Here is a 72,089-nt window from a genome sequence, read left to right on the forward strand (position 1 = left end):
GCATACATCTTCACTATCAGATGTCCATAGCGATGAGTCACTGGTCTGGTTCGAGGCCTCTGGCTCTGGCTCCTCACTGGGACATCCTGTTGTTGTCCTGTGTCATGGAGATTCTCAGCTTCAGATCTGCAGGACTGGCCCTTTTGCACAGTCCAGCGGTTACAGATGAGGTAGCTGTTGGGGTGGACCAACTCAAAGCTCTGGATCTGGGCCTGGATGGGAGCTGAGCTGGTCAGCCCACTGTCTCTCCTGCACCCACATCAGCAGGCTGAGCTCTCCAGCACTGCTCCAACCAGCTCACTCAGTGCCACAGCCAGCAAAGAACAGGGCCAGCTCTCCTGCTTTCATGACCCTGGGGCCAGCTCTCCAGCCTGCTACCGGTGTCAAGAGGGCTGCATGCATGTGTCCCGGGACAATACCACTACACTGCAGATCAGTGTCAGGGCCTGCTCTCCTGTGCTCATGACCCGAGGCCAGCTCTTCCTAGTGCTGTACCCAGTGAAGGGCAGGGCCAGATGGACTATTTACAAGGAACCTATTGGTGTAATAGGCCAGAACCCTCGCAGCCTGATACCCATTACGATGTTTCACCTCTCTTTGCAGATGATCCAGGACGATTTGACTTACAAGTTTCCAACTTCAAGATGGTGCAAAAGTTCCCACATCACCGTTCTGCTCTTCAAGCTCAGTGTTCAACAAAGTATAGGATTTTAAAATACTTGTTAGAAAATGGGCTTTGCATTAGATGGGTACTGGGAATGGAACTGAGGTCACCAGGTTTGCACGGCCTGCACCTTAACCTGCTGTGCCACGTCACCGGCCCCAAAAGGAAGTTCTTAGTGAAGACCGCAATACAGAAGTCAGACCATGCAAATCAATGCCATATGTCAGTCCCTGAGAATATGGATTTTAAAACTGAGCAAGGGATGAGCAGGATGTACAGATCCTTTAGGACATGTACAGATTGAACACTTGGATTAAAACATTCAATTCATTCAATTCATTCATTCGGCACTGCAGGGCTGGGATCCAACCCCAGCTTTGTTTCCGTGAGGAAAGTGATCTAGCAGGGGCTTCATTCATGGTGAGTTCACTTTCACTCAGATGCTCAACATGTAGCAGGCTGTGGAGCTGACCCACAGTTCCCCCTGAGTCAGTAGTTCACACACACAGACTCAGTGTCACTGTCTCTTCTGTTGTGTAGTACCACATAGTGGTCGTGTAAAGTAATGGTGTTGTCATAACGGTTTCTTATGTGCATACGAGGCACTTTGGTCACACTCACACACACCCCACCTTCCTTGTGCCCCACCCACTTCCCCTTCCCATCCTCTAACTGTGCCCTCCTTTACTCCATCTTTTTGTCCCTCCTCAAATTCCCACAAGTGAGAGAAGATGTGTGTGCTCATGTTTATGAGATGGCTCGACACAAAGATACACAGGCCCATCCATTTTTTCTCAAAAGGATGCTTTTATTTATTAATGGCTCAGTAAAATTCCACAGTGTGCACACCTCACATCCTGGTTGTGTCCTGTGGCTGTTGTAAGCACTGCGCAGGGCTCTGTTAACAATGTTAATCCTGAGCACATAAAAGGTAGGCCTGGCTAAGCCGTGATTCTTGGTGGTTTAATTATATCAAAAGCAGCTGACTTCCTGCTGCTTTTTGGATGGGGATCCCCTGAAGGTCCTGATGTCACAGCTGGATGCCCAGGGTGGTGGTATTGGGAAATGCTGTGGACCATTTAAGAGGTGACACCTTAGGTTATTGAGCCATACCCCTAATAAACGATGTGAGACCTAGTTTCTCACTGTACTTCCTGCCTTGAAATTTGACTGCTCCAACGTGCTCCCAAGGCTGCCTTTGCCAGCACCAAGCAGATATGGGCACCATGCCTCTGAGCCTCCAAAACCGGAAGCTAAATAAACATATTTTCTCATGTTAGTTACATCAGGTATCTTGTTCTAGTAACTCTTAGTTGACTAGAATACTTAACAATATTTTCAGTTTATAGTGATTTATTTGGATATAATCTGATGGTAAGTTGAAGTGCATTACATGTCCTGTTACTATGGTAATTAAATTCCTAGCACAAGTCATTTGGGCGACACATTCAAACCACAGTAATGAATCATTGCTGGATCAGGGTAGTTCTGGAAACCTGTGTAGGATGGTTTGAATGTGCTTGGCCCCTGGGAAGCAGCACTATTAGGAGGTGTGGCCTTGTTTGAGTATGTCACTGTGGGGGTGGGCTTTGAGAGCCTCTTCTTGGGTGCCATCAGATCAAAATATAGAACTCTCAGCTCTTCCAGTACCATGTCTGCTTGGACTCTTCCATGCTACCATGATGATAATGGACTGAACCTCTAACACCGTGAGCCAGCTCCAATGAAATGTTGTCCCTTGTAAGAGTTGTCTTGGTCATGGTGTCTGTTCACAGCAGTAAAACTCTAATCCCCAACTAAAACACCATAGCATAACAGTCTGTATATTGCTAACAATATGTAGTTGTATACTTGGAAATTGTTGGGAGTGTGTGTGTGTGTGTGTGTGTGTGAGTGTGTGTGTGTGTGTGTGTGTGTGTGTGTGTGTGTGTGTGAGAGAGAGAGAGAGAGAGAGAGAGAGAGAGAGAGAGAGACTGGTTAGTAGGCAATGCATTTATCTTAACAAATTGTTTCTAATCCATGCATATTAGTTTCCTTGCTGCTGCTATGACACGATACTCTGCCAAAAAATGAACTTATGGGGAAGACAGTTTGCTTTGGCTTAGAGTTCCAGAGGAATAAAGCCTGTCATGGTGGGGGTTGGGGGCTGTGGCAGGGGTTGGGGCAGGGGAAGATGTGGTGGGCAGAGGGGATGTGTCTGAGAGGATGTGCAGACAGTCAGGGAAGGCATGTTGGCAGTTGTGGGAAGCTACCTGATTGATCACATTGCATGACTGACTACACTGGACTCAGAACACAGAAGTAGGGCCAGGCTATAAAACCTCAGTGTCTGCTCCCAGTAAAGACTTCCTCTACCAAGATTCCACCTCCTAAAGGTTCCCTAACCATCCCAAGTAGCACCATCAGCAGGTCACCAAGTGATCAAGCATATGAGTCCTGGGGACACTTTGATGTGCAGTCCTATTGAAAGATCAGTGAAAATAATGAAAGAGGGACTCTGTTAAACAAATCACCCCTTTATTTCCCCACAGATTTATTCAGGGTGAGAGCAAGCACCCCTGCTGGATCTACTCACAGACCTCAGGAAACAGACCCTTGCGAACCTTTCCTGACGAGTAAGCAGGAAGCACATGCACACTTTCCATGTCCTCCACCCAACTTAGACTGCCGTGGGCTCGTGGTTCTGAGCCACCTCCATTTAGTCTGCTTCCCAGAGTTGAGCAAGACAGTCAGATTTCTATTAAGAATTTAAAATCTGGAACCAAAAATCTAAAGCCTTAAATTGCAGCTCGCTGGGTTTTTGATGGTCTACATGAAAATCAATTATGACTGAGTCAAGTCTAAAAAGTTACAGAAAAGAGATGGATGCTGTGGCGGAGGCCGCGTGGTTTCCATGCAAGCCAGGGCCGAGGCCGCGTGGTTTCCACGCAGGCGCCGACTCCATTCCTTTAGGAGAGGGTTTCTGCAGTTTGAATGTGGTACGGCCGAATGTGGGAATTTTCTGCCTTTGTTTGTTTGTTTGTTTGTTTGGTTGGTTGGTTGGTTGGTTGGTTTGTGTCTTGTTTAGTCTCCTAAGTTCATCTCGTTTAGCTCCGAGATCTGTGGCTTGATGTTCACTATCAATCTTGGCTCATTCTAAAACATTATTATTTCAATTTTTGAAATTCTTTTCTTTTTTTTAGGAATCCACAACTTGTGTGTAGGATATTTCGATATTTTCCATGGTTCTTGAATGTTCTGTTCTACCTTGTCATCTTTTTGGTGTTTCATTTTAATTTATAAGTTTCCAGTTGACTGATTTTCCAGCTCTCGGATTCTCAGCCACGCTAGTCTGGGATGAATCCATCAAAGGCCGTCTCCATTTTTTGCTAGTTTTCTATCTGCAGCATTTCCTCTTGGGTGCTTCATGGTGTGTCTCTGCTTATGTGCTGTGTTTTTTTTCTCCATTAGATTCTTTAACATATTAGTCGTCACAACTATTTCAAATGTGATCATTCTGATGGCCGTATTATGTCTGAAACTGGTTGTGGTGGTTGCTATGTCTGGTCACACTGGTTTTCTCTTGCCTTTTAGGATATTTATGGTTTGGGGTTGAAATCTGAACATATTTATGGGTAATAGGAACTCAGATAAAATGTATCTGAGAAATCAGCTTAAATGAAAGACTTATTCAGCTTGTGGGTTCAGAGGGCTTGTCCATGGTCACTTGGCCTTGTGGTTTTAGGCCTGAGGAGAAGCAGAGTGTGATAGAAAAAAAAAAGCGTATTTGCACAAAGTCACTGTCTATCAAGGGAGGAGAGCCAGTGAGTGACTGAGGGGAGTGGGGAGAGAAGGAGACAGCAAGAGAGAGGGGAGGGAGAGGGAAGGGAGAGGGAAGGAGAGAAAATATGAGAGAGGGGGGCCTCCCAATATACTCTTCAAAGGTGAAATGTGCCTCATACTCTAGGGTAGCAGTTCCCAACCTTCCATGCTGTGATCCTTTAATACAGTTTCTCATGCTGTGGTGACCTCCAGGCATAAAATTATTTTCATTGCTACTTCATAACTGTAATTTTGCTATTGCTGTGAATCATAATGTAAATATTTGTGTTTTCCGATAGTCTTACATGACCCCTCTGAAAGGGTCATTTGACCCCCAAAAGGTTGAGGCCCACAGGTTGAGAAGTGCTGCTGTAAAAGCATCCATGCCTCCCAGCACAAGCCAAACCTTCAGCATATGAACCCTCAGGACATTTTTGATGCAAACCATAGCTGTTTCTTGAGAAGGGAACCAGCCTTCCCAAGGGCTTTATGGGATCATGGTTTAAAACAGAAGCCCTTGCTTCCTCCGTATTCTGAAGGATGAGCTTTGATTTTTGATTTTCTGTTTTCGTGAGAGTCTCCATATTACAAATAAACCCTTCTTTAGATCTGTTGAACAGGTCAGCCGTGCAGTCAAAAGACCTGTGAATGAAGTTTATTGCCTTCCCTGAGTCACAGCTCCCTGAATTATACAGAGGAGGCTGGGGGAAAATAATTTTAAAATCTATCAACTTGCTAGAGATAACAAGTAGTACTCAAAAGATAATGTGATTTCTTGAACTATTCGATTTTAGGTTATTGGTCCTTCCATATTTTCAGATGTATCTTCACTATAAGGAAAGGTCAATAGTTATTAGTAAGAAGGAAAAGAAAGTGGCCTTTAAAACTGAGTCAGGGAAGACCTTTCCCCGTAGCTAAGAATGTTATGACCATACAGTTTGAACACATGACAGCTGAATACATAGACTCTATTTTGCTGGTATGCTGTCAATCAGTAAACTTTTTCATTATGAACACATTGTTTCTCCATGCAGAAGCCTGTGCACAGTAGGCCAACACCATAATTGAACTAAATCCCAAGCTCCCTGATCTTTCCCTCTAAGACAACCCAGCCCATCTATTCCTAAGTCACTTGTTCAGAACAGAATGAAAGCATCTGTTACACATTTGTTCTGCCTGCCTGGCATCCTCCTTTTCCCTGTGACTACCAATGCACTTATTGTGGAAACTGCTTTCCCCAACTTTAAGTGTTTCCCGTTACTCCCAGAACTCCCACTCCTTATAGAGACCTGAAACTTTCACATAAGCTAGTCTGAGTGCCTCCTTGAATCCTTCAGACTCAAATGTGTGGAGATAGGAGACATCCTTCCTCTGCTAAGTCCTGCAGGTTGTCTCATCTTGAGCTATGTGGAAGAACCCAGGAAAGTGGAGCCAGAGTGCATAGAATGGGGATGAGGAGGAGAATCCTCGCAGAATCTCGAGGCTGGCTGTGCTCCCACTCTTCTCCCTGTGTGGTTAGATGAGCAGTTCTCTCTGCCCAGATTATTACATGTGTCATTTCTAACCTGCATGATACAGAAGTCAATAGAACAGACTTCTGTTTTGTTTGAAATTGATTCTTAACTTCTAAAGTGTTACCTTCCAGCATAAGCAGAAAGTCAAATGAGAAATACCTCAAGGTAGTCTTCTACAAAATACCAACAAGAATAGTAAGTTAAAGAAGAAGTTAAAGACTTAAAAATGAAAATAATGTGGACCTTCCTGGCTGAATTATGTGCGGAGTCTTCTCTGCTCTGTACCACAGAACTGTCTATAAATGCAGATATCTGTCACAGAGCTGACTTATAGAAAGAATAAAATAGTTCATGAAGTGCTTACGACTTCTAAAATAGCACGATTCAAGTCAAGAATGGACCGTGCATCATTTTTAGGAACAGTACCTTGAGATTTATTTCCTAATATCACTGATGTTCAATTTCTTCTTTTGTAAAATGGGGGTGTTATTGTTCTGGGGGAGCTTGTGATTTAAGCTAAGGTGATCCTATCAGAAAATTAACAACTGTCAGCCACTGAGCATTATTTATGAGAGTTATCTTGCATTTTTTAGTCTTGTGAGGAAAGTTTTCTGCAGAAAGCAGAGGGGTTCCTGCATGTAGAAATACTGAAGACCAAAACTTGGTTATGTATACTTCTTAGTTATTGTTCTATTTCTAGGAAGAGGCACCATGACCAAAGCAACTCCAATTTAAAAAAAAAAAAGCATTTAATTTGGGAGGCTTGCTTACAGTTCCAGACAGCCAGCCCATGATTATCATGGTAGGAAAAGAGCAGCAAACAGGCAGGCAGGCAGGCAGGCATGGCGCTAGAGAAGTAACTGAGAACTTTACATCCTGATCTACAGGCAGCAGGCAGAGGGAGACTGAGACTGGTGTGGGTGTTGGAAACCTCAAAGCCCACCCCCAATGACACACCTCCTCTAACAAGGCCACACCTCCTAATCCTTCCCAAACAGTTCCACTCCCTGGTGACTAAGCATTCAAACAAATGAGTCTATGAGAGTTGTTCTCTTTCAAACCACTGCACTTGCTGAGATGACTTTATCCTTAAGGAAGTTGATCCCTGAAACAATTGCATCCAAATAGAACAAGACACAGGATAAGGCTGAGAAACAGCTTTATTATTATTCTAGATAGTTCGCTATAGAATTTTTTCCACACTTCTGATGATGACATCACAGGATTTCTTCTGTGTTAGTTAAAAATAACATTAAATACTTAATCTTGCTAAGAGCAGAAGAATTTTTGTGCTTACACATACCTTCAGTTCATTCCTTCAGGAGACTAAAGTAGCCAACAAGGTCAATTGTCCCAAGGTTACTTTTATAACTATTACTTTATACTTATCACACATCAGGTATAAATATTAATGTACTTTTAACCCATGTCATCCACATTTTATACTCAGAAATAACTCTATCATATTCAGCCTAATCCTTTTTATGCTATTTATATTTTATAAAACATACCATAAATGACAAGCAAATAAATCAACCAAAACTTTATTTGAACTTCATGGGACAGTAACTATCATTCAGGGTTCACTCCAAGTAGGACTTTATGAAGACCTTAAGTTTAGTAATTGCTTAATGGAGGAAATAAAGTAGAAATTAAAATAGCTTAGAAACTTCCTGGTTGTTGTTCAACAAGGAAGATTTCAACTTGTCCACCATTTTCTGTCTTACCAAAGGGATAACTCTTTATTGGTTGTGTTGTTTAGTGAGTGTTCATGTTGTTCATAATTCTGGTACTATCCTTAATTATGTAAGCATATACACAGAGAAACCCTGTCTCAAAAAAAAAAAAATTAAAGCCAGGCATGCAGGCTTGAGGCCAGGCCAGGCTACAGAGACCTTGTCTCCAAAAACAAAAATAATTTAATTCTAACAGGAATTTCAGAAATGTATTTCTTCTCCTTGGAATCCATAACTTGTATGTAGCATATTTTGACCTCCTCTGTGGTTTTTGGATATTCTGTTCTGCCTTCCCATCCCCCTGCTGCTTCCCAAGTCCTAGGATTAAAGGTGGGAACCACTGTGCCAGATGTACCCCAGTTACTTTATTGTTTTAAAAAAAAGTATGCCTGTGTGTTTTGCCTGCATGCATGTATATGTACTACGTGCATGCCAGGTGTCTTAAGTCAGAAGAAAGCATCGGATCCCAACTTAAGATGTTTGTAAGTCACCACTACACAGGTGCTGGGAGTTGAACCAAGTCCTCTGCAAGGACACCAGTTGTTCTTAACCACTGAGACATCTCTCCTGCCCTGATAGTATATTTTTAACTAATGCAACTAACCTGTAAGATTTTTTTTCTAGAAAGACCTATCCTTTTAAGATGGAGGAAGACTGTACTCATCTGACCCAGACGCTTCCTAAGAGGTAATTACTAGTCATTCTCCACGGTTAGCATCCAGTGCTCCATGTACGGCCCAGGTTGACGGCACAGTATCAGTTACTATGAGAGTTGCTGGGAGTGTAGTGGCCAGAGCACAAGTGACTGGTTAAACAGCTGGCTTTCTCTTTATTATTCAGTTCTAGATCCAACCCATGGGACAGAAGCATTCACATTTAGTGTGAGCTTCAGCAAAGTTCTCTGGAAATGCCCTCTAGGAGATTGAAAAGTCATCAAATTGACAATTGGTATAAACATCACAGGGTTGTCAAGTTCATTTAACTGTGGGAAAACTGAGCAACTAGCAGATTAAGTAATCTGATCCATCTGAAAGGAAATGAAGGTCTGTAGTGGGGAAAGAGCTATGATAAACGTCTGTGTAATATTTCAATCACTGCATGCACATTATCAAGTACCAACCACATCAGTTCCTCATTTAATTCTCTGAGCGATGTCTGTCACCATACTTTACAGATAAGGGGTGGGTAAACACGGAGAACTAATTTTCCTAACTCGTTTGTCTGGTCCATGATAGAGCTGACAGTTCCATCAACACACAGCAAGTCAAAGCAGCTGCTTGGGACTAGGCCGGATGCCCAGTAGAACCCAAAGGGAAAGGAAAGGATTATTGAGCTTGGCAAAATGGAGCCGATTTGAAGAAAAAGAAAACTATAAACACCACTCTAGTATGGAAACAAAAAAACATGGGTGAGAAATCGTTTAGAGATCAGTATATCCCAGCCCGTGTGGCACAAGCATCACAGGAGGGGTGGGGCTTATCTCATAGTTTTATAACTGCATATGTGTAATTTCAAAGGATATGAAGATCACCTTGCTAAATTTATTGCTGACGGAAGCCACTTGCCCCTTCTAGTTTTCTTTACAATGCAGTGGCAGTCCATCACTGCTGACGCCACCACACATGGCAAGCTTGTTATTCCCTGCAATAGCTCATTTAAGGGAAATGTTGAGATGCCCATTCTGGAAGCTTCTAAACATCCAGTTTTCATCTGATAGGTTTAATGGTGGTCCTTTCTCAAGCCAAGAAACTCTCCTGGCTAACCCTCCCCGAGTTATCTCATAACCTACATATATAATACAGGTATGCCAGTCCTGCAGATCTTACACAAATATCAATGGAGTGCTTGTTGGCACTCAAGAAATTTCATTTTAGGTAGGAACCAGGAGCGTTGGAAACAGTAAAGCAGACACATTGTGTAAAATATCCTAAAGAGTCCAGAGTAAAGGATGTGTAAAACTGCTAAAAGGATGTTTTATTGGGAGAAATTTTATAGCTAGAAATAATTTTACCCAAATGTACATAGTTGTAGCTACTGTCAAATAGTTTAAGTCATCCAAAGAACTAAGCAGAGCTAGGGTTTTAAAGACAATCATAAACTATCATCAGAGCAGGATGGCAGTAATAAGACCATGGAGAAATTTAAATTATGAATAAGGTTTATATAGCTTTAGGGATCCACAACTTTAGCATAAAATAACAAGCAATATTTCTTGTATACCTCCATGATAATGAAATCATTTTCCTGAATAATTTAATCCTTACCAATTCCATAGGTTATCTACCAACCCCATTTTGCCAGGTAGGAAACTGAAGCCTGTACGTTAGGTTACATGTTCAGGCTTAGAGTAGTTGGTCAGGTCTGGTTTAAACACAAAGCCTAGCCTGAGAGTCCAACCTTAGTCCCCGTGGTGTGCTTCTTCTGTAGGACCTGATTTGTTCTTCAGCATCAAGACGGTGTACATCTAGCAGCTGGGGACACAGCTTCGTTTGGAAAGTGCTTGCTGTGGACTTACTTCCCTTAGGTCCATGTTTAACCCTCAGGACCAAACCAAAGCTGGGCATAGTGCTTTGTACCTATGCTGTAGCACTCAGGACCCTGGGGCTAGCTGAATTGTTGAGTTTCAGATTCAGAGACATTTTCTTTTAAAAAGAAAGGTGGATAAACCAGGCATAGTGGTGCATACCTTGAATCTCAGCACTGAGGAGGCAGAGCCAGGTGGATCTCTAAGTTCAAGATTTGCCTGCTCTGCAGCGTGCATTCAAAGCCAGTTAGGGCTACATATTAAGACGCTGTCTCAAAAAAAGAAAAGTGGACAGCATTAGAACACACACAAACATACTCAATGATGACTTGAGGCCACCACATGCAAGTATACAAAGTGTGTGTTCATGTATGTACACGCACATGTGAAAGCACACACACACACACACAGACCCCAAAATAGATCTAATGTGAAGTAAATTGGCCAAGGAAAGACAAGTAGAAACAGAAATATTTCATGATTTTCAAACTGAGTGAACCTGAACTGGCCTAACTCTACCTGAGTCCCTAGGGAACATGGGGCCACATCTCTAGCTGATTTCCCAGTTCTACTGCCATGGAGAGGAAGCCTTCTAAGTCTAGCCAAGTGGAGTTTAAAAATTGGAGTCACATCATTCCAGCTGTTTTGTTACAAGTATATATGGCCACTTCAGAAATTCTTAGAATAGTCTGGTACACTAAATGCCAATCATGACTTTCAGTTCTAAGAAACCTGGTGTGTGTTGTTCTGGTCTCAAATAAGCTTTCAGAACTGTGGTCATTCTGGCTTCTATTTTCTTTGGCAATCCAGAGAACAGGGAATTGATGTAACCATTTGAAAACGTAAGGTCTTCTTTCCCCTCCTGAGCTTCCTCCACTTTTGAGTCTTGAGAAGAAACTACTTAGCAGGACAGCATGTCAGGGCATAAGGAAAGGAACTAGACAGTGGAACCAGTCTCACTCACAGGCTCTCCTAGCTGCTGCGTGTCTAACCACCCCACCCACAGCTTCAAGGTTACAAGCAGTTCTCAGCTGGGGCATGAGTGGTGTAACGTATAAACATGCAGGCGATATTTTGGATATTCAGCACTCAGGGAAACTCTACAAAGTGATTGCACAGGATAAATTTATTAGTGTCTGCTTTTAAAAGCTTTCAACAATAAGTCTGCTGCTCTTCCTGGGGAGAGGGCTCCACTGAGAACCTCTCGCTCCATCAGAGGAATCTGTTCTCGGATGCTGGGATGGGTCTTGAAGTGTTCTAAGACATTTTCCTGAATGAGATTCCACATCCAGACTTTGTGCTGTGCCTGTCTCTTGGCGGCCAGCTCCCCACTGGCCAGCATCCGGTGCTGAAACTCTCTCATCGTGTCCCACATCTCAGTAATGCCCTCTCCACTTCGGGCAGAAATGCGAACCACCTATTGAGAAGGCAGAAGCAGAACTGAATGTCACAGGACATCTGCAATTTGCCAGTGAATTCTTAGCATTTATGGAAAGAAGACAAAAGACCATAATAGGCTGCTGCTGCTGCTCCCATAGTTGTGTCACTTTCTGACTGAAAGTTCCGCATCGAAAGCCATTGCTCTGCTCCCCAAATCCTAACATCCTCAAAACATTAGTGCTCCACACTCTTAAGGACAGTCCCTTCGGGATGAACCTCACATCACTTCCAGATGGTTTACATCAGGTGCAGAGCAGGCTCAGCTGTCACCTCACTCTGGTTTTTGACATCCTGTGGTTGAAAGATTCTATTTAAAATCAGTGCTACAAATCTGGCTTTGTCATAGTTTTCAAAGTGTAATCTTTACATTTAAGTGAAGGCTGAGTATATGTCCAGCCTGAGACCTATGTCCCCTCCTGAGGTGCACAGTCCACTCAGTGTAGAACACAGAAAGGAATGCAAGCCAACCTTTGGCCTCCAGACTTCTGAGCGGCTACGGAGCAACTTGAGTGCGCTCACGTACTCTGCTTGGATCCTGCGGGCTGGCACAACCAAGTCTCCATCAGATTTCGTTACAACGACCAAATCTGCCATCTCAATTATACCTCTTTTGATGCCCTAGAGAGAAGAGAAGAAGCACATTTACCAGAAGAACCCCACTTGCTCCTAACTGCCATGAGAACGTGACAACAGCAGACATCATGACTTCAGTCAGATACTGTCATTTCTTCTGTGTCTTCCTGAGTTCATGTGCCAGGATGATAACTGACAAGAATTACCTAAAAGCACCAGCCCTTGGTGGTGAACTATGGAAGTCATCTGTAAAATCCCTTTCAAATTTAGAGACTAACTTGGTGAGATCCATCCAGATGTTGTAGATAGATGATCAAGAGAAAACATGATGGTGGCAGGAGGCAGCTCACAGCATCTCACGGAGACAAGAGCTAGCCACCCAGCTCACCACAGGAAGTGAGAGTGAACGGTACAAGCTAGTCACCTAGCCTGAGCACAAGGAAGTGAAGGGACTTGATCAGTAGCCTCCCAAGAAAGTAAGGGAAGTTGAGAGAGTAAAAGAGGTGACAGAGACATATGACCACTGCTTAGACTGGATGAACAAAGCGTGACTGTCTCCAGAGTGTGTGTGGGGGGGGTGTCTCTCACTGATTGGTTCATGATGTGCCCAAAGAATGACAAGTCTCAGTAAAGAGTACCTCAGGTTCCATCCACTTCCCAATGTAAGTCCCACAAAGACCACTAAACAATACGATGGTCCCCCTCTCTTGGGACAACCCCTCCCACTCTAGAGCCCTTTTTCCTTGATAAAATCAACTTTCACTTGCTCACCCCTCATCCAGTCCTTATTTTTCATCAACATGAGACAATTAACTCCATAGTCATTGGCTTTGAGTCGCTCTGGTGTCTGCGGATCACCTTAGTCCCCTGGGTTACACCCACCAGAGCCAAGAAAGGCTCTATCACTTTAAAAAAAAAAAAAAAAGAACAAAAAACCTTTCCTATAATGATGGATGTGTCTGCCTCTCTCCCACCCACAGAGTCCCCAGCCCTTTGCACAGTGTGTGGGTGTGTCTAAGTCACACACACACACACACACACACACCCCCTTCCTGTGTGTCTCTTCACTGGGCTAGAGTTTATCATAAACCTATGATTGTAGAATTTCCCTGAATTTTGTGAGTTAGTCTCATGAATTATTGCACCTGAGAGGAAGTGGGACCTTCAGCTTTGTAGGCCGGCGGTACCCGGGGCCTGGAAACCCGGGTGGTGTCTGAAGTGAAGTGACACTGCGGAAGACCTGGGCTGGCTAACGATGGAATTGTAGAGAAGAGTGCTGTGCTGTTTTACAGTACGTATGCTCCCCAACAGTGTCCACCGCATGAATAACTTCTGAGTCAAGCATTGTCCACACAGCCGTGATGCTGTGGTCTCTCTGGACCACAGCCCTCCATTTATTCCAGTCACTTCCGTGTTGTACAGGGAAAAGTTTACGCTGCATGAGTAGCTCAGAGTCACATCTTTGATTATTGTTAATTGAGAAAAAACAAAGCACATGTACAGAGAACTGCCTGTGGCCTCGTGTACGTTAGCCAATGGGAATAATGCTGCTCTAACACTGCCTTCAACTTAATTTACAACAATATTACACTGCACATTTGTTCTTTCAGAGATAACTATAGGAGGGCCAGGGCACCAAACTCTTACCTGCAGTTCATCCCCTCCTGCTGGCGGCAGCAATAAAACAAACATATCGACCATGTCAGCAACAGCAAACTCTGATTGCCCCACGCCTGGAAGTTTAAATTACAACCTTATTTAAGATGTTGGTTTTACTTTTCTTTTCAAATTTACTGGCTCGTTTACATTCTATTTCACTTCATTCCTCATCTTCATGGCCATACATTAACCCCTTAAAGCCCTGTTGCTAGAACTCAGCACCCAAGACTTGATAAAGAATGAAAGCTCATTTGCTCAGGGATCTGCAGAGTGACAAACACAAGTGCATCTCCACAGACAGCATCATACGGGAGGACAGGGCAAGCATGCTGAGGCAGGTGTCATGTCACAAATGCCACTACAGGGGCCTCATGGGTATCACGATACCCAATCCTAATTACTCCCCACAGGCCCTACCTCCAAATGCTATTAGCGTAGATTTGGATTACATTACCAACACACCCTTCCGCTTCTCACCAGGCCAGACTTCCATTCTCTCCTACTCGTAAAGCTTTCTCTTGGCGTTTCCTCCATTAGGAAGTGGCTTGAACATGGACTCTAGTCTTAAAACGGCATCTGCCACTACGTTCATTTCTTTATGCCTTTTCACCTTTATTTCACTCATCAAACCCCCAGTTCTGTCCTCTTTAAACATTCTTGGAGAGACCTCTTAATTGCAGACAAGTACCACTGAAGGGTCTCATAAAAGCTATCCCCCAGGGAGCCAGAGAGAAAGCTCAGTGGTTAAGAGCACTTGCTGCTTTTGCAGAGCCCGCTCTGTTCTAACACCACCTAGTTAGTGGCTCACAACTCTAGTTCCAGGGGATTCAACATCCTCTTCTGGTCTCTGTGGATGACAGGAATACACAGACATACATGCAGGCAAAATTTACACACACACACACACACACACACACACACACACACACAGAGAGAGAGAGAGAGAGAGAGAGAGAGAGAGAGAGAGATCTCCTAAGTGTCTTCAGTCAGTTTCTTTCATGTACTGTCACCATGTCACCCACATCACAGAGGAAACAAAGGGAGCACTTTCCTCTGTGGACAAACAGATGCCAACCCAGCCTTTGCCAGGCCACCTACTTGCAGTTTCCTGTGAGCAGCTGTGCTCTTCGGGGGTCCCTTCCATCCATTTTCCTGAAGCCTCTCTCAGCCTCCACAGCATTTCTCACTTTCTCTACATGGTTGACTTTCTGGAAAACCTCACTTGATGCCCAGTGTCTATGTTTTGATCCACATCCCCAGCTCACACGCTCACCTGGAAGCTTCCTATTTGTTGCAGATACTTCTGGTGCTTATTTCTATCCATTCCCTTTCATCGCCCTAGAGCGTCAGTGTACCAAGTCAAGCTGATACTTCAAGGTGTCCTGTCAGGCAGCTGAGCGGAGAGTGATAGGAAAGGTAGGCAGAAGAAGCTCGCAGGCGAGTCCGCTGAGGAAGGCAACGTCAGTTGGGTGTGCCTCTTCTGTGTCCCACTTTATGCTTCCTATTCCCTCTCCTTCCTTCTGTCTGAGACCCAGTGGGACAGTAAAAGTTTCATCAGCCACCTTCCAATCCTGAGCAACCTTGAGGTAGACTACAAGTGGAGGATGGAGAGACAGGCCAGTGGTGTCCCAGGGACTGAAGGTATAGAACTGTTTTTGTTCTCAAGCACCTGACCTCAGGCTACGACACTTACAAGACAGCAATCCCTCTTATCTGAGTCACTGTTATCTTGAGACTCTAGGACACACAGCACTACACAACTCTGAGATAACACAACTGGCTTCTATACTGCCCTCTCCTCTGACTTTCCTCCATTCAATCTTAAAGGGTGCACTTCCTAAGGCTGTTAGGCCTGTCTTCAGGTCCACTGTGGAAAGCCCAGGCCTTAAGTGTGACTGTAGATGGAGACGGGGCTCTACAGAGTGACATGAGGTCCTGAGGATGGGGTGCTAACCCAATGGGACTGATGCCCCTGTAGTGAGAGAAGACACCAGGGTGTGTAAGCCTGAGAGTACCCATGTGAGGGAGGGCACAGCAAGAAGGCAGCCATCTGCAAACAAGGGAGGAGAGCACAGAAAGCAACCCTGCTGGTGCTGGACCATCAGCTTCCAGAGCTGTGAGGAGGCACATGGACATGCTCTAAGCTGTACGTCTATGACAATAATCCTAGTGAACCAATATGGCCACTTTCCATTTTTATCCCCTACTTTTGTTCACTTACTGTAAACCAAATCTGTAACTTAGTGCAGAACTAAGAGCCATGCTGATAACTGTCAGGTCTGTATTTATGTCCAGTCTCCTAGAATGACGTCACTTGGACACCTAAGAAGCATGGCATAGTAACGTGTTGTTATTTTGCCTTCTCCCTGCTGTCTTCCAGTGCTCTCCACACCTCTGTGTGCTACCTTCATCATCCCTCATCTAAGTCCTGCTGGCTTACTGTGGAGCTTCTGAAGTGACCTCCTCCTCTCTGCTCCTGTGCTTACTTGATGTAGCGCTCACCAGCTCCTTTCTTCGGTGGACACCACAGTCTCCTGCCTTCCACCTCCACTCTGACTCTCCTAATCATCCTTCATCTGCGGCAGGGTTCCCTCCACATGCATGTGTGGCTTCCCTTGTTCTCGTTTCCCACTCCTCTCAGAGAAAATGAACTCCTCGGCAGGGCACATAAGGAAAACCTGCCCCTGGCCACTGTTCCAAGCTCCTCTTTGCCCGCCATGCTGGAAGTGGCCTGAACAAGCTGCACTTCTCTGAGCGAGTCATGTTTTCCCACTCTGTGCCTGTGCAAATCTGCTTTATCCCCTACCATTAAATCCCACCCTCCCTCCTCCAGGAAGTCTTCACTGATTCCCCCAAACACTGGTTTGGGTTCTGTCATATACATTCATCACAAAGTAAACCAAAAGGTCATCTATCTCTCCACAAGAGTGTGAAGTGCTAGGGTTTTCATCTGATGTTCTCACTGCACATAACTATGTGCTCTGGAGGAAACTGCCAGCACCATGATTCCAGATGTGCTGTGGTGCTGACTTACTTCCCAAGGTCATTCTAGTGCTTACTCTCCTCTGGCACATGGAACATGTCAGCTTAGATAGCAGCTGTGGAGACACAGGCTCACTTTCACCTTTCATATGGCAGGCTCTTGTGGGTGGGAGCATAGCCCATGTACTCACATTCTCTGTGGGGCAACATCTTTAAATAGTAGTCATTATGAAAGTACACTATTCTTATGAAATAGAGTATTACACTTACCAACAGTTTCAATAAGAATGATGTCATAGCCCCCTCCTTCACACAACACAATGGCTTCATTTGTGGTCCTTGTCACGCCTCCTAGAGTCCCACTGGTAGGAGATGGCCTGATGTATGCATTCATATCTCTTGACAGCTCAATCATCCGGGTTTTATCACCTAAGAGGGACCCTAAAACACACAGTTACATTTTACAATCATGGAAGAGCTGTATGGGCTAAATACCAATCAGCAAACTACAAGAGGACATAATTTCTTCCCAAGCCAGAGGTGTGTGCCACAATAGTGAGTTCTCCTCTAGCTCAGTCTATCCTCACACTGAAGTAACCACTGGATCATTACAAGCTCCTGGAAACCAACAAGGCCTCCTTGAACTGACTGGAGGTTCAAATCTAAGGCCCCGATGCCCCAGGCAACAACCCAACCATACCTTCCTTGACCAATGTCGGCCTTCCAGTCCCAAGCCAACCCTCTGGCCCAGCACTGTCTCTTCATGGCTATCTCTACATTGGTGGGCCTGCTTCTTTGCTGGTGTCCTACCAGGACATCTTGTATGTCCTCTTGTCAACAATTCACAAGAGGTCAAATCAGGGTCCTGGCTACTTCATTTTGGGGTGTTATTTTACCTTCCTGAACCTGTCCTCTCCTACATAAATGGAATAATAAGTCAGTGCTGAGGTTCAAATGACAATAGGCAAGAATGGAACATGAGCTTCAAAACCTGGAAACCTAACAGACCATATCTATCTTACACACACTGAAGTCTTTTCCTTCAGAGTCTTTCTGGAACTTTCTCATGCCTTTTGCTGTAAATCTGTATGGTACACAGCAACTGCTCTGCATCTGCCGGCACCCTGAAGAACGTAGAAAATGCTGCTACCCTCTCTTTTCCCTTTTCACCAAGAACAGCCTCCCCTCCCCAGTGTCATCTTAGTACAGAGGCATTTTATCAGCCCTATGCCAGACTGTTGTTTCTCAGCCCCTCACCTGGAGTTAGTCTACACTGAGTGGAACGTACAGTGAGATGATGGGGACTTCACCTACAACACATCTTGGGTTCACAGTGTTTGTTTAATTTCCTTCACAGATGGTTCCAACCAGGGTCCCTTCCCTCTCCCACCCCACAGGAACCTGCTGTATCTAGAGACGTCTTCACTTGTCGCAAGTGGGACAGGATGCTACTGCACCACCTGGGGAAAATGGTGGGATTCAGCTAAGTAAACCTCAGTTCATAGGACAGCCACCACATAGCATGAATCGCTGCCACCAACAAAGACTTGCCATCAGTGTTCCCGGATGTCACCAGTGCCAAGGTTGAGAAAATATGCTCTAGCTCTAGCTTGCACTCCCTGCCTAGGACCTCACTCTACACTGAATGCTAAACACAGTGGCTACTGTAGACTCTCAATTGATACCCAGGGGAGGGACTAATTATATTTTTTGAATTAATTGTAGTATTTGAGCAAACAGCAATACTTGAAATTCTGAAAGAACTAAGCCCTCAAACCATTCTTACCTTTCCCCTACTTTCTTTTTTTGTAACTAAAATTATATTTGCTTTTATTATTTTTAATTGTGTGTGTGTGTGTGTGTGTGTGTGTGTGTGTAACTACAGGTGAGTATGTGTGCATAAGTGCAGGTTCCTTTGGAGGTTGGAGGTACTGGCCTCCTAACGTCCTGGAACTAGTGTTATAGGTGGTTGTAAGCTACCCAGTGTAGGTGCTGGGAACTGAACTAGGTCCTCTGCAAGAACAGTCAGTGCTCTTAACCACTAAGCTATCTCTCCATCCTACTAATTTCCTTTTGCCATATAGTTACATAAGGAATGGGGATAGTCTTACCTGAACATTTATACTCACCTAAAGGCTTTTCTCCACCATGAGATAGTGAAGATTGAGTTCCTTAAAGGTATGCCCTTTCCCTTTATTATTCCACGTTAGAGCCTTCTAGCAGGTACTGATTCTAGGGCACACGCCTACCATATACCTCAACTTCCTTATTTATTTCACATAAACCCTTTCCTAAAGTATTTTTCTGCAGAAACCATTCTGTGGAAGTGCACAGTCTGCCATATCTATCTACGTATTACTCTATGGATGCCAGCACGCTTAACATAGCGTTAGCAACTTACTCTCCCATAGAACTGTTCTTGCCAGTGAACCCAAAATGTTAGCTGTAGTTCCCGGGGTATCTCAATGCTATGCCACAGGAAGGCGTATGACTCTAAAGCACAAGGACAGATGAATAAATGAATAGATAAATTAATGTTTACATAGACTGGGAATTCACATTCATAACACTCTATTTAGCTGCATCTATTTTTCTCTTAAATTACAGAACCTTTTTCAAGCCCTACGAATAGGACCCTTCACTTCAGTTTGAAAATATTAAGAACCACAACTTAGTCAGTAACGTGCTTGTCTTGCAAGCACAAGGAAATGAGTTTGACCCCAGCACTCATATAAGAAAAGCAGGCCTGGTGGCACATGCTTATAATCCTAGCACTGGGAAGGCAAAGACATGCACTCCTGGAGCTCACTACCAGCCAACAGAGCCTACTTGGTGGGTCCCAAGAGAGTGAGAGAGTCTGACTCAAAAGCAAGATGGGCAGCATCCAAGGAATGACACTGAGGCTGACCTCTGACCTTCACATGTCTCCCTTACATACATGCATGCACACACATACACGTAGAAAAGAAAGGTTAGAAGCCACCTAGCTATGTGCTACGCAACTTTAATCACAGGATATAACATCAAGTCTGTTATTAATTACTATTTCAAGCTACTGTTATATTTTTTCTATGGAAAATACTCTAGACCATGAAGGTGGGGAGGAAATGGCTTTATCACTTGTACAAAAATTACAATCATTTATGAAAACCCTTCATTAATTTTCATTTAGCAAAGTTCCTTTGTTTGTTTGTTTGTCTTGGTTTTTCAAGACAGGGCTTCTCTGTGTAGTCTGGCTACGCTGGAACTTGCTCTATAGACCAGAAATCTGCTTGCTTCTACCTGCTGAGTGCTGGGACTAAACACATGTGCCAGGCTCATTTAGCAAAGTTCTTAAACAGTAAATAACCTAGACAACAAATTGACAAGGATATAACCTTGGAACTTGAGTTAATTTCATTTACAGGTAAACTTTCCATTACAGTGAACCAAACCCTTTGACTGCTCTGAGCCATATTCCTCAGTAAAGGATAATTAGGAACTTTTATCTATGTCTCTCCTGACCTAAGGTCTTAAAGTATGATTACTTTCTGAAGAACAGCACAGCATACAAACCAAACACTTTCACTAAATACCAAGCATTTAACCCCAGAGCATACACTATAGTGTGACTGCTTATGTTACCCGTTTCCCTCATAAGACATAGAGTGGACAAGGACAAGGCCATTGTGTCATATTCACCCTAGAGGCACCTCTTGTGCTGGTGCCTCACCTACAGAAGGCACTCCAATACCAGTTCAGTGAATAGCTATAATCCAAGCAGCTTAACTCAAGGAGAGAAAAAGGGGGAAATGGTTCCTGGGTAGTTACAGGAAAGGCTTTGTATGCTTTCTTTAAATGGTCCTTGGGGAGCTAAGTTTACATTCATTTTATCTCTGATGAGCTGCAAATGAAGTGTTGAGTGAATGCATGACCTCACAGCAGCAGTAAGTGCTGAGCACTGTGCAGTGCTCTGTGTGTTCGCTCTGCTGAGTGCTGCAGGGAACAGCAGTAAGTTCCAGGGTCCTTGGTACAGGCAGAGCTTTGTTTCACTGGACATATAACAGACAGATGACAAGCTATAAACACTTGTACTTTTCCCTCAAGATTAATTGAAGAGATGCTACAACACCATGAAGATAAGAGCAGAGAAGCAGAGACCACTGGAGAAACAAAGTCAGCAAATAGGGCCTGGTCTTAGGCATGATCACCAAAAGGCCAACATGTGCCCTTTGATCAGCCTCATCTACTGGCCCCTCTCACTCTGCCTGAGTATCCACAGAGTTACTCACAAGCTGACTGGCTCTGTGAAGTGTAACACTTCCTAACCAAGTCTCAGTTTCTACGACACTCCGCAGAACAGAAATAGCACCTTTCATGAGACCAAACTCAGCTGGCAGTTAGAGGCCACCCAACTACCGATTCCCACTATCCTGTATCAGAGCCCTCAGGAGCTGTCCAGCCACACTCACCACCACTGGTACAAGAAGACGGGTCCACAGCTAGCACAGACAATTTGTGTCCTTGCTCAGTCAACATCTTCCCAAAACATTCTATGAAGGTTGATTTTCCTGCACCAGGGGGCCCGGACAATCCTGTAATTGAAAGAGGTCTGTGTTACAGCTCAGAAGAAACGGCATCCTGGCATTTGGGAGCTAAGGAATAACATAAAGTCACACCACACAACAAACACCACACAAGAAATTTATTAGGAGGGAAAAACACAGGCGAGTGGTTGCCTCTGTCTGGGCAAGTAACAAAAAACTGAGCAGGATACAGGCTTTATATAGGGTTTCTTTGGGGTTGGGGCTTTCCAGGGTAGACTGGAATTGACGGTTATATGGTCTGATCTTGGGGCAAGCTCAGAGATTTGGTGGGTGGCCTGATCTTGTGCTATGTTTTCCCCCTGGTACAGACGGCCTGGACATCACCCTGCTTTGAAGGTCTGGGAACGGCTGTTTGGAAGTCTCTGGGGTGGGGCCTACATGCTGTGCCTTGAGTGACTTACAGGTCTCTCATCTAGCCTATGAAAGCCATAACTGACATTTTAACATGTCTTAAAGCATAAGTAAAAAGTCTTATCTGTATCTAATTTCCGAGTAGCAGTGAGATAGAGAGAAAAAAATTGCAAGTTCTTTATGAATTGAAAATTCATAAAGTTCCCTTTCACCAATCAGTGATGTGGGTTGCCCTTTTCCTGTAATGCAGCTCTTTGGGAATACATCATTGCTTGGGTTGTGGGGTGTGGAATTCCTACATCTGCTGTTCTCTTAGCATGGTGGGTAATGATTGCACCCATCCCTCTTCTGTTCTGCCCACTGGAAAAACAATCCATTACTCTAGAAACTGCCAGTGATTGAGAAAGTAATTTTCCATACAAATATATTTCTTCTTACTCATAACTTTAAGAAAATATCTAATAAAAGAAAATCTGAAAACAAAAACCAAAATCACTTGTGTTCAAAATGGCAGAGACGCACCTATTAGAGTCAGTCAATCATGGCAGGTAAGGGGCAAGCCCGGGGCTGTCAGTGCGTCTCGTCCTTGTAAGATCCTCACAAATCCAAGACTTGTGGTCTGTCCTGTGCTGTTTCCCTCCCCTGGTGCCTCAGCACTCTCTACAGGACAGCAGCTACTGCAACAGTATGGGTCTTTGCAGGTTGTTTTAAGAATTAGATGAGATTATGTTTAGTACAATGTGTCATGTACACTGCAGGCCAGAAAGAGCTGTTCCCACTGAATAAAGACTATTACGCGCAGGCGTTTACCAGTCTTCAGTGTGTGCAGTGTATGGCAGGCTTAGGCCCTCACTACTCATGGAGGTCTCCATGTCAAGAACCTCTATAGATGCTGCATAAATCCATGTTACTTTTATTCATGATGATGATAACGTAACTAAAGACTTGGGTTAATCTGGCCTAAGATCAGGGTAGATTATCCAGAAAGCTCGAGAAGGCTGTGTGTGAGCTGCTAAGCAAACACACTCCTGGGGCCCTTGTCTCTTCCAGGGCTCTCTAAAGCTAAGTATAAGTAGACTTTGTTGTGCTAGGTTTTCTCCTTGGGTGTTTGCCCTACAACACATAAAAACTACCAAGACCTAGTGTAGTACTCTCAAAATCACAGCCCCTCCTTTTGGGTAGAGGAAGGACTGTGAAACACATGTATGGACGATTGGCTGGAGACCTACTTGTGAAAACCATCTTTAAAGCATTCCTATCCATTCCTAGGAGGTTTGAGTCTCTGTGTTACCACTACACTGTGATACAAAGTCTAGTACAACACCAAAGCTTGTATGCATCTACTCACTATGCACAAGGTCAAATCCCAACATCTCAACTGCTCTTTAGCAGAAGAGCTGGTTCAAAGCACCTGTCTCACTGTTGTGGGACACTCTTTCCACCCACACTACCCTGCTATACACCTGCTGCTCAATAGTGCTTGAGCATTATAGAGATGGAACTGGAGACTCGAGGGTGTAGAGGAGAAGCCTGTCCTGAGTGGCCAGTTCTGTTGTCTGGGGCCATGGGGAGGTCCCAGCCCAAGCTGCCATGTCTGGGTCCATGGCTATGTAGTGGCAGGGGTCAGTGTCAATGTCCATGGCACATATTACCACGAGAGAACATGAGGATGTCCCTGGTTGGGTCAGCAGCCGGGGCATCACATGGATTTCCAGGGACTGTGCAGAATTGGCCCTGCCCCTCATTGACGGGGTGCTCTGGAGAGCTGGCCCCATTTCTCACCTGAGGCAGCACTAAGCAGAGAGGGCCCTGCACCTTACCCAGGCAGCACAGTGGAGCTGGCCCTGGTGCGGGGGGAATGTGAGTAAGATGGCTTCATGGGAATGAGTATTGGGAGAGCTGACCCAGCATTCAAGAGGCTGGGGCAGGAGGATGGACAGTTAAAGTTGGCCTGTGTGAGATAGCAAGACTAAAGAAAACAAAAGAAGGAGAAAGGAAGACTTGTATACAGAAAGACCAATAAAACAGCAAAGACAGAGACTTCCGGTGTGACTAGGGTAACTAATCATGGATGGGGTGCAAAAACAGAAAACTGCCAAAAATGAGCACCCTGATTAACACTCATCCAGTATATTTGGGTTCTGGAATCCATGGCAAGGTTCTTACTCTTCCTGAGTACACAGGCTTGCTTCAAATGGTCATGGTAATTTTAGCATATATGAAGATTAATACCTATAAAAACAGCATTCATATTTCATCCAAATATCAAGCAAAGAAATTTCAATTTGATCTCATACCTCTTGGATGTATTTTAAAAGAAGAATTTAGAAAACCATTTCCTGAACAACAGAAAAAGAAAACCGACCTACTCGAAATGTGAGGGGCTTCCCTTGGTTCCGCTGCTCCTGCTCCCGCTGGTGGGCTAAGACTCTCTGGAGAAGCACCTGAGCCAGCTCCTTCTTCCTGCTGTGAGTTGATTCCACGAGAGTTATGGCCTCCGCTAGGCAAGCTCTCTGCCCTTGAACTAAACCCGTATAAAGTCTGTCCACAAATCTTCGTTCTTTATCAGAAAGTCCTTCTGTGTGGTCCTTCAAGGTTGCCTGAACACATAATGTTCTCCTGAAGCCGTCAGACAGTAGCACCCTCTTAGTACAATGGTGTCTAAAAGAGTTTGGCAGAGCACCTGGGGATCCGGGTGCATGGTGACGTGAGTGACTGAGCCTTGGGGAAGGCACTCTCGAGAGGTAGGTCAGTAAATGCCGGTAAGGAGAAAGTAGCAGCATGGGAATAGTCATTTTGTCTGTAACTGGATACTTTCTGTCTTAGTGTGATTTATGAATGGCCTAGAAGGAAGGAAAAGTGTATTTTTGAGTTCAACAGACAAAACACTGAAGTAGTAAAACTAAGAGACCACAGCATTCCCGCATACTTTTTTCTTGCATTCTAAAACATGAATAATCAGGGTTCTTGATAATATACATGATGACTAATTTTGGTTGTCAGCTTGACTCCATCTGGAAATAACTAAAACCTAGGCTACTGAGCACCCCCTGTGAGAGATTTTCTTAAACAGTTTATTTGAAGCAGGAAGGCCCACCCTAAATCCGGGCCACACTTTCTGGTTGCAGCCCACATAGACATGGAAAAGAAAACTTTGCTTTTTGCCTGCTTGCCCTCACTCTCACTGGCAAGTTCATCTACCCTGCTGCTGAGCTATACTGACCAATATTAGAGCCAAGTTCTTCAGAGTTTAAAATGTAGACAGAAGACCTCTTCAGGAATCCTCCAAGACTCCAACTGGAAGACTGAGCAAACCACAACTAGCATTCCTCCATGGTCTTGGCTTCATTTCAGGCTTTCGGTCCTGCCCTGACTTCCCTTGATGATGACCTGTAAGCCTAATAAAACTTTTCCTCCCAAGCTGCACGTGGTCATGGTGCTTTATTTCAGCAACAGAAACCTAACTAAGACACTAAAATTTAGTAGAGGACGCCCTTGGCCACAGTTAGTACTAAGAATAACTCAAAACATGAAACTACTTTATTGTAAAATAGAATTTACATTAAAATTGCCCTGTAAACAAAACCAACACAAGGCCTTTTTAAAAAGTATTTGCCATATATACCTAACAACCAGAGTTCCATTCCTGAGACCCACAACAGAAAGAACTGACTTTCAATGGTTATCCTACCTGTGGCAAGCTCATGGGTGTGTGTGTATACACATATAATAAGTTAAATAGCAAATATAAAAAATAATATACAAAACCTTATTAGAGTAGATATTTTCTGCCCATGTTTTTCTTGCATTCATCTTAAGGATTTCTTCAGGTCAACATACCCGATTCTGAGGCGTGCACAAAAGACTCTTTCAGAAGATTCCCTCTGCCGCTGGCCTCTTATTCATTCTCTGCATAAGAAGTGTGATTAGGAGTGTGGCACTTGAGGCGCAAGTGTAGGTACATGCATGTACTCAGAGAAGCACCCTGAATAATCTGACATAAGCACACAATCAACAACAATAAGCCTTGATGTGAAGTAAATGGCGTAGGCCGGGGAGTGACCAGACCAGTGTATCTCAGAGATGGTCAGAAGCACCTGGTCTCTTCCCAGCCCCACAACAGCCTCTGTGGGTAAGCACACTCAGGTCTGAACTACCACAGAACTAGGTAGAGAGCCTTTTCAGATTTCCTCAACACAACGTCCCAGTGTATTAAATATGTTAAGTCAGAATGGGACAAAAGGTACCAGCATAGCCATTCCCCTTTGGTGTCATGACTCTGGGCAAGTTACTTAAGCATTCTGTGCTGCAAATCTTCTTGGGAGTAAAGAGAACACAGAGAGTGGGGTGGATGTGAGGATTAGAGGACTAGATTCCTGTAGGAGGCCTAGAGTAGCTAGCATCAGATTTGCAGTTTATCAACTTGTAAGACACTGTGATGCTAGGTCACACACCCAACTTCCAGGGGTAAGCGGGCATGTACAGATGTGCAGAAGCTGCCCAGGTAAGTCTTGGTTTCCTTATTCTTTGTGGCACATTAAGTTACTTTATTGCTCTAAGATACTTTCTCTAAATGATACTTGTAAGCCAATGAATACGAAATTTATCTCAGTTAATAATAAACATTCTATTAGAAGTAAAGAAGTTTGTTAAAGGTTTTCATTTGTAGAATTAGAGCTGCTCTGATTTTCCAATCTTTTTTTCCATTCTGAGGAAGGTTGTGATGCCTATTCTTGGTTGTCTACTTGACTACATCTGGAGTTAACTAAAATCCAAATGACTGGGCACACCTGTGAATGACTTCTTCTTAAATAATTTGGAGTGGGAAGACCTACCTGTAATCTGAGCCACACCTTCTGCTGGCAGCCTCTAAAGAACACAGAAGGAAGCTCTTTGCCTCCGTGGTCTTGCTCTGCTAGCAAACCATTCCTTTACTAGTGTTTGAGCCCACTTCCACAGGATTCCAGTGTAGACTGAAGACCAGCTAAGACATCCAACCTCACGGATTGAACAACTACTGGATTGTTAGACTACCTAAACTACAGCCTGTAAGCCATCTTAATAAATTATATATATGTGATATATATATATATATATATATATATAGAGAGAGAGAGAGAGAGAGACAGACAGAGACAGAGAAAGTCATTCTATTCATTTCTTAAGTTCTATTACTCAAAAGAACTCTGACTAATACAAAGGTATTATAACTTCTGTTTATATAAAATTAACCTTATTCTAAAAGGACAATTATTTTTGAGATAATAACATCATTTCTCCCTTCCCTTTACTCATTTCAAACTGTTCCTTATACCCCTCCTTGCTCTCTTTTAAGTCCATGGCATCTTTCCATTAATTGTTATATGCATATATGTATATACATATACATTCCTAAATACAATCTACTCAGTCTATTTACGTTTTTGTATGTATGTTGTGAGGGCTGACCATTTGGTATTGGATAACCGATTGGTGTGCTCTTCCCTGGGGAAGGCTATTTCTCCCACACTCAGCATCCCTTAGTTGTCTGCAGTTCTTTCCATAGAATCGAGGCCTTGTGGGCTTTGCCATCCAATTCAGGATGTCTATTATTGTCATTGTTCAGCTCATGTTTAGGCAGTTTTGTTGGTGAGACTATGTGTGTAACTTCTGAGTCTTCTAGAAGGAGACACAGTCTCACAGAAAATACTGTGATAAAAGGACAATTTTAAAAAGTGTGTAAAAAGTATTAAACATCCATCACTACCTGTACATACTTAAAACAACAAAAAGGTAGGAGCCAGAACAATGACTCAGTGGTTAAGAGCACACAAGCTCATATAGGGGACCCAAGTTTCATTCTTAGCACCCACACCAGGCAGCTAACTACTATTCTACTTCCAGCTACAGGGAATCTGATACCCTCTCCTGGCCTCAGTAGGCAACTGCACTCACATGCACATATGCATACAATATGGAATTAAAAATATATATATATTTTAGGGGTTAGAGAGGTGGCTCAGCAGTTAAGAGCACTGGCTGTTCTTTCAGACGACCTGGATCTCGCCCACATGGCAGATCACAAGTGTCTGAACTCCTGTTCCAGGGGTTCAGACACCCTCTTTGGACAGAGCCCTGAATACAAGTACACAGGCATACATGCCAGCAAACCTATACTAATATTTGTTTGTTTGTTTGTTTGTTTGTTTTTGAGACAGGGTTTCTCTGTGCAGCCCTGGCTATCCTAAAACTCACTCTGTAGACCAGGCTGGCCTCAAACTCAGAGATCCTTCTGCCTCTGCCTTTCAAAAGTACTGGGATTAAAGGTGTGCACCACCACACCAGACTTATAAAATGTTTTTTTTTTTTAAATCTTTTGAAAGAAAATAAGGGGACTCTGTCTTCAAAGGCTTCTTTCAGCATACCCTTATGTACAACTCTTACCAACACTACTACCAGTACAACTAGATGGAGAGTTCACAGGCAAGAACTGTGTTTTTATTCAGCCTTTCTTTCCTGAGGACATGTAGTCCCCAGGTCACCGGAATAACAGTGAGACATGAACGGTGAAAGAAATGGTGTTAGGTGCTCCTGTTGCTCCAGCCTAAATCTGACCTGGTCCCTATGGTTCCTGTGTGGAATTACTTGGTCCCCAACTGCTGACAGTTTTAGGAAGCTGTAGAACCTTTAAGACATGAGACGTGGCTGACACAGTGGTTTGTTATGGGATTGGTTCTCTTTGCTTCTGGCCCCAAGCTCTGACCTTCCGTATGCCTAGGTGATATGAGGAGCCCAGCGTCTGTTCCAGCCTCCATGTTGTCCTCTCCATAGGGTGCTGAAATCACCCTGGACAACGAACCAAAGCAAGGCTCTCCTCCCCATCACCTGTTGTAGGCATTTTGGTCAGTGATGAGAGCAGTAACAGACACACAGTCATCAGCTTTAATTTTCTACTTAGTTCCTCACAGCAGTTCTAACAAATTACTCTAATGTTGGAAGTAACTGCTAAATTCCTACAGAGAGACTGCTTTTCCAAGTAGGGTCGCATTTCCAGGTTTAGGTGTTAGGACATGGACATATCCTGGGGAGATTCCTACTCAACCTACTGTAGCTTCCTAAGATTATTTCATCTTCTTCAGTGACATATCCTTAGTGCTTCACAAGCTCATGGAATAAGGCTCACCATGTCCAAACAAAGTGAAGCAGCAAACAGCCCAAAGCACAAAGTGCTAAGGGTAAAGTCAACATCACAGGAGCTAACTCTCACTGAGGAATTCAAGTCACTGGGGAGTCAATGACAGGACTAAGTCTGAAAGAAAAAAAACGCTAAAGAAGGATGGGGCAGGTTTTCCAAGCTGAGGCCTTAAATGTGTAAATTCAGTGTAGGTGCTTGGTCTAGTCCTTGCCATATTAGAGAAGATTGGGAAAGTCAGTGAAGGCAGAAGACTTGGCTATACAGAACTAGTGATGAGAGATGAGGTTTGAACAAGGACAAAACTACCCTTCGACTGTTGTCATGGGCAAATGACAGAGACTCTTACAGAGGTAACACAGTCAATCTTCGTAGTAATAGTAGCAACAGTAGTAATAGTAGCAGTAGCAGTAGCAGTAGCAGTAGTAATAGTAGCAGTAGCAGTAGTAATAGTAACAGTAGTAGTAGCAGTAGTAATAGTAACAGTAGTAGTAGCAGTAGTAATAGTAACAGTAGTAGTAGCAGTAGTAATAGTAATAGTAACAGTAGTAGTAGCAGTAGTAATAGTAATAGTAGCAGTAGTAATAGCAGTAGTAATAGTAACAGTAGCAGTAGCAGTAGTAGCAGTAGTAATAGTAGTAGTAGTAGCAGTAGTAATAGTAATAGTAGCAGTAGTAATAGCAGTAGTAATAGTAACAGTAGCAGTAGCAGTAGTAGCAGTAGTAATAGTAGCAGTAGCAGTAGTAATAGTAGCAGTAGCAGTAGTAACAGTAGCAGTAGTATTAGCAGCAGCAGCATACAGTAGCATATGCATGTAGAAGCACCGTGAGAATAGAAGAGTGAGGAGACTCTAGCAACAGAGGCCGGAGTAAGAAATCTGAGACAGGGTCCCTAGCAAGGAAACAAAAGTGGAGAACACAGACTTGGGTGTGGCATTAAGGCACAGAAAACAGAAGGCAGATTAAAGAGCTTCCTGCCCGTTAGACTCCACAAAGCTGACACATCAGGTATGCTGTAGTTACTTAAAAACAATCAACCATAGAGAAAAGATACAGCTGATCTGAACTTACTTCTCCACTTTTCTGGACTTTAGAGTTTATAAACCATCTTCAAACACTTTCTATTATTCTCCAGTTCCATGAAGACAGTAGGATGACAGTTGTTAGTCTCATTTAACCAAAAGAGAAATCAAGAATTAAGTGTGTGTAGTCACAGAGGCAGGACTAAGATCCAAGACTTTAGGCTTTCTGACATTATTTCTTAATGAAGTATGTTACTACAAAAGAGCTGTCTGTGGTTAAAAGAGAAGTAGATATCTGTAACTGCCTATCTTTCTAAGTGTGTAAGAAGAATAGTAAGGTGAAATGAAGACGCCACAGATGTGCTCATTATCAAATGTACTCCTACCATCCAAAGAAAAGATACACACGGTCTAAAAGCAAAGTACAACTATTTAAAATATGTCCTCTTGTATTAAAAGGTCTTACCATGACTACTTCTGGTTACCAAACGAGCCCAAAGTAATGCACTGAGGGGAGGGGGCTCCAAACCAAGTAGATTATGAAGCATCCATCAGATAACTGTTTGAGCATCTACTATGTGCCATGCACTAGTTTAGCTCTGAGAATACAGCACCACCAAAAAGTTTATGTTCTTAGGAGAAAATCAGTGTACTGTCTGTGAGTCAGTCACTGTGTCTGGATCTGAATGAGCCACCGAGAAAGTACAGGAGAGACAGTCAAAGATAGGATGAACACTGACTTTACAGACAGATAAGTGTACTAAATGAGGTGGGAAGCCAGGACAAAGAACTTATCATGCTTATTTATTTATTCATCCTATGTATATGAGTGCTTTGTTTTCATGCACACCAGAAGAGGGAATCAGATTCCATGACAGATGGTTGTGAGCCACTGTGTGGGTGCTGGAAATTGAACTCAGGACCTCTGGAAAAACCAGTGTTCTTAACGGCCGAGCCATCTCTCCAGCCCACTACCATTTGTTTTTTGTTGTTGTCTTGTTTTGTTTAGGATCTCTGGCTACTTTATGTAAAATTCCAAAGTAGGAAGCAGTAAGTAAGATGTAGAATGAGATGAGAAGACAGTACAGGAATTCCTGTAACTGTTGAGGAGATGATGGCTTGGACCAAGGACAGGTGATGCTCAAACTCCATGTGAATTCTGAAGGAGCTGTTTTCATACAAGACATTCGATACAAGATGTTAAGGCTCAGAGTAAGGTCTACCCTGAGCCACAGAAAGCTGAAGACTAGAGGTGAGGTTTGGGGTATGACCAGAAGATAGACAGACAGACAGGCAGGCAGGCAGGCAGGCAGACAGATAGGCAGGCAGGCAGGAGACATGTTTGTGTGCATGGGTATGGCCAAGCATGTATATGTCATGTGTGTGGAGGCTGGGGGTTGTCAGATGTTGTCTTTGATTGTGCTCCAACTTGTAGACTGAGGTAGTCTCTAATTTGAACTTTGTTCACCAATTTGGCTAGTCCAGTTAGCTATTTCACTTGGGGATCTCTCTATAGGCCTTAGTGTGCTGAGAATACAGCCTGTCACCATGCCTGAGAGTTGTTTACATGGCAGCTGAGGACCTGAACTGCCCGAACACTTGGATGACAAATGCTTTATCTACTAACCCATCTCCCAACCCCAGATTTAATTTTTACGAAGGCCCATTGAATATCCAACTGAGCTGGCAGTTGCATTTCAGTCTTAGGTTTGGTGCTGAATTTGGAGCTGAGGCATAATTTGGATATCACCAATGTTTAGATGTTGTTTAAATCCATAAGATACAAGCTTGTTTTAAAACTGATTACAGATAGAAGTTGAGAGCATTTTTTTTTTCAAAATAAAACTTCACATACATTAGGGTTATCATGGAGCTTCTAAGCTGGTTTTGGAAGACCATATTGTTAAAAAGCAGCCTAATGTTACTGTGTATAATAATGGCATCTCTGACAGCGCTCACATGTCTGACTTCAACTCTCACAACATATTATATTACTTTACAAAGGGAAACTGAAATATGCTAACAGAATTCAGGGTGCTCATGAATAAAAAGATTAGTCTACTTAATCTGACCTGACTCATAGTATCACCAGGCCCTTTAAAATGAGGAGAAAGTCAGAAAAAAGAACAGCTGAATGCCAGGAGGCTCAGTCTACTCTTGTTGTCTCTGAGGTTGGAGTAAACAGACTAAGAGACAACCTGAGAAGGCTGACTGACTGCAGAGGCTAAGAAAAACAGAATCAGGATTCACTGAGAACAGGGATTCACTGAGAACAGGGTGGAATAAAGACACCAACATCTTAATTTTAGCTACTTCAACCTGTGTCAGGCATGACCAACTAAATAGTAAAGTAACAAATGTGTTAGGCCAGCCAGATAGTTCAGCAGGTACAGGTGCTTAGCAGGCAAGCCTTGTTGCCTGCCTTTGATTCCCAGAACCCAAGTAAAAGTGGATGGAGACAGCCATCTCCACTAAGTTGCTGTCTGACCTCCACATTCCTGACTTGCCATGTGCGCCCTCCCCCACAAATCAAATAATTAAATAAAGAAAATAAATGTGTTGTCTTAATGCACTAAGTATACACTAACACCACCAATGGAAAACTAATACAATTGCTATAGCAACCACTAAATCTTTTTTAAAGATTAGAATTTAGATTTTTTTAATGAGAAATGTCTAATAACCACTCATGATTTAATTATCTTTGCCATAACCTATGACCCTTCATTCCTCATTTAGATCTCTTCCTAACCCAGGAATCAACTTGATGCGTCTTTTACTATTTATTACAACCTTCAGTGTTATATTCAATATATGTGCATGTCAACTTCCAAATTAGACATAATATCAGCATATCTTTAAAAAAGAAAAGAATCACACACAAGGTGAGAAGGGTGGCTAGTGGTTTTGCTATGATTTTTATCAAACTCGTACAGAGATTGGATGTGTACCCACACCCTGACTGACAAACAGCGCCCCTCTGAGGCACATTCCTTCAGACCCTCCCAGGCAGCCATGCTCATCAGCCTTGTTTGTCAACCATGCTTGTCAGCGCTCCTCAACTTTCTGTTCACATTGGCAACACAGTATTTATTGCTTTGTCTTGAAATCTATTAACTAGGTCACTCCTGTGAGCTGACAATGCTCCCACAGAAAGGACAGTATGTAGTCTTTACCTCCTCAGGCTCCAGAGCAGGGCCTGGAACATGGCCAACTTTCAAAACTGTTCTTTAAATCAGTGGAACTCAACCTATGGGGGAGAGCTCGACTGAGAAAACCTGTGTGAGCAAAGAACTCTTACAGAACACACTCTGCTCTTCCAAGCACCCACTGTCAATCAAGACATCTTTGACATCTAACCAAACCTCCAGAGAAGAAATATATAAATATGGAAGGAACCAAACCCACAACAAGAACTTTACCAGATGGAAGTATGTCTATTCACAATACAAGCAAAATCTCTAAACAAAATGGATAAAAACTGTCTAATAAAGACAATATAGCTTCCTTTAACATAGAAAAGAAGCAGTTCCCTAAAATAATTTTAAGATAGTATTTTTATTCACTGAGAACGTCATTCATGCAGTGTCCCACAACAATTACTATCAGTCTTTCTCAGAAAGCCTGTGCTAACTATCTGACCAGCTTAAGGTTTGTTCTGGAGGCAGCTCGTTCATGCCTATACAGATCTTAAAATCCTTTAAGTGAGACACAAGAACTAAGAAAACAACGGTATCATTTTTACCTGCCCCCAATAAATGAGCAAAATTACCCACCTTCTACTGACCCCTTCCAGACTGTTTGAGGGTGGACCCCCCTCAGCCCACACCCGCACATCCCACCTCTTGGGCCTATATGAACGGCAGACACTAACAGCTCTGCTTCACGTCATGTGCACTATCTATGGGTCTATGTACTTTCCTAACTAATCCATGCAGTAATACTACACAAAGGAGCCCTGTTGTAGGTGGACTGCCCAAGGCCTCACAACTAGTGATGGGATTCATAAACACACATCTGTAAGCTAAGACCTCAAGAGAAAATTAAACAGCCTTCACACTTGAAAGGATCATAGTTACATCTGGATGTTCATAGTTTATTTTTTACTTTTGTCAAATTTAGAAAGTCAGCATGATGTCCCAATAATCAGTTAGGTACAGAACAAATTAAATTTTAAACATTTTAAAATGTTCTTCATTTCACAGAAAAGTCATACCCAATAAATCCATATAACCCCATTGTTTAAACTGATTTTAAAGGGATACTACATTTCTTAAAAGTGAATATAACTTAGCCTAATGAACAACTTTTTATCTTTAATATACATGTCACTGGCAGAACAGAAAAGTTTGTAATTTTATTGACATTCTAGCATATTCTGTCCATTATACTGGCGAAATGATCTAAGTAGCAAGAAGGGCTTCTCGCTTGCTCATGTAACTAAGCACCTTTGCCTGAAGGACAGACACCAAAGAATGTAGCCATTAATCATATCAAACTTTTCAGTTAATTGTCATGATTTTTGACAGTAATGTAGCAGGAATTTCCCTGTGCAATCTTCTTAAATATTAGTGTAGCAAGAGGCCTGTGATTGGACAGGGAAAAGGAAGGCAGAGATAAGAATTGCAGAGAAAGAGAAGGAGAGGGGAGAGAGAGGAGAAGCCAAGATGGAGATGGAAGGACAGGATGATTCAGAATCAGCGTGGCTTTAAATAGCCACAGGTAGTTATGAATATTTTATAAGGTTAAAATAATTCAGATAACTTGTCTAATCTAGTTGGGCAGCTTGTACCATTATCAATCAGCCTTGAAATTATTGTGTGCGCATCTTGTGACTTAAGAATTGTTGACAGACAAATCTGACAGGTTAATTATAAGCTTCTAGAGTTTTGTTTCTACCAGGTAAATGTGTGTTGCAGCAGCTGACCATGGGGTGGACAGTAGTTATGTGAGGCTGGTGTGACAGTGAAGGGAACATGGGAGCTCCAGCCCCTCCGGAGAGTTGGCCGGCTACCCAGTGGGACCAAGCCGGGACAGAGAGTGGCCGGCAGTAGCATAGGACAATGTCAAAGGAAATTAGCCAGGGATGGTTTGGGGAGGGACACGACACACACACACACACACACACACACACACACAGCCTGCTAGCTAGAGACAGAAGCGGCTGGACCATGCCAAGGCATCGAGGCAGCAGAGTTGGCCACAGTAGCTCGAGAAGTCTGCAGGTCGCAACACAGTAAGACTTCATCTTACAATCTATAAGCTAAGCACTATTAAAACATAGAATTCTGTGGCATTTACAACATTCAGTTGCCTACTACAAAGAACTGTCATACCTAATAAATCAGGATTCTAGGGTTTTAATATACAATGAAAAATACTAAGTAGACATAAATACTGAAATAGGCTAAGTCATCATTTCTTACTATGGCTTAGATCTTAAAAGTCCATGTGTGCTAAGCCCTTGGTGCTATTAGGGGAAATTAGAGCCTTAAGGAACTGGGACTTTGCAGAAGCTGTACCATGGGGGTATTTTAAAAGGAATATTGGAATTCCAGCCCCTTCTTTCCTTCATTCCTGGCTCCATGAAGCAGATAGCTCCTCTGCCGCACACTTCCACCATATTCACTGTGTCACCACAGGGCAAACTGCGACAGTTGGTCATGAATTAAAGTCTCCAAAACTGAACCAAAACAAACCTTTGCTTTGTTACAGGAACAAAACTTAATCATACTTCCCCTGAGAGAATTAAACAAATAATAACATTTTAAGTTCACATCTACTTTCCTCAAAAATTACTTATTCTTTCTTCTCCATCCTCTACATCTCTCTAACACAGTGGGTTTCAAGCTCTGCATGTCATAAGACATATATTTACAATACACATGCATGCATGGAACACAAATGTCACTCGATAACATATCCCTTTTGCAGATACTACGTTCTAGCACTGTCTCTTCTGCAGTGAGTCATCTGTGAAGGTTGGAAGACCACAGTCTACCACAGGCACCTCTCACATTCTCTACCCATCCTCTACTCTGTCAGGCATCTCATATTCATATACTCCCCTTCAAACACTCAAGGCTCCCCTTGCCTTACCTGAAAAAAATAAAAAATTGTATAATTCTATGAATGTGCCACTAATTCAATAAATACTTATGCAGAAGCTGCTATATGCAGGGCCCTGTGCTAGACCTTGGAATATACTGACATAAAGGTCAGACAGGACTCCTGGTAGCGTGAGGTTTACAATCCAGGCAGTCATTACATATATACTCCTCTGTGAATTGCCACCCCCTCCTCAGCCTTTCCTGTCCTGCTGTCAGCATTCTGATGTGTACACAGATCCCAGAGCCAGCTACACTCTTTTCTAGAGTGGCTGACACCACATTCTATGTGGGATGTCCTCCTTCTAATCATCTCACAAAATCCTCTTCAGCTTTCAAGGACCAGCCCACGTGTGTCCTCTACAGAGTCACTAGTTGCTTTCTTGGTATTTTGATTACTCCTCCTGCCTCTCAGACAGCCCTCATCACAATGTACAGTGGTAACTTTTAAGACAGCAGTATTCTGCAGACCATGGCTTCTCTGTATCCATAACTCACCATTTACAGAATCAAAGAATATATGCAATAATTTTATATTATTACATAACTCCATTACACTGATTACTAATTGATATTTTTGAAAAACAGAATACTTGTAAATATGTATTTTCCCTTTAAAAGTCTGATACATGCCCATTTTTCTGCTTGAGGAGATTGCTCAGCAGCAGGGTCTGACTCAGGGTATTTGTCTGGGAACTGATCAAGTGAATATTCTTAATTTCAGTGATTACCAGGACAAGAAAAGGCATTTCAAACTCACTACAGTAGATCAGTGTCTATGATGTAGCACAATATACACAGGCCACACGACTCCCCCATGTATAACTGATTTTGATTTGGGGGCTAAGCTGTCAGACGCCACTAACCTGCTTACTATCTCCACTGCTGCTAGAAGCTTCACCTCTCCCTTTCAAATGATTTTCAAGCCGGGCCCTGATAAGTGAGGGTAACTCAGAACACACTCACTGCCTGGGGAGAGCTTCTCTGAGGTTCCTGTCCACCTTACCTTTCACTATTTCCAGAAAGAGTCAAATGTCCAAATTTCTACTTGAGGTCAATTTGTGCAGGGGGCCTCTCACCATTAAATGTTGTTATTCACTGCTCTGTTCTGACCCTGGTCCAAAACTGCAGTGCTAGTGAGACTAGCACGAGTAACTGAGCTCTCTTACAGTCTCAGGTTCTTCCTGAGCAAATGTAAACAGGCCCACGGACAAGGGGAACAGCAAATGTGAATAACGGCTCTGCACACAGGCAGGACCTGGCACCAAGCGCATACTTTATCACAACACTGAGAAACACTGCTCTTCTCTCCGCCCCTTCTCCAGTGCCCTTGAACTGCACAGCAAGATCCACCTTGAAACATGAATCTAGGCTTTTTCTGTTTAAATTCCTCCACACCCTAGGACAGCAATTCCCCGAACCACACCAGGAGTACCTGATGAGAAGGAAAACCTCAGGCCCTGTCCCAGGCATTCTGATTCAGAGACTGTGGGAGTGGGGCCCAACTGCATGTGTTCTTAAGCCTTCTGTGTGACACTGATGCCCTAGGAACAAAGTCCATAGTCTGTTTCTGCTGCACAATTTTCTCATACTCTCCTTTTAGACTTTCTCCTAGGAGACTTTACCTTCCAAACCTGCTACTTACTTTCCCAATTTCCCAACTTCCATATTCGACCCACAGGAAGCATCTTTCCTCTTCTACAATGTTTCTCTTCTGTTTAAATTCCACTCTTCTCTTAAATTCTCTCCTGATGATCTGGGCTTTGGGGAATCTTGTCTTCTCTAAATCAAATTATTCTGAATACTAACTTAGGTGATAATCTGTACAGATCACTAACAAGTTGTACCTGGCCCACAGAGAGTGCATGTTAACTGACTACCAATCACATTAAAACCAACGGGAGGCTCACATAAAAATACAGATACTTTTTCTGTTCCGTATTGCAGAAAAATCAGATCTCTGTAAAATATCTGTGGCAATGAAGATTTTTAAAGCCATGTTCAACACCTTTCTTACATACAGGAAGATTAAGTGTTTGCTTTTCCCACATGACAGCAATCAGGGGCAAATTTCAACCAATTGCTTGCTCCATCCATTCCAAATATATTCTGATGACAACCTCAAATTCTGTAAGTACCATTTACGTTCCTTATGATTATATAACTTTCCATGTTTATAGTCTCTCCTAATTGGAAACAAAGCCTTAAAAGAATCATCCTATTAAAAATACTATTTCCCTGAATATATTTACTTTGTTAAACAATATTCTAGACATTGTAGATGACCCCCAAACGTTTTGTTTCTCCTGGAAATTGGTTTTCTACCAGCTTAGCCACTATTTATAGTCTCTTTGTTCTCCAAAATACATGCATGGGGACTCTTAAGAAAGACAGCAGTAAGAAACGCTTTTCTTAACATATCTGAAGTTGGAATGTCTTCTGTAGAACGCTACAGGCACTGTCCAGACGGTATTTGGCAACCCAGACACTGTTTCGTGACTCCTAGTCAGAACCCTACTTTATATCCTGTTTTGAATCCCAAGCAAATGTATTCCTTCCGCAGGCGGAGCTCGTTAACATGGGAACAGCTTCCTGGTCCCGTCTCCTTCCCTGCCGCCCGAGTCGAGCTCCCAAAGCAGCCCAGGAGAACCTGACAGCGGTGTCTGCGACGCCTTTCTTATGTAAGGAAAAAGCGCGCAGTCCCTTCCAGTCCTTCCTGCAGGCCCCACATCCACCCCGCCCCCAATTCAGACACATCCTCCTCGGCTGCCCCCCGCGAGCCTCCAGGGGGCGCCCCCGACCGCGGGGCTGACCCCGGGCGGAGGACGCACCGGCCCCGACTCCTGGCCTCCGCGCGCACCGGGCCCCACACTCACCCTCGCGAGGCCGCGCAGCAAAGCACCGCCCCTTCCGCCCACACCTCCCGCCCTGCTGGCCTCTTCCGCTGCCGACGGCACGCAGGCGTGATTGACGCCCCGCGCAGGCGCAGCCGCTGAGGGAAGGGCTGTCCCGCGGCAGGCGCATGCGCGGGTGACAGGGCTCTGCTTGGGCGGGAAGCAGTTTGTGAAGGCCTCTCTGGGCTCAGCCTTTCCTCTCCGGAATGCGTCCTGCCTTCAGGTGACCCGGCCCTGCCCGGACATCAGCGGCCGCGGTACTCTAGCCCCCTCCTTCCGCGCCTGGAAGCTTGAGATGGGTCACTGATGACGACGCAGACACACTTTGCAAAGCATGTTGCCACCTGTTGGAATAGCCGCTCCACCCCCAGCCGAAATACAAGTCTGAACAATGGCGGGTTTGAGTGGCTCACAGGCCCACAGTTTTTCTCTTTAAAGCTGATGCGCTCGTAGTAGTATTTCGTAACATGCCCCACATTCAGAGGCCTGCGCTCACCGCCTCAGCAGTGCCCGGGGAGGTTCGTCTGGTGTAGGCAGGCGCTCCCTTGAAAGGACCTGACCTAGTTCTTTGCACTGCGGCTGAATGGTAATTGATTTTGAGTTTTTGAGACAAGGTCTCTCTGGTCGTCCTGGAACTTCCTGGGTAAACCAGGCTGATTTACATACTACCTGGCTCTGCCACCCAAATGGTGAGATTAAAGGTGGGCCCCTCCGCGCCACACTAGCTAATTTTTAAAAAGAAAAAAAAAATACGTAAAAGGCAACTAAGCCGTTGTACACTAGTACAGGATTTTAAGGGGCAAGTTTCTGTAATATTTTAATTAAGGTAATGTCCACGCTGATCTGCACGATACTTTTCTTTTTTGATAAAGGTTACGTTTTATGAAGGAGAAGTTTATGAGGACTTCACTAACTAAACAAATGATTCACTTTCTGTTTATTCTGAAGATTGTTCTTACCAGTGCTTTGGAAGTATTAGTAGGTACTTAATGAAGCAGAAGTGCTCCTGACGTCGGGGAGGGGGAGGGGGGCACATGGCTGTCAGGACACAGAGACACACACAGGACTGGAACCTTCCTTGAGGCTATGAGCGGTCCACCTATGGGCAGCATTCCTCTCGGAGTGGTTAGTCTTGAATCTCACTGGTAAGAGCCATGCAGAAAAATTCAAAATTGGTTTTATTTGGTCTCCATAGTTGTTAGTATTGGAAAAAATAACAACTGAAAACATATTTAAGGCAACTGAGCAATTAGTAAAGATTTTCAAACTTTAACACGAAGACACATCATTGGCTTGAATTTCTCAGGAATGATCTTTTTAGAAGGATCATTTTGTTCTTAGACCTTGTGCAATGAAGTAGGTCTGAAGTCATGAGACTTAACAAATTTCAGGTAAACCAGAAGGAAAGCAGCTGTAAGTGCTGTTTAGCTCTTCCACCATAAGTTTGCAGTGTTTAGAAACAAAGTTGTTGGGTAGGAGCTCCAGCTCAGCGATTAACATATTAATATAAGAACATACTGGCTGCTCTGCAAGGAAGCCAGATTGGGTTCTCAGTACCCACAAGGTGGCTTACAACCCTCCTTAACTCCCGTTCCAAAAAATCATTGTCCTCCTGTGGCCTCTGAGAACACCAGGCACACATGGAGAGCACATTCATACTTGCAGACACATAAAGATACTTTTGAAAGAAAATCAGTGAAACTGTATCTAGCAATTATTTAATTAAACATTCACATATAAGAAATACAAAATTCATGATATAAAGTAGTTTCTTATAATCGGACCCTAGCAGATGCTACGCCATGTCTAAGACCTCTGGGGAGGGTTTAGAAATGACCTCCTTATTACAGGGATCATATTTAACTCCATATACTAAGGCCTGGGAGTTCACCAGCCAGAGTAATGCATGTGATCGTTGGTCACTGCTCAATGCTGTGTGCCATGGTGTAAGGCTTGTAAGTCTTTGTAGTCTGTCAGTTACGACTTTTTAAATATTTCGACAAATTTGAGTAGCTGCCAGATACTGTACAGGTTTCTGGAACTCCTGATGCTGTCATCATAGCATGTTCATTCCCTTTTATAACATGGCATCACATCATATTTGTATATAACCTATTTCCATTGTTAACATGTTTAAAGAACAGGGAACCAGAGTAGGTGCTATAAGCCACTGAGAATTGGGAATCAGATCAGCTAGGCCACAGAGAATCAGAATATACTAATCAGATATGCCTTTGTTTCCTTAACTGAATTATCACGTGGGAGTCTCTCCCTGTAGTGCATGAACCCAGTAACTGCAGTTGTCATGTTTGTTTTCTATTGCTGCTGTAAAAATTGGTACAAACTTAGCAGTTTAAAAGAATAGAAATTTACTGTTTTCTGTAGGTCGCTGCAACTCACTCCCTTGTGCTGAAGTCAACTTGTCAGTGGACTTCATTGCTTTCTAGAATTTTGGAAACGAGTGTTAGTTCTTTCTAGCCTCTAGAAGCCACTGAGGTGTCTTGGTCTGTAGCCCCTTTTCCTCCACTTTCAAAGCCAGTAGTATCAGCAAAAGGATCTTTAGTTTTCAGGATTGGTGTGACAAAATTGGGCCCACTTAGAATAATCTCACCATCACAAGGTCCTTAATCATATCTCCCAAGCCCCTTTGCATTTTATCTTTTGAACCTAAATTTCTTTTATACAAAGTATTAAAATACAATTGCATCTCTAAAATGAAATTATAGGTATACAGTTGTAGTCACTAAGTAAACTAAGTTAAACACTATACATTAAAGAGAAACATCAGTGAGGCAAATATATGAGTGAAGACACTCCTGAACACTCCTGTTTCATCGAGCATCAAACCCACCAATCCTTTTCTTGTACATTATTCTGTGTCCACGTTCTCTGCATCTGATTGGATCCCTGGCTTTTATTTCGCTTTCAGTGTGACACTCTCCACAGATACATATCATTGGCTGCTGCTTTGGTGGTTGAACATCTTTCTGGGTGTCCATTGTTAGTGCCTCCACAGCTCAAAGAACCGTCTCTTCTCTGAGTGTGCAAAAGCCTCTTCCCCCTTTGCATTTTATAAGAAAATATATTCACAGGCTCTGGTGATGAGAGTGTGGAAATCTTTGTTGGGGGAAACTTTGCCTACCACACTCCACCATCAGGCCCCCCAAAGATTCATGATGTTCTCATGCAAAATCCATTCAGTCCTTGTTCTCAGAGGAACCCTTCCAATTTCAAAGCATTACAACATCTCACCTAAGTCTCAAAAGATTAAATCATGTAAAATTTCTGAATTAGATACGGGTAAGACTCTGAGTTTCTATCCAGGGCAAAGTTATTTCCCATCTGGACCTAAGTGACTAGAAGATAAATTCCCTGCACCCAGAGTACAAAAACAGTCATTGGAATAAGAGACAGAATTATAAGATGGTTAAAACCATCCCTATAAAAAAAAAAAAAAAAAGAGGCCAGAGTGGGAAGCAGCAGTGCTAAACAGTTTCAAATCCAGCCCAGCAGTCTCCACCTAAAGTCAGGGCTCCACCTCTCCTCCATTCAAACGAGAATCTGATGGCCTTAACGGTCAGCCTCCAATAACCATTACTATACTCTTTAGAGTGACTGTGTAAATATGTATCGTACATTTGTCTTAGCCACGTCATTTCTCTGTTAGTCTGTCAAATGGTTAGTTGCCATTATTTACCTTTAAGTAAACACTCGATCACTACTTTTGAAGTTGAGCATTTTAAGAAACTGCACTGTAGACCACTTCATGGGAAGTGCAAATATGCCATCTAGTTTCTATGGATGGAAAAGAATGCAGTCTCTGTTTTATATTCAGGTCACATCTTAGCTGCAGTTAATTTATCCTAAAATTGTTCCTTTCTTTCAGGCCTAAAGGCATTTTTTTATGTTCATTTTTATGGAATAGGCAAAGATGAACATCCAGGGTCATCCTTGTGCAACCTTCTAAGGATGCTGGGAGCCCATTTCTGCCTCCCAGCAGGTGGCAGCAGATGAGTACTCAGCACAGGGCAGTGACTTCACCCTGGTTAACATGTTGGATGTGGCCAGCTGACCTTTCTTAGGGAAAGAGCAGAAAGAATGCAGAAGCTGCCCACTTGGGAGTGTGTATCAGCTTGCGCCTGGTGAAGGAAACATACATAAATTACATAGCTGAATTTTATTCTGGAGTTAATATTCATTCTCATTTTATCTTCTAAGACTAATGTCATTGTGCTTTCTGTCTAAGCTTATAAGATTGACATTTGTTACTACTTATATTCCCATGGTATTGCCAAAGATGAACACACTGTCTATAACCATCAATACATTAATATCCATCAGCATTATCTAGGAATACATCCAATGTAGCTGAAGGATATATATCTATATCTTTTAAAAAGTAGAGAGAAAAAATGAAAGCATCTGAGACAGGACAAACTTTGGGGCATGGGACAAGTTAGTGTCCAGCCTATTTTTGTGCACTGGAAAATCCTGGAGAAACTCCCAGAGGAATCAGGATAAAGAGAGAAATTAACTATATCTGGAAGAATCGATCACTTCCCTACAGGTGTAAGACAAGAAGCTTCGGTGGATCCAGTGCCGGGGCGTGATGGCAGTGCCAGGGCCATATTTGGTTGTCACAGTCAGAGGCCATCCTATTAATGGAATGCGCGAAGCCAGGGAAGCCGCTAAGCGTTCTGCCATGCACACAGACATGTCCCTCAGCTTTGCTGACCTCAAATATTAGTAGCCCTAAGGTTGAAAAACGCTAGTTAAAACTGTAAACGAAGAATATTACAAATTAATTTAGGCCAATAAAATCAGATATCAATAAATGAATAAATTCATTCTAAACCAAAACTGACTAAAGAGGAAATAGAAATTTTGAATTAATAATTTAAAAATAATTTACAAAACGCCTCTAGGCCCAGATGGATTCACTGATGAAATCGGTAGCCCACGTGATGTCAATCATATATATAAGTTTGGAAAACTGAGGGAGTAATGACATCGTAAGACCTGAGATGTAGACGTCATCAGCTAGTACCAGGGAGAGATGCCGATGTAGAGCCTTGTACAAAATACCAGCAGATGTCACAGCAAAATAAGGAAAACAGCCCAATAGGGTTTATTCCTATTGGGAATGTAACTTCCACCTAACATAAATAAATCAAACACCTGATGACATAGGCCTGTAATTCAAGCTTCTCAGGAGGCTAAGGTAGGATCACAAACTCAAAGCCTGCCTAGGCTAGTTGAGTCCAGTCAGGTGCTTAATCAAAGACAGAGACAGAAAGACAGACACCCCAGCAACAATGAGCCTAATCTGTATTTCTAATCCACATGAAAACAACTGTAGAAGTAGAAGGGGAAAAAAAAGGAGCTTTATTGCAGCATGCTGTTCATGAATGATCAGGGACCACCAGCCTGCTTATTGATGAGTCTGTCCTAGGACTGAGTGAAGTGAGGCTGTCTCTGCACACAGCTGCTGATGAGCTTTGGTCCAGGGTCCAAGTCTTCCAGAGACAACAATTAGAAAAGAAGACAGTTAAAGTGTTCACAGCTCAATGCAGACAGATTGTCTTCAGAGCTACTTGTCCCTGAATGCTGTATGTACAGTCTCATAATTCTGCTGGAGTTAATGCTAGGTCATAGGTATAAACTGTGTATAAAAGTATTTCATCATGCTAGCAAGCACCAGTTTTAACATGAAATGTTTAAACAGTAGCAAAAATACTTTAAAATGCTTTTAGTGAAAGATAGGAGCTGTGTTCTGAAACCACGAAGGTGCTTAAATGAAAACATTTAAATGAACAAAGTGATGGCCAGATTCCAGATTGTTGGCCTCGGAAGTTCAGACTGACACCCAGGTGTGCTCTCCTCCGCCAGAGGACACACATAGGAAACGAGTGTGGGGTTATCAGTACCATTTCTAAACAACTGCACTAACCTGGTTCTGCCCTGAGCCCTGAGTAGTCTGGAAACACCCGAAGCTGGCTGTTTTCCCTCTGAATATTGTACCAGAAGTAGATTTACAGCATATTTAAATGCCACTAAATTCTTCTTTCTTGCATTCCTTCCCCCTGATGGCTTTAGTTGATAAAAAAGAAAATCTGTTTGTTTTGATGAATTTAACAAGTAGACAAAATATAAATTACATGCACCTGATGGTGTAACAAAAATTGTTTGTACAATGCTGACTCTGGGGAGACTACCATTTGCAAACTAAGCTTCTGGTTGACAAGATGACTCATTCTGTTTTATAGACAAGCAAGGTTTCAAAGAGGAAGCCCCTACGATTTCCTGTGCCAACTAAATCTCTCATCTCATTATTCCAACAAAATACTTGAAATTCATTATTAAGAAAAAAATGCAACATCCAGCTTTTGTACTAAGTGTATCTCTTCCAAGGATTTATGAAGGTACAAGCTTTGGTTTAATAGATTTTTAAGAAGATTTGGGACTATAAACAATTTTTAATGTTAAAAAGTACTTTGAAAGTACTTTCTGAACATGACTCTTGAAAGGGTTTGAAGTTTTTCCTCTCTGTGTTTTTTTTAAACTGTCAATCATGCTTTATTTAGCAAGATAACTTTTCAAACTTTACTTCAAAAAATTGTGTGTGTGTGTGTGTGTGTGTGTGTGTGTTTAGAGCCTTCAGAAGAGTGTGTCAGATTGAATGGAAGTAGGTTTTTGACAGTTGTGAGGTACTACATGCATAGTGAGAATCGAACCTGGATCCTCTGGAAGAGCAGCCAGCACTTTTAACCACTGGGCCATCTCTTCAGCCCTAAAACTTACTTGCAAATAGTGTTCTGAGCAGTTCTCCACATTTTCTTCCCTTCTAAGGACGTATGCTTGAGCTGTTCTTTCTGTTTCTATGTTTTACACTGTTTTAACTCTATAACTACTGATGGTTGTGCGAACAGTTTTCTACACTCTCTGGGGATGTCTTCTTTTCTGAAAGTCTTCCCATTGTGAGTCTCACCACACACGAAGGGGAAGGCAAAGGTGACAGCTGGTTTACAACTCCTGAGCTGAGGACTGTAATAGGCTAGCCCCTGTACTTACGCACTGTATCATACTACTGATTGTTCCTCCAGGATCCCTATGAAGTAGATGCTACTAGAGTCCACACATTGCATGCAGAAGCTTCTGTCCACGAAGATCAGCGTTGATCCCTTGTGTGTGGTGGTTAAGAATCCCAGGCTCATGCTGACTCCATTATCCCATACCTGATGTTTGCTACACCGCACTGGGCAGTGGGCTGACTAGAGTATAACAGCTCTTTTGATCCCCTAATCATGCAACTTCAACATGAGGTCATGGACTGTACTAACACCTGATTGGCAAATTTTCCAATGTTACTCAAAATTCCCACATGATGGTGCCAGTGGAATCATCCAGTGCTGCTATTACACTCTAGTAGGCTGCATATGTCAATAGAATGTAATGAAAGGTTTTAAAAATATAACTTAAAAAAGAGGATCTGCAACAGACTATAGGCTAAGACAACACTTTTAAATGTAAGGAATGAAAAGGTTACAACTATGAAAGAGGTAAGAAGAGTTAAAGATACAGAGGTAAGACATGAGCCTCAGTATTCAGAAGTATGTGGGACAGAGGTCAAAGAGTCTCTGCAGGAAGGAAAACAGTGACGGAAGTGAATTAAATGACAGCAGGTGACTTTGAAACAAAGTGAGGCCAGCTCATGGTGATGTGGTGCCAGGCAGTAAGATTCCACACTGAGCAAAGGGGGCAGAAGCCATAACACACATAGCCATTTCCTTTTCTTACCAGGAAGAGCATTATGTTTTTTCCTGAAAAGTCAAAGATAGTGCAGACCTTGGAGAAGTGAATAATGCCTTTTAGAGACCGCTGAAACCAATCCTTATGCATTCTGTTACTACGCTGTCCAATATAACTTAATTAAAAATTTTTGGATCACAGAATCAACGCAACCTGAAGTTGTCAGGCGTGCATATTCCTTGGGTCTACCCTAGACTTAGTGAATCAGAATTCAAAATTCACTGGTTATTAAAAAGAGAGAATTCACTGATACTTTATAGTGACATAAAATCATTGGAAATTATAGTCCGGCATTAAAGCAGTAACAAGCAGGTGATAGAATTCCATCAAAGCATTTAAATGTCATTCTGTAAGTCCTTTTGGACAGTGGGAAATGTCTGTGACATAACAGTGGGAAGTCTGAATATAAAATTCTTCCAGCTGGGGGTGGGTGGGCTTTGTGAGGACAGTCCTTACTGTGCCAGCATGCAGACCTGAGTTTAAAGCCCCAGAACCTACTGAAAAGCCAGGCACAAGACGAGAGATCACTCAGTAGTTAAGGTACTTGTTGCACTTGCAGAATGCCTGGGTTTGATTCCCAGTACCCACCTTGTGGTTTACAACCACATCTCCAGTTCTGCAGAATCTGATGTCCTCTCGGACCCCTGTGGGCACTATGTAGACTCATGGGCACAGGCATATATGCAGGTCAAACACCTACATGTAAACTACAGTGAGTAAGTATCATAGTTTTTAAAAGGCCAGGCTCAACCACATGCATCTATTATAACTCCTGTGCTGAGGGCACAGAGGCAGGTAGATCCCTGGAGTTCTCTGGCCAGCCAGTGTAGTCAGAAGGCAAGCTCTGTTGAGTGAAGAGATCCTGTCTCAAAAACAGAGGTGGAGCACGATGGAACCTGCATTAGCCTCTGGCCTTCAGAGTATGCGCCTTCACAGATGGTGCTCTTACATCACATCTGCACACGTGTGCATGCACACACCAAGGAAAAAGCTTGTACTTGTTGAAACATTTATAGAAAAAAAATGTTAAAGGCAAACAAGAAAAATTATTATCAGTGGCTCTTGGGCCATTAGGACTATATGTATTTCCCCTCTTATTTATCTTATAGATTCTGTTTCTAGTTTTCTATAAGAATTGATTTTGCTCTTATATTTTGAAACAATGTTATCGACACAATGATTAAGGAAGGAGAACAAAAAGAAGTAGAGTGGGAATAAGAGAGACAAATTTAAATGGCCCTAGTTTGGCCAAGAGAGAAGAAAGCGAAATAGCTCCTGAGAGGTTGCAGTTTGCCAAATAGAAGCAAGTCCCTTAGCCAGTGACTTGGATGCAGACACTGTGTGAGGAGCATGTGGCCAGCAGACTACAAGAGCAGTGTGCAGTCCTGAGGCCTCCACGGATGTGCTGACTGTGCCTCACCGGTCCCCAGAAGTGCGCACAGCTCTGCGCGCACAGCTCTGCGCCATTGCAGCCTCCTAGCACCAAGCCACATGTGTTCCAAACTGGTATAAATTGTATAAACTGATCAAAACAAGTTGCTTCACCTCCATTCCCCCCTTTCTCTTTAAAGCCCCCCACTTTCTTTCCCCCAGATGGAATACGTGTCTGCACCTGTCTCCTGGTTTGTAAATCTGTTCTGAGCAATCTTTACATTTACTCAGCTTACTTTATGATTTCTTTGTAAGTGGGGGAAAATAACAAAGAACTTTCCCAAAGTCCTAGTTAGACACACCATAGGAAAGAATAATGACATGAGTGGCAGACAAAAGCATGACACCCACCTCGATTCTTCATGGAGGATCTGACACAGAAAACCAGATAATCCGTGTTCAGCATGGGAGAAAGAGAATAAACCTCGAGAGGGAGCGAACCATCTTACTGCAGCACTACACTTTGCTCATTACTGAATACTAAGTGTGCTGAAGTGATGTTGTGGAAAACATCTTTACATTTAGATATGCTTATATAGGTATTACTCCTAGGAAGGATTATTTTAAATTGTGTGTGTGTGTGTGTGTCTGTCTGTCTGTCCATACACATGAGGGCTCTCAAGTGAAAGTCAATGTGTGGGAACTGGAAATCAAGCTTGAGTTGTCAGGCTTGGTGACCACTGCCTTTACCTGCTGAACCACCTCACTGCCCCTTGTTATTAATAAACTAATAAATGAGGCAAAAAGCAAACTCAGAATAGAGTTTAAAGTATAATATCTACCTGTCTGCCTGGCTATTTCACTCATACTTTGACTGTGATTACTTCTTTTTGACAAGGCTTTGTAGAACTGATAAGACATGAAGGCATTAAAGGCTCAGAATTGTGGCCAGTGAGGTAACTTAGCTCAGTGGGTGGAAGCGCTTGCCTCCAAGAGTAAAGAGCCTGGCACCCACATGGTAGAAGAAGAGAATTGACTCTACAAGTTGTCCTCCGACACTCACATGTATGCTATGATATAATCACGTGCACACGTGCTCGTGTGAGCGTGTGTGCGCACACACACACATTACATACTGAATTGAAAAACAGCAAATAGTTTTTAAAATGTCCCAAATAGACCCTCTTCCTATTTTCTAACAAAGCAAGATCAAAATTAATACAAAATAATTAAATGGGGGAGAGGAACCAATCATCTGGAAATGTTGGGTGAGGGGGATTATTCCATTTCTTAGGACAAAAAATATCAAAAGCATAATTGTAGGTGTTATAGGGGTCAAAGGATATGAAACAATAAAACTTATGGACTGTGCACAGCTGAACCAAAACCCATCTCGTTTATTTAGGTATTTTCATTGTATAAAAAAGAAATTGAATGAAATATTTAAACTCAAAAATTAGAAAAATTATTTCTTCCTAAAAAAATTACCAGAAAAGAAACAACTCTGCCCCCCCCACACCCATCAAATTAGGAGAAAAGTAAATATAAAGGTCATTGAATTAAGGCCAGATGTGGTAACACATCTGCAATTTCGGCACCCAACCGTGGGTCTATGGGCAGCGTGGTGTATGTAACAGGGTGTGCCTAAGAACAAAACAGTGAAAACATAAGACACGTTAAATAAAAGCCACTAGTTCAAAAGTAGACTTAAGAGCTGTGCCTTTGGAGAAAAGCTAATACAATACACTCTGTGGGAAGCACCCAATACTACCTAATATACCCAATACTACCCACTATACCCAATACTACCTAATAATATACCCAATACTACCTAATAATATACCCAATACTATCTAATATACTGCCTACTACTAGCTAATATACCCAATACTACCACAAAGTGCTGATGTTTGAAGAATGAGAAAGGGAACAAAAATTGTATTTTTTTATTATAAAGGATATTACCATTTTAACGATATGGCAAACTGGCTAAGTTATTTGGACCACCATTCCCATGGAGTTGGGGGGATGATGGATGGACTTATAAATTATTAGTAGGTAGCACATCACACAAACTCTTTAAAGCAATAAGGACCCAGTGAGACCATAAAGAGTTGTAAACAAAGCCTAAAGGGAGAAGGGATGCCAGAGATGCTGGCAGAGCACAGTAATTGATGTTATTCTTTGCTAAACCAGGTGAACTCCAGCACTGGTCCTTGTGAAGGGTGTACAACAAACATAGGAGCCCAGGGTTGATCCAAGGTAAACAACCAAAAGGAGACTTTCCCACAGAGGCCAGCTCATGAGGGTGATTCGCTCAGGATGAGGTTGAGCTGGGAGTGGCCATGTCCTGCATCTATGGGCAGAATTGCCTCAGATCCAGATACAGCAGCACTAGGAGATAAAGAACAACTTGGAGAAACAGTTTCCTTACAAGTGTTTCAGGAGCTTGAGTGCATGTGAAACTAAGGTGGGCTGAGAAACCCAAGCCCAGGTTTCAGTGTTTCTGAGTTGGCGGATTGCCTTCACACCAGGCAGAAGAGGCAGCTCTGCTTGGGGCCTTAGGAATTTTCAGAAATAATTTGCAAAGGGAAACACAAAAGCAGCTGATAGAAGCAAGCAAGGCACAGAGGAGTACGTTATGATGAACAAGAGCTAGGAGAATAGCGAACAGCAAAACCTAACCCCCAAAAATTAATACATTAAAATAAAACTAGCATGGCTGTAAGAACAAAACTTCTTAAATTGCAAAACAGCAATTACAAGTCTCAGATTTACCAGCATACAGGAAACAACTGAAAGGGGAATTACAATGTTTGGAGACAGACAAGAGGAAATTATTCAGAACGGAGACACTAGCAGGTAAGTACAAAGGAGTTTACATAACATGGAGCTGAGCACATACCTCACATCGCCTCAGAGTTCCAGTCAAAAGAGAAAGAGACAGCCTGGTGGCGGTGGCACATGCTTTTAATCCCAGCACTCATTGGTGGGTGGATCTCTATGAATGTAAGGCCAGCCTGGTCTACATAGTGAGTTCCGGGACGGCCAGGGCAAACAGACAAACAAACAAAAATCATATCTAGTGATGAACTCTAATTTCAAATAAGCTAATACATTTTTGAAAGATTATATCAATAGTCTGAGCTGTTATCCTGAAGAATAATTCAATATTTATCTAATTCTCTGTGCATTATTGCTGACCGTGGAAAGAGGAGCTATTATTCAATGGCCTGTGATAAATATTCCCTGCACCCTTTAGATCTAACACAAATGTCTTGTTTTGTTTCTTTTCAGTATCACAAGAAAAGGGGACAGGACTGGATCACTAACTGTTCCTTCTTTGATCTCAGGCATGATTTCAGCTTGTGGAATAAATGAGAAATGCCTGTTGATTTAATAAAAGAACCCCATCGGCTGTGCTAGCCTGCCTGCCTTCTGACACCCAAGCAAGTGCATTGATAAAGGAATCAAAAGCTGCATGCTCGATTGTCCCAGATTTTTCTCATCTATCTTGACAACTTTTGAGAATATGAGTCAATTTCTCAAAAGTGGTTTATTGTAAGCCTTGAAATACCCAGTTTCCTACCTCGTACCTTAAATCATTACTTTCTCCCTAGGGATAACTGGTGAACTATCTCCAAAATATATCCTTCTTGTCCATTGATTCAAATAGCTGATGGGAAGAGGCCAGCTGTCCCCTGGGGAACGCTGGCTGGCCTCTGAGATGGGGGCCCTGGGACTACTGCCTGGGGATAAATGCACTACCTCAATGCAGACTCAGTTCCTGGTCCCTTGGGATACATCTCCAGTAAAGACTCCTGCTAGGCCCAATCACAGAGACTAGTGTGTGTGGCCAGAAAGCCCATGGCACACACTGTTCTTTCTACAAGCAAGTTACCACTAAGGCTGAACTTTAGGAGAAGAGCAAGACAATATCAATGGCTGGGGCTTCACATGAAGGCAAGACACGGACAGCTAGCTGCTCCTTCATCCGTGGTTTTATCCCCAGAGAACAACAGCTTTGTGAAAGTGCTCTGTGCTCTCGAACTGTTGCCAGCAGGGTCTGTCTCTTCAGCGTGAGTTTTGAGAGGAATGTGGCAGCAAGCACTAGCCTTAGCAGGAGACTGCTTGCTAGGATGAGAAGCATTTGCTTCCGGTTTGGAAACCAGGGGTGATGCAAAGCCTTTTTCCATTGCACTGATCCTCTCCACCCCACCCCCATCTCTCCCTCTCTCCTTTCAGAAAGGCACGTTTATCCAGTGGCTCATTCCTCGCCTTCGTCTCAGAATGTAAGCTTTGTCATATTCCTGGCTGTTGTTATTAGAAAGTTTTTAAAGATTTATTTATTTTAAGATTTATTTATAGATACTTTTTGCCTTCATGCATGTCTCTGTGAGGGTGCTCTGGAACTGGAGTAAGCTCCCACGTGGGTTGTGGAAATTGAACCCAGGTCCTCTAGAAGAACAGCCAGTGTTCTTAACCACTGAGCCATCTCTCCAACCCCAAGTACTGGAATTTCATATTAAAGCAAAACCATGGCATAAATCTTAACAATTTGATTTCCACACTTTTTACCTTTTTCCATTCACCAGAGAAACCAATGCCATGATGAGATGCAGATATATTCACTTTAAAACAAAAACGAAAACAGATAAGAAAAAGAAAAGGAGAGCCAGACGCCACTCTCACACCTAAAGAAACACTTGTTGAAGTCAGACGAGAGCAGAATAGACCAGGACTCTGCTTCTCAGTACTTTGAGGGAAACACAAAACGTCACTTGTGTCTGATTCATTCACTTGTTTCTTTATGTGTGCATGTACAGGTATGTACACCTGTGCGTGCTTGGAGACCAGAAGAGTGCATCCCATCTCCTCCCCTACCCCTGTCGTCACTCACCGCACACTGGACTGTAAATGGTAATCAGCAGCCCACATGCAAAGCTCAAGACAAGAAGCCGGAAAAACACTCAACAGACTCATATCTTCCGTGGACTTTAGCTAATGCACACCTGAAAAGAGACAGTTCAATAGGCCTCCTTCCTGGAGAAACAATGGATTCGATTAAAATCCATGGTCAAGTGAGGCACTAACTTGAAACTCCTGAAGTTCAGAGGGTTTGGTCCCAGTGAGGAATTAGAATTATTAGGTGGATCTTACAAATGAAGGGAGAGGGAAAAGCCACTGAAGAACAAAGGGTTAATGATCACCCAGATCGAGAAGCACAGCCAGCCCAGTTCTAAAAGTGGATTTTAGATGTTGTTGACATTGCAGCCATAGGATTTGAACCCAGGGCCCTCTGCACACTAGGTAGGAGTTCTACTGAAGCACTCACTGTGGTCACATGCTGCTTTCCTTTGAATTTGTCAAATAATCTGGACAACCTAAGAAAGTTACCATTTCGGAGGACTGAAAGAGAAATCGTCTCATAATTCCCAACAAGGTCTTTTGTTGCCATAAACAGAGTGTGCGAACAGACTCATCCATCTGCTCTCTTAAATAATATCTCAACAGCAGTAGCTAACACTGTTATATTAACATTTTAGAAACTTTCAAGTTGAAAATAAACCCGGGAGCCAAAGTCCCCTGGGAGTACTTTATGCCTAAAGACCAATGAAAATTCGGTTCTTTAGTCAGCACGACTCCCAGGATAATGAAATATGTGTTTGCCAATGTCAAGCCATTTCAAGTGAAAACAAAAATTGTTTTTACTTTATATGTGCATGCTTAACAGTTTTCTCTCTTCCCATGTATCTACAAGGAAATGAGAGCACCATATGATTAAATAACAGTCAAAATGTTTTTCAAAGGAACTGTGTGTGTGTGTGTGTGTGTGTGTGTGTGACATATAAATGCAAACTTGACTTTTAATGCATACATACATATTTTGAGAGGTGGGCTTAAATCTGGAAATTACCTGACAGATCACTCACCTGGCTTCTTTTCTTTTTTTTAAGAAAAATAAAATAAAACATCCCTGCTCCCCACCCTCGACACACACACAAAGAAGCTGAGTGGAGCTGAATGGGATCACACAGGCATAGAGTGAAAAGACCGTCTGCCTCCCAGGTCTCCTGACTGTGCCTCTGGTGTGCTCTTGATCAGGCCTGCCTGTGCAGTAATGACATGCATGCACACACATGAAATGTACAGGAGCAGGATCTGACACTGTGTTCTTCTCAAGTCCAGTCGCACAGGTGGATGCATTCTTCTCCTCCTGAGTCTAGGCTGGGCTCCCTTACACCTCAGGCTCTGCAAAGCACAGACCAGTGATGCCATCTTCCAGAGGCTCATGTGATTGTAGGAGGGAGTCAAGGGAACATCTGGGAGTGTGGGGAACATCTGGGAGTACGGGGAACATCTGTCCCACTCTTGCCTAGCACTGTGTCTACAGCCCCAGGCAGTCATTGGTACAAAATAGATATTTAACTGTGTATTGAATGGATGATAATCATTTAAACAATTGAAAACATTCATGCTTCACTGACATCCTTTCCCCATGTTATTGGAAATGTGGGGATCTTGTCCTGTGCCTATGTCTGTAGTAGTACACCCTTGTACTGTGAGTGCTTCTGAATAGCTGACTAAAGGCTATTGAGTTTCCCTCTTTCCTCTTTGGTGTTGAGTCTGAACCAGAAACCCCAGAATTGCTGAGCTCATGTTCCATTCACTGAGCTACACCCACTCTAAGTGGGACTGACAATTACTCTGTATCCAATTGTGAGGGCTTTGTGCTTTTTGCCTGTGCCAGTGTGTCCTGTCTTTAACGCACTATCGCGTTGGGCTTTGTGGATTTCCATTGCCCGTATCATCTAGTCTCTGGTGCACTGAAGTCCACAGGAGCCTTTCCACAAGATGATAGACCAAGAAACAGTATAAACCCGTGCAGAGTAAGGATCCCATTAATACCATAATTTAAGACAGAAAGCCCCCCCCCCCAGCAATAACAATCATCTCAAAAATGGCAAAGAACTCATCAGTTTCTGGAATGTGTGAGGAAGAAGACAGTGGCACCCAGAACCTTAGAGGTGAGGATGACAGCTGTGGGCAGAAGACTGGCACAGACTGGTGTCACCGCACAGGAAAAGGAACAGGAAGTAAGGAGAGAGACTGTCCATCTCAGCCACTGTCCGTGCTTTCACCTTATTTCAACTTTGGGGAATCACTGGCTTCTCTTGGCTTGTTGTCCCACCCTAGCTCCTTCCTCACCTGCTTTTCTCTCTCATCTCGGCCTCTGTTACCACATGTCCTTCTCTGACTCCACCTCTGCTTCCTTCTGTTCCCTTTGAAGACCATGTGGCTACATGGGACACAGCTGGGATCTTTCTCTCCATCTTAAGCTCTTTAGCTCAGGCACGTCTGTGGGAGCACAGGCACGTCTGCAGGTCTCTTTTTGTCAGTGAAATCGAGATCCCCAGAACTATAACTGTGATTTCAGTATGTGAAACACAACAGAAGGAGCTTTCAGAGTGTACAGATGTGCCAAGCAGGTCTGGGAACAACTCAGTGTTTAAGAGCACATACCGCTATTCCAGAGGACTGGAGTTCAGTTCCCAGAACTCACATCAGGTAGTTTGTAGGGAGCTGACTCCTAGCCGAAAGCGGCTATCATCTTTGCAGCCATCTAGAGCCATATATCCTGACAAGAAACTTGTTTTCAACAGCCCACAACAGCGGAGCACACTCTGATAAGCATCTTGTTTTTCTCACATATCTTGATTTGTTGTTTAGTGACCCCAGCTGCAAGGCACACGTGGTAAAGTGTCTTCAGCTGTGTTCCCCTGCTTGTGCTTATAAATACCCAGGATTTCCTTTCAATAATGGGGACTTGATCAGACTCTGTTTTGTCTCCATTCTTCTCGTCTCTTGCCCCTCCATCCCCACTCTCTCTCTTGCTAGACCCTGACCCGTGGACTGGAGCAGCAGCTTGGCCGTTAGAGTAGCTCACAACAACCTGTTTTTAGTTCCAGGGATCTGATGCCTCTGGCCTCTTTGGTACCTGTACCCACATACCACCACTTTCCACAAATAAATGAATCTTCAGAAATAGGTCACATGTTGAGTTTAGTGGTGCACACCTTTAATTCCATCACTTGGAGGCAGAGGCAGAGGCAGACAGATCTAGGCCAGCCTGGTCTATATAGGGAGTTCCAGGTCAGCCATGGCTGCCTTGGGAGAACATATATCAAAACTAGAAAAGAAAAGGAAAAGAAAATATAGGTCACATATATCAGACCTATGGGCTCTGAACCATACAGGTTACATTCCCATGCCCCAACCATCTGCCCTGCTCACTGAGTCCTCTGGGGCACTCTAAGCTGTCCTGATCAGTCTGCTACTCCCAGCAGACCTCCATTCTCCTGTCACCTCTTCTCCTACCTTCATCAGACCTTCAGATCTGGAACCATACAGACCTGCTGATCTCGAATCATACAGCCCAAGGATACCCATCAGAGGCCTGCCATACCAGGGCTATTGAGGTTAACCCCCCTTCCAATATCTGCTACAACAGGAACATCCAGGGGCCAAAGCCATCCAGATGATTAAATGTCCTTGAAAGATCACAAACACTAACACCACCAACATCAAAATAACAGGAATTAACAATCACTGGTCATTAATATCTGTCAATATCAATGGACTCAATTCCCCCCCCAAAAAAAAGACACAGAGTAACAGAATGGATGTGAAAACAGGATCCATCATTTTGCTGCATACAAGAAACACACCTCATTAATAAAGATAGATATTACCTCAGAGTAAAAATATGGAACAAAATTTTCTAAGAAAATGGACCCAAGAAGCAAACTGGAGTAGCCATTCTAATATCTAATAAAATAGGCTTTCAACCAAAATTAAGTTTAAAAAAAGACAGGGAAAGACGCTTTATCCTCATCAAAGAAAAAAATCTTACCAAGACGATATCTCAGTTCTGAACATCTACGCCCCAAACACAAGGACACCTACATTTGTAAAAGAAACATTGCTAAAGCTTAAATCACACATCAAACCCCACACATTAATAGTGGGAGACTTTACCACCCCACTCTCACCAATTAAAAGATCATCCAGATAAAAACTAAACAGAAAAATAATGAAACTAACAGACATTATGAAGCAAATGGACCTAACAGACTTGTACAGAATATTTCACCCAAACATACTTTCTTCTCAGCACCTTATGCATCCTTCTTAAAAATTGACCATGTATTCATCCACAAAGCAAGCCTCAACAAATACAAGAAAATTGAAATAACTTCTTGTATTTTATCAGACCACCATGGATTAAAGCTGGACATCAACAACAACAAGAACACCAGAAAGCCTACACACTCATGGAAGTTGAACAAATCTCTACTCAGTGATCTCTGGGTCAGGGAAGAAATAAAGAAAAAAATTAAAGACTTTCTAGAATTCAATGAAAATGAAGGCACAATGTAGCCAAGTTAATGGAACATAATGAAAACAGTGATAAGAGGAAAGTTTATAGGACTATGTGCCTCCATAAAGAAATTAGAAACTTCTCATACCAGCAATTTAAAAGTACACCTGGCAGCTCTAGAAAAAGGAGGATGAGGGTGAAGATGAGGAGAAAGAAGAAGAGGAGGAGGAGGAGGAGGAGGAGGAGGAGGAGGAGGAGGAGGAGGAGAAGAAGAAGAAGAAGAAGAAGAAGAAGGCACACTGAAGATGAGTAGAAGGCAAGTAATAACCAAAATCAGGGCTGAAATTAATCAGTTAGAAATAAAGAAAACAATACAAAGAATTAATGAAACTAAGATCTGATTCTTTCAGAAAATCAACAAGATAGACAAACTCTGAGCCATAATAACTAAAAGACAAACGGACTGTATCCAACTAAGCAAAACAAACGGACTGTATCCAACTAAGCAAAACCAGAAATGAAAAGGGAGACATAATAACTGACACTGAGGAAACTCAAAGAATCATTAGGTCTTACTTCAAAAGCCTATTCTCCACAAAATTGGAAAATCTTAACGAAATGGACAATTTTCTAGACAGATACCACTTACCAAAGTTAAACCAAGATCAGGCAAACTATTTAAACAGTCATATTACTCCTAAGAAAATAAAAGCAATCCTTAAAGTCTCCCAACCAAAAAAAAAAAAAAAAAACCAGCCCAGGGTCAGATGATTTTAAAGCAGAATTCTACCAGACTTTCAGAAGAGAGCTATTGCCAATACCTCTCAAACTATTCCACAAAGTAGAAACAGAATAAACACTGCCAAACTTATTCTATGAAACTATGGTCACCCTGATACCTAAACCACACAAAGACTTAACATAGAAAGAGAATTTCAGACCAGTTTCTTTTATAAATATTGATGCAAAAAAATATTCAATAAAATACTTGCAAACAGAATTCAGGTACACATCAAAACATCACCCGCCATGATCCAGTTGGCTTCTTTCTAGGGCGTAAGGATGGTTCAGTATAGGAAAAGCCATCAATGTAATCCACCATATAAGCAAACTGAAAGAAAAAAATCACATGATCCTCTCACTAGATGCTGAAAAACCTTTTGAGAAAATCCAACACTCCTTCATGTTACAAGTCTTAGAGAGAGTAGAGACACAAGGTGGGTATCTAAACATAATCAAAGCAATATACAGCAAGCAATAGCCAACATCAAACTAAATGGAGAAAAACTTAAATCAGTCCCACTAAAATCAGGAACAAGACAAGACTGCCCACTTTCTCTCCACTTATTCAATATAGTACTTGAATTTCTGGCCAGAGCAATAAGACAGCTAAAGGAGGTCCAGGAGATACAAACTGGAAAGGAAGAAGTCAAAGCGTCATTGTATGTGGATGATATGATAGCATACATAAGTGACCCTAAAAATCCTACCAGCGGACTCCTACAGCTGATACACACCTTCAGCAGAGTGGAAATCCTACCAGCGGACTCCTCCAGCTGATACACACCTTCAGCAGAGTGGAAATTCTACCAGCGGACTCCTCCAGCTGATACACACCTTCAGCAGAGTGGAAATTCTACCAGCGGACTCCTCCAGCTGATACACACCTTCAGCAGAGTGGAAATCCTACCAGCGGACTCCTACAGCTGATAACACCTTCAGCAGAGTGGCTGGATACAAGATTACCTCAAGAAATCAGTAGCCCTCATTTATACAAATGATAAACGGGCTGAGAAAGAAATTAGGGAAACAGCACCCTTTACAATAGCCACAAATAATATAAACTATCTTGATGTAACTACCTAGCAAGTGAAAGATCTGTATGACAAGAAGTTCAAGCCACTGAAGAAAGAATTTGAGAAAGATATCACAAAAGCATGAGGAAAGATCTCCTATGCTCATGGATTAGTAAGATTAACATAGTGAAAATGGCCATCTTACCAAAAGCAATTAAAAATTCAATGAAATTCCCATAAAAATCTCAACACAACTATTTACAGACCTTGATGGGACAATTCTTAACTTCATATGGAAAAACAAAACAACAAAAAGCAAAACCCAGTATAGCTAAAACAACCCTGAACAATAAAATAATGTCCAGAAGTATCATCATCCCTGATCTCAGTAGTAATAAAAATTGAATAGTATTGGTTTAGGAACAGACAAATTGATCAATGGAGTTGAATTGAAGACCCTGAAACCCATACACCTTTGGACACCTTTGACAAAGAAGGCAAAACCATACAATGGAAAAAAGAAAGTATCTCCAATAAATGGTGCTGTGCTAACTAGTTATCTGCCTGTAGAAGAATGCAAATATATCCATATCACTCTGCAAAAAACTCAAGTCCAAGTGGATCAAAGACCTCAATGTAAAATGGGCTACACTACATCTAATAGAACGGAAAGTGAGGGATAGCCTTGAACTCATTGGTACAGGAGACAACTTTATGAACAGAACACTGATGGCTCAGACTCTAAGATCAACACTTGATAAATGGGACCTCATGAAACTGAAAAGCTTCTGTAAGGCTAAGGACACCATCAATAGGGCAAAACTACCACCTACAGATTGGGAAAGGATCTTCACCAACCCTACATCTGACAGAAGGCTAATATCCAAAATTTATAAAGAACTCAAAAAGTTAGACACCAACAACTCAAATAACCCAATTTTTAAAAAATGGGGTACAGAGCTAAACAGAATTCTCAACAGAGGAATCTCTAATGGCCAAAAAGCACTTAAAGAAATGTTCAAAGTCCTTAGTCATCAGGGAAATGCAAATCAAAACAACTCTGAGATTCTATTTTATACCTGTCAGAATGGCTAACATCAAAAACTCAAGTGATAGCTCATGCTGGTGAGGATGTGGAACAAGGGGAACTCTTCCATTGTTGGTGGGAGTGAAAACTTGAACAACCACTTTGGAAATCAACTTGGCAGTTTCTTAGAAAACTGGAAACATTTCTACCTTAAGACCCAGCTATATCACTCCTGGGCAAATGCCCAAAAGATGCCCCACTATACCACTGGGACACTTTCTATGTTTATAGCAGTTTTATTGCTTTTTTTGTAATAGATGGGGGTGCCAAGAAGGGGGGAAAGGCAGCCATAGGGATGTAAAGTAAATAGATAAAAGAAAAAGAAAGAAAGAAATATAGAGGGCATTTGCAAGCAAAAGAAAGAAAGGAAGGAAGAAAAGAAGGAAGAAAGAAAGAGAAAGACAAAAGAAAAAGATAAAAGAGAAAGAAAAGAAAAAAACAGAAAGAAAAAATATCACATAAAACTGACTTATTTCAAGTCTAGAGTTGATGTCTCTAGCAAACCTAGGTGACAATGTGCCCTGTCAAGCCGTTTCCAATCTTAGAGGGAGATTATCTCAACATATGTCAGCTCTCAATCAAAAAGAGAGCAAGTTTTATTTAAAATGTTATTATAAGGCTTACCTTCATATGTGATGTTGTTTGTTTGAATTAGAAAATAATGAAAGTGGACTCCAGGGATCTGGAATGGGTTCAGAGGGCCCCAAAATGCCAGAAGACTGGTAAAAGGCAAGGTTCTCTACAGGGCAGAAGACCCATCGGTTTCACTTCACAGAGAAAGAAAAGAACCAATAGGAAATTAAAGGCTCGGGCGGCAGATAGAAAACCAGAAGATAGGTAGACAGACAATAGACAGATAGACAGACACGTAAGGATTGGGTTGAAGACAGAGACAAGGTTTAAGTCAGCGAACGAAGGAGCTAATGTGACGGTGGCCAGCTCTTCCATCCTCAGGCCAGTTGTCAAGAATGAAAGCTCATGGCCAGTGAGAAGAGACGGACACAGTCAGAAGCTACTGCTCACAGAAGCAGTGTCCTCTTGTCTTAAAGAAATCCCCACCTTGTTTTAAAGGACTAGGTCAGACCTGCACTTCAATTCCCTTTACTCAGTTAACAGGAGACTACACCATTCATGTTTGAATATCTGAGGACTCTACATTAGTCAAACTGACAAATCAAAAGAGCCGGGGAGAAAGAAAGAGAGAAAGAGAAAGAGAGAGAGAGAGAGAGAGAGAATGAATCAGAAACTGGTGTGGTTGTGGTGTTCCTTGTAATTCCAGCACTATGGCAGCTGAGGCAGAAGGATTGTGGGTTTGAAGTCAGCCCTGTCTGAGGCAGACAATGGAATGAATTTAAAAAGGGATAAAGAACTGAGGGAGAAAATCCCATCACAGTTTATTGTTGCCTTGTTAATTTTATTACATTCTTTGTGTCCATGTGTGCAAGCAGATGCATGTGTGCACATATACATGCCACAGTACACCTGTGAAGGTCAGAAGATGTGTGTGCACATGTACATGTTACAGTACACCTGTGAAGGTCAGAGGATATGTGCACATGTACATGTTACAGTACACCTGGGAAGGTCAGAGGATGTGTGCACATGTACATGTTACAGTACACCTGGGAAGGTCAGAGGATGTGTGCACATGTACATGTCACAGTACACCTGTGAAGGTCAGAGGATGACTTGCAGTGGTCAATTCCTCTCTTCCACTATGCCGATCTCAGGCTGGCCTTCACTATGTTGAACTCCTGACCTTGATCTCCTGGTGCTCTTGCCCCCTTTCTGAAGTGCTGTGATTATAGGTGTGTACTTGTCCAGACATTATGGTCTGAATACAAACCAAACTGGAATGACAATACAGGAAACAGCCAGACATTTGAACTTGGCTCTAGAAACCATTTTCTATTCAAGGGTTCAGTGGGTCGATCTTGGAGCCAGGGGGGAGAAAGGAGAGTTATATAGAGCCACTGCTTGGCCCCAGATGGACACTTGACATAGCTAGGATAATGTAAATACTATTTATTCTCTTGGGACCCTTAGAATCCACTGTGGACATATCACTGAGACTTGGCTTAATTAAAAGAATGTGGAGTAAATGCCATCAGCCTTGACATCACATGTGCAGAAGCTCCAGTACCAGGCCAACTGTGCAGAAGCTCCAGTACCAGGCCAGCTGTGCAGAAGCTCCAGTACCAGGCCAGCTGTGCAGAAGTTCCAGTACCAGGCCAGCTGTGAAGCTTGCATCTCCATCTCACAGTGGGCCCAGCCAGGTCAGCGGGGCCGTGTGCAGTGGGTGGGATGAGAAAGGGCTCATTACAATTTGAAGACATGAAGTCCAGGCAGGAAGTGAGAGTCATAACATTGCTATGCTAGGAACAGGCAGGAAGTTAGCTAAGTCCTCTGTCACAGCCGGAAATCAATAAATAAGGCCTGGAGTTAATAAACCAGAAATAGATGGAGAAGTTTATTATTTAGAGCTATGAAGATAGCTACCCAGAGGAGAATAACAAATGCTGGCAACAGCTTGCTCCAGGGAAGCAAAATTTAAAGAGGGAGACAGAGGAGCCTACAGCAGGAGAATAATATCTTTCTGTACTATTTAGTTGTTACTTAGTCAAATGCATGTCACCCAAATAAAAAAGTTTAAACAAACATATTTAAAAAACTAAAAGGTCCCAAACAAAACCAGAGCCTTGTGTGATGCGTAAGAGATAAATCCAGGCATAAGAACACATGGAATGATCGTGTGGCTATCAGAGTGAGGCCAGGGTGGTCATTCAGTTGCCTATCGCCTCACTATGTCCGAAGTGAAACTCCCAAGAGTCGTGCGTGGAGACCAGAGGAGCAGGTCAGTTGGGCAAGACACAGCAGGCCCTGGGAAGGATACTGGCTAGCTATTCAAGGATCAGGCAAAAAAAAAAAAAAAAAAAAAAAAAGCATTTGACCCTAATCAGGACCCGTCCCTGCCTTTCACCACTTACCCCGCTGCAGCTTGACAGGTGAGTGAGGAGCCCCGAGTGAAAGGCACTATTTTACCAGGGCCCCTGCCTCTATTTGAATGTGACCACACACTGCAGGTGACCAAGGCTCTGGATGGACAGCTTCCAGGCTTTACTTCCTCCTTGCAATTTCCTGGCAGTCCTGGTCTGATGTTAAATGAAACCTTTCCACTTGGCAGAGGGTCCCAGTACGGGTGCACCAAAAGACACTCAAACATCCAAGTCATAACTGGAAACTTCCTCCTCTCCGCCTCTTCCTCCCAGTCTTCCTTCCCTTCTTCTCCCTCCCCCCTTCTTCTGGGTTGGGGTTTTGCCTGGCCATCCATCCCTCTAGGTCAGGTTCTCTCCTCTCCTCTGCATTTGCAATTTGCATGCATTTGTCCTTCTCTATGCATAATGCTAATGTTTGATTTTACTGAATTTGCATAATGCTCAGATCCCGTTTTCTTCTAGCTTTTCTTTCTTCATAATCTTCTTCGCATAAAGTATTTTTGGGAAAGGTGAACAAATGCCTCCTGCCTGCCTTGACTCTTCTATAACAGAACTCTTCAGTAGTTGGGCATTCTGTCTCCTCTGTCTCTGTCTGATTCTCTCTCTCTCTCTCTCTCTCTCTCTCTCTCTCTCTCTCTGTTTCTCTCTCTGTCTCTCTCTCCCTCTCTCTGTCTCTGTCTCTCTGTCTCTCTCTCCCTCTCTCTCTCTTTCTCTCTCTCTGTCTCTCTCTGTCTCTCTGTCTCTCTCTGTCTCTCTCTGTCTCTCTCTCCCTCTCTCTCTCTTTCTCTCTCTCTCCCCCTGCCCCGCATTGGAGCAAATATTTAGCAATAAAGCCAGTTGTGAGTGGAACAGAGGCAGGCTGGCTAGCATCACAGCAGGACCACTCAAACACTGAAAATTGGGACTACCTCAAGCAGCTGGGACCAACCTGCCTCACCAAGACGGTCCACCGCAAAATGTTCTTTGCTTCATAATTGTGACATCTCCGTATTATCAGTCTTGCAGAACTGACCATTTCCATGATACATCTGGGGCCACAACTACCCACAAACCCCACACAAGGACAAAAGGAGAACAGTTCTGGACAAACTTGACTCTGCAAAATTCCTCAACCTGTCCCCACCTTACTGAGCTCATAACTAATCCTCCCCTCAGTAGATTGCCCATAATATAGATGTTCCATTTCCTGGTGAGGGATACTTTCTCTTAGAATACCAACAGTCAGCCTTTGAGTGTGTGCCATCAACAGATATAGGGCCGTCTTGCAGTTCTATGATTTCATAGAAGGAATTAAAGAATGGATTCCAAGCAGCACAAGAGAGACAGCAGGAGAGGAAAAAGGAAGTTAGCTCTCTGAGATGGAAGTCAACAAAGTCAGCAGATACATTGATGCAAGTCTGTGCAAGCCACTGCATGGTGGGAGGGCCTTCTGAGAGTGTGGAATGCCCAGCATGCCCGGAAGTCTCTTAGGCGAGCAGGCACAGGATGTTGGCTAGTTTCTGGAGATGGGAAGAAGGAGGAGAAAAAGTGCTTTCTAAGCTAGAACTCAGAATTTGAGGTTTGCCAGGCGATCTGCATGCAGCAGCATCAAGGGAGGGGTTTCTACAGTGCCTAAGCATATATCTTACTTAAGGGCTTGTTCATCCTGTTTTCTTGTCACATCTGCAGGTGTGTCGTGTTTCTTTCCAAATTCTGGCTTTAAGCTGGTCATAGGTTGTAAAACAGGATTTGTTTCTTACCAAAGGTCTGGCCAAGGGAAGCACCTGCTGTCTGCATCAAAAGGGTGTTCTCGGCCACTGAGCAAGCCATTTGGAAAGGGGTTTTCTGGTTACACACTAAGCTATACAAGCCAGAGGATGTTGATATTCCACTGTCCCCAAGGAGCTCCAATATGGGAGGCACCTGCTGCCTACAGCAGGAAGGATGTTAACAACCAGGGTTCATGCCGTTTGTACCAGATAGGGCTGACGTAGATACTCATGTGGCCCAAAGGGTGCCGGGAAGCAGCTGGCGAAGAGTGGCCCTTCTCAGGCTCTTCCTCCATGCCTAGCATCCCTAGTTCACTTTCTGTCATAAAATTTCCTCCCGAAGCTTTACTTTGTCTTTGAATTCTTTCTTGGGCAGAGATACTAATCTGGACCACTCTCTCTTTGTTCTCTCCCCAACTTTCAAAACAGGACACGGTTTCACCATAGGCAGGCGCGCAACCTGGAAAGAGCTTCCTATTCTCCTGCTATACTATTCAAAAGTCAAGAAAATGGGGCTGAGAATGGTTCCATCAGTAAAGTACTTGCTGCATATCCTGAGGACCTGAGTTCAGATCCCCAGCACCCATGTAAGAAGTCAGGGACATCAGTCTTGACTGTAATCCCAGATCTCAGGAGAAGAGAAAGGACAATCTCTAGGACTCAGTGGCCAATGGTCCTGTCAAAGCAATAAGTTCCAGGTTAAATGAGAGACCCTGCCAAAAGAAAAAGCCTCGAAAAGTCAAGAAGTGACTGGGAAAGGCATGCAATGTCAGTTTCTAGCTTACATACACACACAAACACACATGCACACATAAATACATACATATACATGTACACATATACACATGCATACATATACATACACATACACACATCCCACGCACATGCACATACACACACATTTATGCACATACATGTATGGACACACATGCACACACACAAAACACATAAACCATACACACATACGTGCATGCATGCATGCACACACATACATGCATATACGCACATATGCATGCACACACACACACACACACACACACACACCAGCTCATACACACAATAAATAATGCCATGCAAACAATTACTGTATGGTGAACTATGTCAGTCACTCTCATCAGCAATTTTGCCAGGTCACAGCACTAAGGAGGTTACAGTCACCAGCAACAGAAACATACAGCTTCCTCCTTATCTGTACCAGACTAAGACGCAGGATGTTTTTATTTCCAAACAGACACAGATAGAACTGAAACAAGAATCTTCCAACAGCTTCAGAATATCATTTCCTACAGAGCAAACCGATAATAAGATGCAGAGAGCCTTCAGGGGTTAAAACAGCTCGGCCGGTGCATAAATAAAGCAAGTCAAGTTTATTTTAGAAACTAAGAGCCTGTGAAAATATGATTTTAAAAGCTCAAACACAGCTCGGTAATTTCATTACGCATTTTGGATTTTGACAATGTAAGTGGAATTAAAATGAGTGTTCACAGCCTTGTGAGGGGGAAATCCTGAAAGTATCTGCGTATAGTTACACTATCTGGTGTGAAATGGACATCCAGTGTAGTAAGCATATAGTTCAACTCTGTTTTAAATATTATATTTAATTTAGGAAACACAGAACGCTGCCAACAATTTATGAACAATTTATGGTTTGAATGTAAACAGCCCCCCACCCCCAGATTCCTGTATTTAATCACTTGTCTCCAGTTAATGACACTGTTTTGGAAAGTTGTAGAATCATGGGAGGTTGGGGACCTATCTGGAGGAAGTGAGTCCCTTGAGGAACAGGGAAACATGTCTTAAGTGAGTCTCTGGGGAAGGGATCTTGAGATGTATAGCCCAACCTCTCTGTGTTGAGATATATAACCACAGGCAAATTCCTGCCCCTGTAACCAAGCTGCTTCTGCCACCGCCGCCCGCCTTCCTCTCCATGATGGACCACACCTCAAAGCATAGCCAATGTGACCTTCCCTCCACAGGTTGCTTCTTGTCAGGTACTTGGTTGCAAGGATAGGAAGCTAATAGAGAATGCTGGTATTGAGAAATAGCACTGTCTGTGATAAGCCGACCCTGTCCACCTTAAACCTTGGGAACTGACTTGTGGGAAGAATCTGGAAGAGTTAGAAGTGTGGCTTAAAGAAGTCCTAGAACACTGCAAGCAGAGCCGAACAGCCACATCTGGTGGGATGTGACAAACCAGGCAGCCCATGGAAATGCACGTTGAACTCATGAGGCTTCCGCAAACACTGAGCTACTGGCCTTTCTCATTAGTTTCTGGCTACATCTTACTAGTGTCCTGAGAATTTCAGGGAGACTGAATCAACAATGATGGACTATGTTATTTAGCAGAGTAAATTCCCAGACAGCATAGCACTCGGGCTGTGGCATGGTTATTCTTTACAGCCCTTAGTTGTTTCTACCTATGAATTCTGAACAGGAAGCAGAGAAGAGAAAGGGCATGGAAAGACACAGACATGGTTGGTGACAACAGGAGCATGAGGAGTTTACAGTTACAGGAAAGGTGCTCGGGCAAAGCCCCTGTAACCAGTTTGGACAAGGGCTGAGCACTACGGGGCTCAGGAAGACACTCTGACTGCTTAGGCTCAGTTTCTCCACCAAGGAAGAGAATGAGCGATAGGAAAGATTGTGTGCTTTTGTCAGATGGTTTTGACGTAGTGGCTTCATGCAGCTCGAACATACACCTGTAACTTTCCTTTGGACTATTGGGTTCACCTCTTCAGTGTGTTGTTTGATCATATGTTAGTGCCTTTGCTATAAAATACCAAGCAGGGCCTAGGCTTTCATCATGATCAACACAGAATGGAGGGACAACATTCAGCATTCTTTACTCTGTCTGTGAAATGTTAGGAACACATTGTTCCAATATACTCCCACACCATCCCACCCCACCTCTCCCACCCCAACCAAAACTCTGCTAAGAAATACTCCCATAAGACTGTACCCACTTCCTAGGAACAAAGATCCGAGGGAAGGCTCTATGCAACTGTAAAAGACCCTGGAATTTTGTTCCAAGTGCCCTGGAAAGTCACAGGAAGCTTTTATTCTTAGAGGCAAAACAAGCAATTTGTTTCTCCTTTTCTTTACTTCATATGTGTGTGTGTGTGTGTGTGTGTGTGTGTGTATGCTGTGTGTGTGTATATGGTGTGTGTGTATGGTGTGTGTATGGTGTGTGTATATGTGTATAGTGTGTGTGTGTGTATGGTATGTGTGTGTATGGTGTGTGTGTGTGTATGGCATGTGTGTGTATGGGGTGTGTGTGTGTATGGTGTGTATGTATACGTGTATACTATGTGTGTGTGTATGGTGTATATGTGTATGCCATGTATGTGTATGGTGTGTGTGTATATGTGTATACTGTGTGTGTGTGTGTATGGTGTGTATGTGTGTGCTGTGTGTGTGTATGGTGTGTGTGTGTGTATGGTGTGTATGGTGTGTGTGTGTGTATGGTGTGTGTGTGTATATATATGTATAGTGTGTATGTGTATGGTGTGTGTGTGTATGGTGTGTGTGTATATGTGTATACTGTGTGTGTGTGTATGGTGTGTATGTGTATGCTGTGTGTGTATGGTGTGTGTGTATATATATGTATAGTGTGTGTGTATGGTGTGTGTGTATGGTGTGTGTGTGTGTGTGCATGCTCAGTGGCAGAGATTGACATTCACTCTGAATCACTTTTTCACTGTATTAACTGAAGCAAGGTCTCCTTATCAAACCAAGCTCACCAAAATGTCTGGTCTCACTAGTCAACTTGTTTTAGGGACCCCTTGTCTCTCCCTTCCTACATTGGAATTTCTGCCCAGCTACCACATGTACCCAGCATTTTCATGGGATCAGAGGATGTGAACTCCTATGCACATTCTTGAGCTGTAAGCTCTTTAACTGTTGGCCCTTCCCCACAGCCCTGATTAGAAATTTCACATTCCCCAGGAAATTACATGAAGATTTTGTTGTTTGTTTGTTTGTTTGTTTGTTTGAAGACAGAGTCATAGGAACTCACTATATAGGCTAGGCTGGCCTTGAACTCAGAGCTCTGCCTGCTTCTGCCTCCTAAATGCTGGATTAAAGGGCTATACATGAAGATTTAAGTGTGGCTGAAGGAAGTGTTCAGGGAGGAGTCGAGTGCAAGTTCAGGCCAGGGTTTCAACTCTTCCCACTTACATCCTTTGTACCCGTGATGGTTTGTATAGGCTCGGCCCAGGGAGTGGCAAGAAGCTGTGGCCCTGTTGGAGTGGGTGTGGCCTTGTTGGAGTAGGTATGTCACTGTGAGTGTAGGCTTTAATACCCTGTCCTAGATGCCTGCAAGTCAGTATTCTGCTAGTAGCCTTCAGATGAAGATGTAGAACTCTCAGCTCCTCCTGCACCATGCCTGCCTTGACGCTGCCATATTCTTGCCTTGATGATAGTGGACTGAACCTCTGAACTTGTAAGTCATCCTCAATTAAATGTTGTCCTAATAAGGGTTGGCTTGGTCATGGTGTCTGTTCACAGCAGTAAAACCCTGACTAAGACAGTACCTGAGAAATTTTCATGGGCCCCTAGGTAAATAGGTGTATGAAATAAGGACTGCAAATCAAATACTTGCCAATACAAGAAATTCACTTTAAAACTATTCTTTAGTGTACATATTTTTATTGTTTACTAATGACAAAAGCAAATTTACATACTAATGAGAAAGATGTCCTCATTTATTTTTGCAGAAAGAAGTACATCTGGCAGAATAGCTAATATTGCTAGATGTGCCGCACCTTCGAAGGTTTTCAAAGTTGATCAATATTTTGATTTTATTTCTGAGAACCACTTTGTATAAATTCATACCCCACAATGGCAGGAACATACTCAGGATATTCTAGAATTTGTACATTATATCACAATCTCAAGCCAAAACATATTAAACAACTATGCCTATGGGACTCAGCCAGCATCTCAAACAGCAATGTTAAAATCAGACATTCTTGTATTATACACCCCAAAGGTATACTTGTTCAATACTTACATTGGAATGCCAGTAGGGAAATATTTAAACTGTTTTTTTTCTATAATTAAACCATTATGGTTTTGTAAGAACGGAAACCTATACATTAAGAGCAAGATAATTAATAATACTTTACAAGGTTGGAAGCAGCTTGGTGGACGGATTGTGCAAAGTGCAAGCATCCTGCCGGCTGAGCCCGGGGACAAGCACTGCCAGAAATGCCTTGCATTCATTAAGCATTTGACTTGAAATTAATTTTTGGTCATTGCACATTTACAAACCCTTTACTGATGCCAATGTCTTTGCAACTCCCACATTCAGTTGTGCGACCACCTATATGGTTGTGACCCACAATTTAAGAAACTGTGGTTGGGAGCAAAGATAATGCTACCTTCTCTACGGTGGCAGACATAAATCTGAGGGTGGGCCAAGGGTGGACACAAAGGGACTCACTGGTGGTTTTGGGGTGGGATGGGTTGCTTTAGCAACTGGGTAATGGCAGTGGTCAATAGTGACTAAGAAAGAGAAGCTCACACTGTGTGTGAGAGAGTGAAGTGGGCTGGAGTCCAGCTGTGCTATGTGACGTTTAGTCGACATTGGTGAGGAGAGGAACGTCATGTTAGACGGAAGTTCTTGAGAGTTCCTGGCTGTAGACTCTTCCAGGGATCAACGATACACAGGCTGATAGAAAGGTGCCGGTAACTTTGGAAGAGAAGGTGGTGGATGGAAGAGAAAAGGGCAGTCAGGACAGAGCCGTGGGGACCTCAAGACTATTGAACAAAGCACTCCTCTATTAATTATTCCATTAAGAGCAACACTGACATCTCACACATTAATTTTAATGGGAATATTTAATGATTGATGACACTAGCTTTGGCTTATGGATAGAAATTTTGGAACTAATTATACTCATTTATCAAAGCTTGGGGATGTACTCCTTTATACGTTTCAAATTATTTCCCCGATGCAGAGTATGGATATCATAATAATAGTATGCTCTAAAACCAGTAATTAATGTTTGCATTAAGGGCAGACTTCTGTAGAGGGGGGGCTGCTCATGCTCTCACCAAAAGTGGCAGCTGAGGGGAATCAGTAGTTATTGGTCACCTACAGTACAGGACTAGGATTTCTTACCTTAAAAGTCACTTATGTATTTTCTAAAAGAATTCGATGGGTTCTGTTTTCTAAATCAAAGAAAATTCACATGATTATTTAAGTATAACTTCCGTGGTGTACATACAACTTTAATATCTGAACTTGAAAATGATTACTGTATATTTTCAAACACACAGAGATGGGGGTTGGGAGGAGAGATCTATTACCATACCAGCATAGTAAACGTAACCCTGTCAGTACTATTTAATGAGCAGGTAATAGATTTGATCAACAGGATGATTTAATTATTCCTAATCTTCACAACATTCATCCTCCCTTCATATAGAAGATGAAGCTTCAGTAGCTCTGGAGAACTTTCCAGACAATACTCAGGAGGAAGCACAGGGGCCAGGATCTGGATGGAGGTCTCAGAACTCAAAGCTCTTTCTCCTCCCTTTGATTCTGCTTAGGAAATCCTCAGAGACAGAAGCTGGAGTCTGGAATAAATATAGAACCCCTCCCCCACTTTAAAGATAGATTAATGCCACAATTCATTGATACTGGAGTCACGATGATTTGAACCTTAAAGCACTTTCCTTTCATATGGGGATTAACTTTAAAGAAATGTCTGAGTGATGTCACACTTAATGCTATGCTAAAGCAGAATTACAGAGCCTATAAACGTTAAATTCACTTACGTCGTCTCCTTCCTGGGAGAAAGTGGGACCTAAGCTGACTTAAGTTTCTAACTATATTTAGACAAGAGGCAAGTGCTGGATGAGGTCAGAACAT

The 72,089-nt window shown here is 42.9% G+C and overlaps 1 protein-coding gene and 1 pseudogene across 11 annotated transcripts; both read right to left on the reverse strand.

The window, feature by feature from the left end:
* Positions 1–11,346: 11,346 nt before the first annotated feature.
* Mmaa (metabolism of cobalamin associated A) lies at positions 11,347–39,032 on the reverse strand. 11 transcript variants are annotated; one of them, XM_028753425.1, is made up of 8 exons: positions 39,006–39,020; positions 25,671–25,739; positions 24,196–24,673; positions 21,345–21,467; positions 17,164–17,334; positions 13,900–13,985; positions 12,148–12,297; positions 11,347–11,656 (listed from the first exon to the last, which is right to left on the reverse strand). In XM_028753425.1, the coding sequence occupies exons 3-8, from the start codon at positions 24,623–24,625 to the stop codon at positions 11,369–11,371; spliced, it is 1,248 nt and encodes a 415-aa protein (XP_028609258.1). In that variant the 5' UTR covers positions 24,626–24,673; positions 25,671–25,739; positions 39,006–39,020; the 3' UTR covers positions 11,347–11,368. The 11 variants fall into 11 exon arrangements, with proteins under 11 accessions (XP_028609258.1, XP_028609254.1, XP_028609255.1 ...); XM_028753421.1 differs by having other exon boundaries at positions 25,599–25,739; XM_028753422.1 differs by lacking the exon at positions 39,006–39,020 and adding an exon at positions 38,648–38,845 and having other exon boundaries at positions 25,599–25,739.
* Positions 39,033–41,854: 2,822 nt separating this feature from the next.
* On the reverse strand, positions 41,855–42,022 carry LOC114609134 (annotated as a pseudogene).
* Positions 42,023–72,089: the final 30,067 nt, after the last annotated feature.

This window comes from Grammomys surdaster, unplaced genomic scaffold, assembly GCF_004785775.1.
Source record: "Grammomys surdaster isolate TR1022 unplaced genomic scaffold, NIH_TR_1.0 125947, whole genome shotgun sequence".
NCBI classification, from domain to species: Eukaryota; Metazoa; Chordata; class Mammalia; order Rodentia; family Muridae; genus Grammomys; species Grammomys surdaster.

Excerpts from the sequence above, each read along its gene's own strand:
- Mmaa (XM_028753426.1), bottom strand. The coding sequence starts at position 24,625 with ATGACTATTCCCATGCTGCTACTTTCTCCTTACCGGCATTTACTGACC. Across the intron at positions 21,468-24,195 it reads GCCCCTCACATTTCGAGTAG|GATTGTCCGGGCCCCCTGGT; the intron begins GTCGGTTTTCTT and ends TTTCAATTACAG. Across the intron at positions 12,298-13,899 it reads CAGGAGGGGATGAACTGCAG|GGCATCAAAAGAGGTATAAT; the intron begins GTAAGAGTTTGG and ends TCTTCTCTCTAG.